Source organism: Nicotiana sylvestris, unplaced genomic scaffold (assembly GCF_000393655.2).
Source record: "Nicotiana sylvestris unplaced genomic scaffold, ASM39365v2 Un00012, whole genome shotgun sequence".
Lineage (NCBI taxonomy): Eukaryota > Viridiplantae > Streptophyta > Magnoliopsida > Solanales > Solanaceae > Nicotiana > Nicotiana sylvestris.
The window spans coordinates 131564-202000 of NW_027184348.1; the positions used below are offsets into that span (position 1 = coordinate 131564).

Here is a 70437-nt window from a genome sequence, read left to right on the forward strand (position 1 = left end):
GGTGGAGGACTTCTTGGAAGTGTTCATGGAAGATTTTAGTGTTGTGAGTCACTCTTTTGAGGAATGTTTGGGCAATCTTGACAAAGTTTTGGCCCGATGTGAAGAGACAAATCTAGTGCTTAATTGGGAAAAGTGCCACTTTATGGTCGAGGAGGGCATTGTCCTCGGCCATAAGATCTCAAAGAGCGGTATCAAAGTGGACAAAGCGAAGATTGAAGTGATTTCAAAACTCCCCCCTCCTACTTCTGTCAAGGGGGTTAGGAATTTTCTTGGGCATGCGGGGTTCTACCGAAGGTTCATCAAAGACTTCTCAAAGGTGGTGAATCCCTTGTGCAAGTTGTTGGAAAAGGATGCAAAGTTTGTGTTCAATGATGATTGCATGAAAGCTTTTGAGCTTCTCAAGTATAAATTGACTACCACTCCCATTATCACCGCACCCAATTGGAGCTTGCCATTTGAGCTCATGTGTGATGCTATTGACGCTGCGGTAGGAGCAGTCTTGGGGCAAATGGTGAACAAGATATTTTATCCGGTCTACTATGCAAGCAAAACTATGAATGATGCCCAGGTTAACTATACAGTGATAGAGAAAGAGTTGCTAGCAATTGTTTTTGCCATGGAAAAGTTTAGGCCTTATCTCATGGGTGCCAAAGTGATTGTTCATACTGATCACGCGACACTCAGTTACTTGATGACCAAAAAGGAACTAAAGCTAGATTGATGAGATGGGTTTTGTTGCTTCAAGAATTTGACCTAGAGATTGTGGATCGGAAAGGAAGTGAAAATCAAGTGGCGGACCACTTATCCCGCTTCGAAGAGGGGGGGACCCAAAGATGGTCTCGAAATTAATGATGCATTTTCGGATGAACAACTCCTCTCAGTGTCTTTGAATAGTATGCCTTGGTTCGCTGATATGGCTAATTTTCTTTTGACCGGCATTATCCTGACTGTTCTCTCTTCTAACCAAAGGAAGAAGCGTAAATGGGACAGCTTGGATTATTAATGGGACGCGCCCTATCTTTTCAAGATTTGTACTGATGGTGTGATCCGGAGATGTGTTCCAGAAGAGGAGCAAATGAGTATTCTTGATGCTTGCCATTCCTCGCCCTACGGTGGTCATCATGGTGGGGCAAGAACTGCTTCAAAGGTTCTTAGCTGTGGATTTTATTGGCCTACCCTGTATAAAGATGTTGGTGAGCTTGTCAAGAGATGTGATGAGTGTTAAAGAGCTGGTGGAATTTCTAAGAAGGATGAGATGCCTCTCACCACTATTCTTGAGATTGACATTTTTGACGTGTGGGGAATTAACTTCATGGGACCTTTTGTGAGTTCATGTGGTAACACTTACATGCTGGTTGTTGTTGATTATATTTCCAAGTGGGTTGAAGCTGTGGCTTTGCCCAACAATGAGGCACGGAGTGTGGTGCCGTTCTTAAAGAAAAATATCTTCACAAGGTTTGGCACTCCATGCATCAGTGATGGGGGTTCTCATTTTTGCAACAAGGCCTTCGATACTTTACTCTCCAAGTATGGTGTTAATCACAAAGTATCAACCCCTTATCATCCCCAGGCGAGTGGACAGGTTGAGGTCTCCAACAGGGAGATAAAGAGCATATTATCAAAAACTGTCAATGCAAACCGAATTGATTGGTCAAGGAAACTGGATGATTCTTTGTGGGTTTACAAGACTCCAATTGGTATGTCTCCGTACCGGTTGGTCTTTGGGAAAGCATGCCATCTTCCGGTTAAGTTAGAGAACAAGGCCATGTGGGCACTAAAGAAGTTAAATCTTGAGTGGGATGTTGCAACAAATCTTTGGGTAGAGCAACTAAATGAACTTGATGAGTTTAGGTTTCATGCCTATTCCAGCTCGTCCTTGTATAAGGACAAGATGAAGTACTAACATGACAAATATGCCCGAAGCAAGGAATTCAAGGAAGGTGACTTAGTTCTTCTATTCAACTCTCGGTTACGACTGTTTCCGGGAAAGCTCAAGTCAAAATGGAGTGGCCCTTTTGAAGTGGTGCATGTAACTCAATTTGGTGCTCTTGATTTGAAAAACAAAAATGGTGAAATCTTCCGAGTTAATGGGGACCGAGTGAAGCACTATCTTGGCAAGTTTAATGACAGCCACGTGGTGGCAATGATCTATTTCAAGTGATTGATGGTAACCTGCGTCGTGCCACAACATTAAATCAGGTGCTTCTTGGAAGGCAACCCATGAGTTTTTATTTCTCTTTGATTTTCTTCTTAGTGTAGGATTTGTTTTGGACTAACTGGTTGTGAGATTTGTGTAGGAATTTTTGATGCAGTGCACGACTAATACTGGAAAATTTGGCTATATAATTGGACCGCTGACCGCGTTCAAAATTCTGCGATCAGCGGAAGCTCTCTCGCGGGGGCGTGATTCTGTAGCGGACGCGGACTTGAAAAGTCCAAAATGTGACCTCTCTGAAGTTTCAACCACGTCCGCGGTGGCATTTTCGCGGTGAGCGGACCTTATTCTGCGTCCGCGCCCAATTTTCCACTCTTAGCGGTGTTATGTAACCTGCTGCTCAACAAAACAGGTGCGGACCACGGTGGAATTCTGTGGCCGCGCTCAGGTAGGTCTGTGGGTCCCGCTACGGTTAGTATAAATAGATGGTCCCTTCTCCTTTTACCCTTTTCAAACCCTATACTTTCTCTGAACCTAAAGCACGGTTCATCATCATACTTTTGGTCTTTCAATCTCAATTATTCAAGAGTCATTCTTCTTCTACACATCTCACAACTGGTATGCTCAAATACTTGTATTAATTTTATTCCTTTCTTTTCTTTCATCCTTATTTTACTGTTTCTTTATATCTAGGGTTAACTAGCTGCAATTACTAGGCTATGATGCTAAAATATTCATGTGGGTACTTGTCATGCATGCCTAATAGGGGATTGGGTTGTTATTTTTACCACCTAACTACCTAAGTTGTATGCTAGTGAAAACCCTAGGTTGCCCGTGTCTTTTTGAATTCAGCGGCCGCGTCCTTAATTCCGCAGTTAGCATTCATATTAAGTGTTGAGTATAAATAGTTGGCATTTCTGCGGTCAGCGGTGGCATTTTTGCGGTCAGCGGCTTGCTTTATGCGGCCGCACTTCTTTTTCCACAGACTGCGGATTTAAGATTCAAAGAATTGAGGAGTTGAGTTCACGGCAGCGTTCGTTTTTACGTGGATTCGCGGCCGCACCCCAATTTTTGCTCCCAGCGGTGGTCAAACTTCAGACACTGGGTAGTCTGAACCCCAGTCTTTCACGACCGCGACCCAATTTTCGTGGACAGTAGTAGCCGGCCCGCGGTCGCGTACCTTTTTCCACTGATAGCGGTTCACTGTACTGTAAATACTGTATTCATTTATCTGCTTCATCTGATACTCCCTTGAATACCAATACAAATGAGCTTTCACTAATTATGTATGCAGACAATGGTTCGATCAAGAGGCGAAAGCGATAAGCCAAAAGGGAGGGTTGAATCCTTCCGAGGCAGGGGAAAAGGAGGGCAAGAGAGGACCAAGTTATCACTAGCGGTCCAGAAATCTATAGGGAAGTTGAGGAAAACCAACAAGTATGTCCCTTCCTGGGAAGTTTCGGAAGGAGACTCGGTGCCAACCCATGTTCCCGAAAACTTTCAAGGGAAATTCCAGTTGCAAAACGAGCCTACACCCTCTGCTTCTTCTGAGTAGTCTGATGGCTTAGAGGAAAGTAGTAAGGCTTCAGCATCAGCTTCCCCAACTGCTACACATTTGGCCGCACCAGCAAATCCTATTGATGTTGATGCTGAGATCCCTGACGATGGGAGAGGTGGTGACACCCAGACAGGAGTGTTGGTGAGATCAAGAAACCATGTGGTATGGCAAGACCGATTTGTGAGTGAGAAACCCTACCACAAGTTCCGGGAGTGGTGGCCTCAAAGATCGCTTACAATTGAGAGGGTGTTCATTGAGCGAGATCTGCTACCCCATAACCCTAATGCCAAGAGGCAATTCAACGAGAGAGTGGGATGGATGTACTTCACCAGCAACTTACCAGAGGCCAATGAACATTTGGTCAAAGAATTTTACACCAATGTCGCCCACATCAAAAAGGGCACATTTTTTACCGAAGTCCGCAACAGGAAGATTAAGTTTGATAGCAAGACTTTAAATGATTATGCTGGGTTCAATGACGAGGATGAGTCCCTTTATTTTGAGAAGGTGGCTATGGATGAGTTTGCCCGCCCTTGGCTTGCATCGGTGATTGCTATTCCTGGGACTACTCCATCTTGGCTGACACCTGGGATCTCGATCTACAAGAACACTCTGAGCTTCGAAGTGAAGGGGTGGGAAACTTTTGTGTGCAGCCGGTTAGACCTACTATGCATAACAGTGATCAACTACGCCTTTAGTCCTTGTTCTTTCAATAACCATGATACAAGCCTTTATCCGTTCTAAAACGACCCTCTCTTGGCACCCGTTCTTTCCTTAGCACAATTGGCAAAAGCATAAGTTTGGGGGGAGATACGAGGAATGTGAAAGTGATGAAAGGTACAAAATAAAGTAAAGGGAAGGCAAAAGAAAAGGAAGAAAAGCCAAAAAGTCAAAAAGAAAGTGAATGATATGGAAAATGAAGGGAATCAATGAAAACAATGATGAAAGGCTTGGAATGATTAGAAAAGGAGAAAAATGATTGTCATGAACAAGAAAAGGTGACAGTGTGCCTCTCTAGTTCCTCTAAGGAAGAAGAAAATTACTCAAAGAGTCAAGAAATTGTGAGCGGAAATGAGAAAATGAAATGCTTAAGGAAAGATGAAACCTTCATAGACCGATATATCCTACCTTGATCCAAAATCCTTCATTACATTCCCGCAAAAGCCCTATAGGATCTCGAGTTGAGTGAGCTTACATTAGTAGTGATTCACATAAGGGCAAGCTTATGGTACTTGAAGCCGGACTTGTGACATTCCCTTGTGAGAGATGAGTGTGCTTCTTCACAATCCTTGTTTTGAGTGCTTCAATTCTTAAGTGAGATTTGCTTATGGAGAGTAGAGGAGAAAGAGTTTGGGTTCCACAACGACCTACGTAATAGAATGAGTTTCCTTGGTGAATTCAGTCAACTCTTGATGCTTTTGTACATTTGTGCTGAGGGTAATTGTTAGTCCCAATTGATGCTTGATGAAGTCACCTTAGGACAGCTGAAATTTTCTTTTCTTTTATCTTGTGGAGGTGGGAATTACTTTATTTGCTTGAGGACAAGCAAAAGCTTAAGTTTGGGGGAGTTGATAACTATGGATTTTAGCCTATCTTATGCTCTCTTTTGCTTAGGTTTTGGATCAAAATGTGTAAAAGTATTCCCGAAAACTGACTTAATGTGGTTGTCTACAAGGTTTGGTAAAAATGAGACAAGAAAGCCATAATCAACTCATGAAGGAGTTAAATTTGCACAAGTTCAAAGCTTAAACAAAAATGCGGCCGTGGAATACCTAACGCGGCTGCGGAGCGAATTCTGATGAGGGCGAGATAGAGAATCAGAGACCTTGCAATATGAGCTCAAATGAGGAACGCGGTCCGCGAAAATTTTTTCGCGGCCGCAATAGAAGCCAACGTTGCGTAGTAGACTTTACGATGTCCGTGAAACCTAGCCCAGTCCCAGTCCAAAATTGAAGAAACGCTGTCTGCGCTTGTTTTTGTGCTGCCGCGGAAGTTCCATATGCTAAGGCGCCCTGTATTTTGCTGACAACGGAACCTCTTTAGGGGTATTTTTGTCCAGTAATTTCAGCTGTGAATAAATAGATCTTTTTCACATTTTTAGATTATCTTTTGTATCAGTGGGCTCGTGAAAAACCGTACTTTACCATTTAGAGTAATTTTAGAGCATCTTTAGCTTATATTCTTAGATTTTATTCTTGTAATCAACTTTTATGGCTTATATTTCATCTTCATCTTTGATTCTACCTTGATTATTAGTAGCTAAACCCATTAGCTAGGGTTGTGACCCAACCCTAGTGTGGGTATTTAATGGGTCTTCAATTTTAGGGATTAATTGTTTGTGGGTTAGTGATATTTAGCTTGATTCATGCTTTAATTTTAGAATTGGTGGTTGCAAACACTGATTTGTGGCTTTATAACTTAGACTCTTCTTGAGAATGAGGGACTGAGTCTAGGAAAATTAGGCTAACAAGGAATTGGGGTGCATTCAAGAGATTGATAGCCCCAATTAAAGGGTTAAACCTAGAGATAGTAATATCCGACTTGAGCCAATTTTACTTGCATTGTTTGAACACCCAATTAGGCTTGACAAAGCCAATTAGGGCAAAGTCACTCAAACTATCGAGAGGTATAGAGTGAGTAATTATGTGTAAAGGTTATATCACAACCCCAAATATAACAAGCTTGTCCTAAATTTTAGATCCTATTAGATACTTGCCTAGGTGTAAGTCACTTCCCTAGTTCTTTTTATCAATTGAGAAAACTCTTACAACAATATTGTACTTAGATTATTTTCAGTAATCAATAGCATTAAACATAGAATAGAAACAAATCCAAGCATGGTTAGAAGTGAAACTCAAAGCAACACGCATAGCTAGATTAGATAGAAACCCAACTCCCAACCAATTTTAACTCCCTGTGGAAATCGATCCCGACCTTTCGAGTAAAAGATGCATCGACCACTCCTCACCATTATATAGTGGTGCAGGGTTGGAGCCGATCAGCTCCCTATAGTTATTTATTTCTGTAATTTATTCTATTCATTCTGGGTCTGTAATTATTCTTGTAATAACATTCTGGGGTATTAGTAAAATTGGAGAAGGGGTTTTATCTTACACTTGCATCGAAATGGGAAGAAATCCTGCCCTCTATTTCGCTCAGAATGTGTCATTATGCTCAAACATGTTCAGTTATCATATGTTAGAAATCTTGCCTATAGGCTCTTAATTTGGTTCAACTGTATTTTGCTTTTACCTGTTAGAAATCATGCCTATAGGATATTGAACGATTAATATCTCAATGTGCGCATAGGATTATGTTAACTTACACACTGCCTAATTTATGATGTAGATATCATGCATATAGGATCTTAAATCAGTTTTAATTATAGAAATCATGCATATAGGATCTAAAACTAGTTTTAATTATGATTATAGAAATCATGTCTATAGGTTCTAAATCAGTCCTAATTATTGTCCTACTCCTTTCTTTAAAGAGTTTTCATCACTGTGCTAATTATCACTATTAGAAACCACACCTATTGGACTCGACTAAGCAATTCTGAACATACTCCTGTGATCACCATTGTTAGTTACTACGTGAATCACCTAGACATCATGCCTATAGGTTTTAATCCCTTATGCTTGTAATCAGTAGGCAACTATGTAGGCTTTGTTTTTTAAGAAATCGTTTTAAAGGTAAGGACTTTACATATGAAATTGCTGCATGTATTAAAATCCAGAATCACGTAGAGATCATGCCCAGATTCAATAACTTTACTTAGTTCAAAATCTGCACCTGTCAAATGCTCAATGTGTTTGCGTGCATTCGTTGTCAAAGTGTGGAGGCCAACTTGAGCCCTTAATTTCTTTTATATGAAGTCCATCCTATATTGCATGTCGATTAGTTTTATCATTTTGAGCAGCCTAAGTTGAAGTCTAGAACTACCTAAATAGAGGTCCAAAGCTTCCTGGACCATAGGCATGGGACGGGTAGTGCACGTATAGGGTACGGTTTAGAACCAACTAGTATGTTTTAGATAACAACTTAAAGATAGTAATGGGGTAGCAGGATGATAGTCTATGCATGATAAATAATATGAGTAATACCCCACCTTGAGGGGGTTACGAAGTATTATTTATGTTGCACGGAGTGATCCTTTAGGCTAAAAAATTTAGGACCCCCATCTTGTCTTTAAATCAATTACTCGTATTTAATAATAAACTTCCCAAATTCCTTATTTTCCTGTACTTGATCACATAGACTATTCATATAATTGAGTTCTACTGGGACCCACAGTTGCGGACCTCGAAGAGTGCCTAACACCTTCTTTTCGAGGTAATTTCGAGTCCTTACCCGATCTTTGGTGATGCAAACTAGTCAAATAGAGTTATCTGCAAAATAGGTGCCCTAACACACCTTAAACCCGTTAGGTGATGACTCTTTCTTTTAACACCCTTCCTTAAAAGAGTTGTTATATGTCGAAACCCGATTTTACGAGAAATAGGGGCGCGACAACCCCGGATACATTGCACTGGGGCAGTGGCTTCTACTCTGCATCAGGCTATGAATTTTGAATGGAACCATCAGGAGGTAATCATCCATGGAGATGGAAGTAATACCATCCACACCAATCAGACCGTTCCAGTCATCGAAAATAGGAAGAAGTTAGGTGGAGAAACAAACCATCGCATTGAGCACATCAACGCAATTGAAAAAGATAAATTGGTGGAGCAACAAGATAGAAAGCATACTGCTATGGACAGGGTATGAACCTGACAAAGGTCTCAGCAAAAACCTCCAAGGGATCACCAAATCAGTATAGCCGAAGCGTCATGGTACAACTTTCGGGCTTGGGTATGAATATACTTGGCAAGAATACTAGAATTTGCCGCCGCCATGGTGTGGTCCTTATTATCCGCTGGAACAACCGGTACCACATTTGCACTAGACATTTCATCAAGATGACATGATGTGGGGGTCTGAGGAAGACTAAGTCTTAGCTAGCATGAGGAAGCTATTTCTGGATGATAAAGACATGGATTGCAGTGCGATAGTTGAGGAGGAGGAGGAACACCTTACCATTCAAATAATTGAAAAGGGAGTTATTCTCAAGAATTGGACTGATGCACCATCCCGGGCCTGTCGAGTTCCTGGGTAGCCTAGCCAATTAGCATTAATTATTTTAAAAATAGTTTTGAGCATTTAAAACATTTTCAGTATTTTTTTTGAACGTATTTTGTTTTGAAATAATTGCTCGAGTCATCGAACCATACTTGTTGACGTTTTCAAGATTTTATTAATGCTTTGCAATTTTTCATATTTATTATTATTCTTTACATTTTCTCTCTACAACATTATTATTACCGGTGAACCTACGATTGTGACATGTAATGAAACAACGCAACATAAGGATAGTGACTCGGAGGATCTGGAAGATGATATAATACCTGAGGAAATCGTCAGAGAAGTGGAGAACTTTGAAAACAAACCTAAGTCTAATTTGGACGAAACTAAGACAGTTAACTTAGGAGATTCCGAAACGGTCAAGGAAACACGCACAAGCATTCACCTGTCACCATCAGAAAAGGAAGAGTACGTTAGATTCCTAAAAGAATATGATGATATCTTTGCATGGTCTTACGACGATATGACATGTTTGAGCACATCTATAGTGGCTCACAAGCTACCTACCAATCCCATGTGTCCACTGGTAAAGCAGAGGCTCAGAAAGTTCAAGCCGGATATGAGTTTGAATATAAAAGAGGAGGTCACCAAGCAAATCAAAGCCAAGGTTCTTAGAGTGATTGAGTATCTGACTTGGTTGGCCAATATCGTGCCAGTCCGAAGAAAGATGGGAAAGTCAGAGTATGTGTTGATTACCGAGATTTAAACAAGGCGAGTCCGAATGATGATTTCCCGTTGCCCAATATACACATACTAATCGACAAATGTGCCAAGCATGAACTCCAGTCCTTTGTGGATTGCTTCGCGGGGTATCATCAGATCTGGATGGATGAAGAGGATGCCGAAAAGACAGCCTTTATCATACCATGGGGAATGTACTAATATAACATGATGTCGTTTGGTTTGAAGAATGCTGGAGATACCTATATGAGAGCCATGACAACCATTTTCCACGACATGATACACAAGAAAATAGAGGTGTGCGTGGATGACATCATCATCAAATCCAAAAGAATTACATATTAAAATAGTAGACTTGAGGAAATTCTTTAAGCGACTTCGAAGGTACAATCTGAAACTGAATCCTGCAAAATGTGCCTATGGAGTCCTTGCTAAAAAATTATTAGGATTCATTGTCAGTTGCCGAGGGATTGAATTGGACCCATCAAAGGTCAAAACTATCCAAAAGTTGCCACCTACGAAGAATAAGAAAGATGTGATGAGCTTTTTAGGGCGTCTCAACTACATCAGCCATTTCATAACACAATCAACCGTGATATGTGGGCCGAACTTCAGGATGCTGAAGAAAGATATTGCAACAAGCTGGACTGAAGAATGCCAGAAAAGCCTTCAATAAAATCAAGGAGTATTTATCTAAACCGCCCGTTCTAGTCCCACCAGAACTAGGAAGACTTCTGTTACTTTACTTGTCCGTTTTGGATGGGGCTTTTGGTTATGTTCTGAGACAACATGATGAGACTGGAAGAAAGGAGCAGGCAATATATTATCTGAGCAAGAAATTCACACCATATGAAGCTCGATACTCTTTGCTGGAGCGCACCTGCTGCGCTTTGATATGGATAGCTCAAAAGTTGAGGCATTATTTCTGTGCATACACCACATATCTCATATCAAGGATGGACCCGCTGAAATACATCTTTCAGAAACCCATGCCTACAGGTAAGTTAGCAAAGTGGCAGATATTGCTGAGTGAGCTCAACATTGTTTATATAACTCAGAAGGCGGTCAAAGGGCAAGCGTTGGCAGATCATTTGGCAGAAAATCCTGTAGACGGAGAATATGAACCATTGAAAACGTATTTTCACTATGATGAGGTATCATTTATAGGAGAAGATATCACCGAGGCATATGATGGTTGGAGAATTTTCTTCGACGGAGCAGTAAACTTCAAAGGAATAGGTATCGGAGCTGTCTTAGTATTAGAAACCGGCCAACACTATCCAGTATCTACAAAACTCAGGTTTCCATACACCAACAATATGGCGGAATATGAGGCTTGCATCTTGGGACTCCGGTTGGCTATTGACATCAATATTTAGGAGATGCTGGTAATTGGAAATTCCAATCTTTTGGTACACCAAGTTTTAGGAGAATAGGATACCAAGAACACCAAGATATTGCCATATCTGTATTGTGTACAAGAGCTGATCAAGAGGTTCACGAATATAGAGTTCAAAAACTCCGGTTGGCTATTGACATCAATATAGAGATCAAGAGCTGGCCACTTTATCATCCATGATACAACACCCGGACAAAAACTTCATCGATCATATACCATTAAGAATTCATAAACAACAGGCTTATTGTGCTTATGTTGAAGAAGAAAGTGATGGAAATATGTGGTTTCACGACATCAAGGAATATTTGGCAAAGGGAGAATATCTAGAGCACGCAACCCATACTCAGAAGCACACACTTCGAAGGTTAGCCAATCATTTCTTTCAAAGGGGGGGAATTCTGTATAGAAGGACTTCAGACTTGGGACTACTATGGTATGTCGATGCCAAGGAGGCATCCAGATTACTTGAGGAAATACATGGTGGAACTTTCGGACCGCACATGAATGGCTTTGTCTTAGCCAAGAAAATACTGAGAGTAGGATATTTCTGGATGACTATAGAAACAGACTGCATAAAGTATGTTCAGAAGTGCCACCAATCCCAGATACATGCTGATATGATATGAGTACCACCCAATGAACTCAATGCAACAAGTACACCCTGACCTTTCTCCGCGTGGAGCATGGATGTCATCGGTCCAATCGAACCCACTGCTTCAAATAGGCATAGGTCCATTCTGCTGGCCATAGACTATTTCACAAAATTGGTCGAAGCCACATCTTACAAAGCTGTAAATAAGAAGGTCGTCGCAGGCTTTGTTCGGGATCGCATTGTTTGTAGGTTCGGAGTGCCAGAGTCAATCATCACTGGCAATGCCACCAATCTCAATAGTGATTTAATGAAGGCCATGTGTGAAACTTTCAAGATCAAGTATAAGAATTCCACAGCATACAAGCCGTAAATGAACAGAGCTATAGAAGCCGCCAATAAAAACATCAAGAAGATACTGAGGAAAATGGTAGATAATTACAAACAATGGCACAAGAAGCTGCCATTTGCTCTGCCCGGGTATCGTACAACGGTTCGCACATCAACTAGGGCAACTCCCTACCTACTGGTCTATGGTACGGAAGCGGTTATTCCTACCGAAATAGAAATCCCTCTTCTAAGAATCATACAAGAAGCTGAGCACAACGGCGTAGAATGGGTACAGAGCCGCTATGAACAACTGGCTCTCATTGATGGGAAGAGAAAGAATGCGGTATGTCATGGCAAGAGCTTTCAACGAATGGCAAGAGCTTTCAACGAAAAGGTCAGACCAAGGCAATTCATGTGACGACCCGGCCGGTCATCTTAAGAATTAATGCCCCAATCCCCTATTAACTGCTTTCCCCAAGTTTATTTCTGCTATTTTGATTTGCTGGAATGTTCAGTTTTGAGTTTCGGAGAGTTTTGGGACACTTAGTCCCTAAATGAGAGCTTAAGTGTTGGAAAGTTTACCGTAGTTGGAACAGTATGAAGACGACCTTGGAATGGAAATCCGATGGTTGTGTTAGCTCCGTTAGGTGATTTTGGGCTTAGGGGTGTGTTCGGATCGTGTTTTGGAGGTCCGTAGCTAATTTAGGCTTGAAATGCCGAAAGTTGAATTTTTGAAGTTTATGGTCTGATAGCGAGATTTTGATCTGAGATTTGGAATGAAATTCCAAAAGTTGGAGTAGCCTAGTGTTGAATGTGATATGTGTACAAAATTTCAAGTCATTCGGATGAGGTTTGATAGACTTTTTGATCGAAAGCGTATTTTGAGAAATTTGGAGTTCTTAAGCTTAAATCCATGGTTGATTCGAGGTTTCGATGTTGTTCTAGGTGTTTTAAGGATTGGTACAAGTTTGGATAGTGATTGGTGACTTGTTGGTGCCTTTGGTTGAGGTCCCGGAGGCCTCGGGATGATTTCAGATGGTTGACGGAAAGATTTTTGAATTTAAGTTGCACCTTCAACTATTGTTCTGACGTAACCGCACCTGCGATTTGGGTTCCGCAGGTGAAGCGCCGCAGAAGCGGCTAACAGGCCGCAGAAGCGAAAATTAGGGAGGTCGGCAGCTTCCGTAAATGCGGGCAATTTTCTGCAGAAGCGGAAATTGGGGACTTCTTCATGAACCGCAGAAGCGGTTGTAATTCCGCAGAAGCGGTACCGCATCAGCGAATTGGAGTCGCAGATGCGAAAATTGGCCAATAAGTGAAAATTCGTAGATGCGGCATTAGTTCCGTAGAAGTGGGACCACAGATGCGATCCCAGGACCTCAGATGCGGAAATCGCTGCCCAAAATATATAAATAGTTGCCTTAGCGAATTTGAGCTATTCTTTCACCATTTTCATCCTGGTTTGATGCTTTTGAGAGAGATTTTTGAGGAAAACAAAGGGGAATTACTTGGAGGTAACATCCTTGACTTCATAACTCGTTTTATGTGATTAAAGACCTAATAAGTGGTGAATTTTTTTGAAAAATGGGTAATTAGGGCTTGAGTTTAAGAGACTTTTGAATGAGAATTTGAGGGGCCATATTTAGACTCTGATTTCAGTGTTCTTGTTACATATAGACTCATGAGAGTACGAGGTTTCTGAAAATGTAAATTTCACCTGATTCTAAGACGTGGGTCCAAGGGGCGTTTTGGTCATTTTAGCTAATTTCGCGTATTAGCTTAGAATTTAATTGTAGAATCAGTTACTTAAAGTGTTGTTTATATTATGAAATTGAATTAAATAGATTTGGGCCATTTTGAGTCGAGTATTCATGGCAAGAGCGTGGTTTCAAATTGATTTTGAGCCGTTTCGAGGTAAGTGGCTTGTCTAACCTTGTGTGGTGGACCTTCCCCCTTAGGATTGGTATATTTGGTAATTGAAACTCCTTGTACGTGAGGTGATGAGTGCGTACTTGTTCTAATTGTTGGAAATCCGGTTTTCTTTAAATAATTACTAGTATGTTTCCTTTCCTGTTTCTATTACTTGCACTATTAAGCATGTTATTAGCTTAGAAAAGCATGTCTAAGTGACTTAATTGCTTTATTTGATTCAACCTGCCTTACTTGAATTCTGTGCAGCATGCTAGGCTAGAATCACTTATTGCCTTAATATGAAATTTTTGCCATTTCTGTATATCTTCCTGTTGCTGTATATTTACTTTGGGACTATGGATGTGGGATTCCGGTAGTTCTCCCTTATCTGTTTACTTTGGGACTACGGGTTAGATTCTCGGTAGATCCCCCTGCACATTTACTTTGGGACTACGGGTTAGATTCCCGGTAGATCCCCCTGCACTGTTATATGAAACTACGGGAATGCACCGGATAGATTCCCCCAGTACTGGGTATTTACATTTGGGACTATGGAACGGGATTCCGGTAGATCCCCACGCACTATGAGTTGGACTACGGGACAGGATCCCGGGAGATCTACTGGGTATTTACATTTGGGAATACGGAACGAGATTCCGGTAGATCTCCGTGCACTATGAGTTGGACTACGGGACGGGATCCCGGGAGATCCACTGGATATGTACATATGGAACTACAGGACGGTATCCTGGGAGATCCCCAATTGTTATTATTGGTGCTAAGTTGTATTTCCTTTCCATGTTTACCTTGTTGTACATCCTGTGTTATTTTACTGCCATACTTATTTATATTGTTCTATTCTATACTATTGATCTTTATATTTTATTTAACCTCAGTAGGGCTCTGACCTTCCTCGACACTACCCAACCAAGGTTAGGCTTGGCACTTACTGAGTACCGCTGTGGTGTACTCATGCCCCTTCTGCGCATGCTTTTCATGTGCAAGTCCAGGTACCGCTACTCAGGCCTACCATCTTTGAGGGAGGCGACTGCTCTAGAGACTTCGAGGTACATCTACCGCATCCGCAGACCGAGAAGTCCCTTTCTATTCTAGCTATTAACATTGTCCTTCTATATTTTTCCTTCTTGTTAGATATTTTGGAGTTAGACTGTTAGATATTCCAAAGGCTTGTGTTTCTGTGAGTTTCCAGGTTTTGGGATAGTGTACTTGGTTTTGACAAAGTTGTGTTGTATATGCCGAGCGACATTATAACTATTGTTCCATTCAGTTGCTTTTGGTTTTTGGTTATTTTCTTCCGCAAGTTTCATTTATGTTCCACATTTGTTAGGCTTACCTAGTTGTAGAGATTAGGTGCCGTCACGACAATTCACTGAGGGTGAACTGGGGTCGTGACAAGTTGGTATCAGAGCTCTAGGTTCATAGGAGTCATGGATCACAAGCACCTTAAAAGCCTTGTTGATCGGTACGGAGATGTCGGTACTTATCTACGAGAGGGCTATGTAACTATTAGGAAAATTCCCCTTCATTTGATTTCCTTGTCATGCGATATTTTGAAATCACCATTCTAAACTTCTGTCTTCTATTCTCTCACAGATGGTGAGGACACGCGCTACCCGAGATGATCAGGCACCCACGCCCCCTACTGCAGCCGTCAGAGGCCGGGGCTGGGGTAGAGGACGAGGATGCGCACGTGGTGTAGCCAGAGCACCTGCGCGAGCTGCCACCGAGGTACCACCAGCAGTTCTAGCTAGAGTCCAGGCACCTAACACGCCCACTACTACTACTACTACTCCAGCTCTTCAGGAGACTCTGGCACAATTCATGAGCATGTACACCACTCTGGCTCACGCAGGGTTGCTTCCCCTTGCTGCAGCTACATCTCTGGCCGGGGGAGGAGCACAGACTCCCGCCGCACGCACTCTTGAGCAGTGAGTGCATGTTGAGCAGGTCCCTGAGATTATTCCTGTACCACCTGCAGTGCCAGTTCATCCCGAGGACAGGGCAGCGTCTTCCGAGGATGAGCAGTTGAGGCTTGAGAGGTTCAAGAAGTACAAGCCCCCTATATTCAGTGGTCTAGCATCGAACGATGCTCTGGGATTTCTAGATGAGTGTTACTGCATTCTTCATACCATGGGTATATCAGGATCGAGCGGGGTTTCCTTCACTACTTTCCAGCTTTGAGGAGCCGCCTATGAGTGGCGGCGCACCTATGAGTTAGACAGTCCAGATAAGGCTGCTTTACTGACTTGGACTCAAATTTTAGATCTGTTCCTGAGAGAGTATGTTCCTCAGAGCCTCAGGAAAGCATGGCGCACAGAGTTTGAGCATTTGCGCTAGGGTGCTATGGCTCTTTCAGAGTATGCTGTCTGTTACACCAGTTTGGCTAGGCATGCGCCAACCTTGGTTTCTACTGTCCGCGAGAGGGTTCGCCGGTTTATTGAGGGCCTTATTCCCAGCATCAGATCTAGCATGGCTCATGAGTTGGAGATGGATATTTCTTATCAGCAGGTGGTGAGCATTGCTAGGAGGATTGAGGGTATGCATGCTAGGGAGAGAGAGGAGAGGGAGGCCAAGAGGTCTCGAGAGTCGGGCCACTTCTCTGGTGCCCGTGCCCCAGCTGCAGGACATCATGGTAGGGGTTATATGAGTCGCCATGTTCATTCGGCTCTTCCAGCAGGCAGTAGTGCTCCAGCTCCTCCTAGGCCTCAGTAGCCTTATTATGCACCACCGGTATCTAGCGCGCCTCCTATACGGGGTGCTTTCAGAGGTCAGTCTAGCAGACCTGGCCCTAGCCAGTCCCAACCACCACATCCTCCCAGAGCTTGTTTTGAGTGTGATGACACATGTCATATGGTGAGGGATTGCCCCAGACTTGGGAAGGGTGCAGCTTCATAAACTTCTCAGCCACAGCGTGCCCCGCAGAGCTCTTAGGCTATGGTTACAGCTCCAGTTGATACCCCACCTGATCAGCCAGCTAGAGGTGGAGGTCGGGGAGGTAGAGGTCACCCTAGAGGGGAGGCCAGTCCAGATACAATGCCCTTCCTGCCCGTACAGAGGCTATGGCCTCTGATTCTGTCATCACAGGTATTATACTGGTTTGTCACAGAGATGCATCGGTTCTATTCGATCCAGGCTCCACTTATTCTTATGTGTCTTCTTATTTTGCTCCACATTTGGGTGTATCTTGGGATTCTTTGAGTTCCCTTGTTTATGTTTCTACTCCTATGGGAGATTCTCTTGTTGTGGACCGCGTTTATCGGTCATGTTTGGTTGCTCTTAGTGGTTTTGAGACTAGAGCTGATTTATTGTTACTCAGTATGGTTGACTTCGATATTATCTTGGGCATGGACTGGTTGTCGCCCCATTATAGTATTCTTGACTGTCATGTCAAACCTGTGATGTTGGCTATGTCAGGTGTACCGTGTGTCATATGGAAGGGTATTTAGATCACACTCCCAGTAGAGTTATTTCTTTTCTTAAAGCTCAGCGTATGGTTGAGAAGGGGTGTGGCGCGTATTTAGCTCATGTGAGAGATGTCAGTATTGATACCCCTTCAGTTGATTTAGCCCCAGTAGTACGGGATTTCCCCTATGTGTTTCCAGCTGATCTTCCAGGCATGCCACCTGATAGAGATATTGATTTTAGCATTGATCTGTTGCCGGGCACTCAGCCCATTTCTATTCCTCCATATCGTATGGCCCCTCTTGAGTTGAAGGATCAGTTACAGGAATTGCTTGATAAGGGTTTTATTTGGCCCAGTGTATCAACTTGGGGTGCTCCTGTCTTGTTTGTGAAGTAAAAGGATGGTTCTATGCGTATGTGTATTGATTATTTCCAGTTGAACAAAGTGATAGTGAAGAACCGTTATCCTTTGCCTCGTATTGATGATCTGTTTGACCAGCTTTAGGACGCACGGGTGTTTTCTAAGATTGATTTGTGCTCAGGTTACCATCAATTGAAGATTCGGGAGCCAAATATCCCGAAAACTGCTTTTAGGACTCGGTATGGTCATTACGAGTTCCTTGTTATGTCATTTGGGTTGAGCAATGCTCCAGCAGCCTTTATGCATTTGATGCACAGTGTGTTCCGGTCGTATCTTGACTCGTTCGTCATTGTCTTTATTGATGATATTCTGGTGTATTCCCGGAGTCGGGAAGATCATGAGCAGCACCTGAGGACTATGCTTCAGACTCTGAGAGAGAAGAAGTTATATGTTAAATTCTCGAAGTGTGAGTTTTGGTTGGATTCAGTGGCATTCTTAGGCCACGTGGTATCAAGTATTCAGGTGGATCCGAAGAAGATAGAGGTCGTGCAACGTTGGCCTAGACCATCCTCAGCTATCGAGATCTGCAGTTTCCTTGGTACGGCGAGCTACTACTGTCGTTTTGTGGAGGGGTTTTCATCGATTGCGGCCCTTATGACCAGGTTGACCCAGAAGGGTGCTCCGTTCCAATGGACGGAGGAGTGTGAGGCGAGCTTCCAGAAGCTCAAGACAGCTTTGACCACGACCCTAATTTTGATACTGCCTACAGGGTCGGGGTCTTATACGGTCTATTGTGATGCCTCGAAGGTTGGCCTCGGTGCGGTGTTGATGTAGGATGGTAAGGTGATTGCCTACGCGTCTAGACAATTGAAGATACATGAGAAGAACTACCCTGTTCACGACCTTGAGTTAGCTGCCATCGTTCACGCCCTGAAGATTTGGCGCCATTACTTATACGGTGTTCCCTATGAGATTTATACTGACCATCGGAACTTGCAGCACATGTTCAAGCAAAAGGATCTAAATTTGCACCAGAAGAGGTGGTTATAGTTGCTAAAGGACTATGATATCACTATTTCGTATCACCCGGGCAAGGCCAATGTGGTGGCCGATGCTTTGAGTCGCCGGGCAAAGAGTTTGGGGAGTTTGGCTTATTTACCAGCATCGGAGAGTCCTATGGCGATGGATGTTCAGGCCTTAGCCAGCCAGTTTGTGAGATTGGATCTTTCAGAGCCTAGTCAGGTTCTAGCTTGCGTGGTTTCTTGGTCGTCTCTATTTGATCTTATCCGGGAGCGGCAGTAGGATGAACCTCATTTGCTTGTCCTAAAGGACAAGGTTCAGCACGGTGATGCCAGAGATGTGACTATTGGTAGTGATGGGGTATTGAGGATGCAGGGTCGGATTTGTGTACCCAATGTTGATGGCTTTGAGAGTTGATTCTGAAGGAGGCCCATAGCTCGTGGTATTCCATTCATCCAGGTGCCGCGAAGATGTATCAGGATTTGAGGCAGCACTACTGGTGGAGGCGGATAAAGAAGGATATAGTTGGATTTATAGCTCGGTGCCTCAACTGTCAGCAGGCGAAGTATGAGCACCAGAGACCGGGTGGGTTGCTTCAGTAGATAGAGATTCCAGAGTGGAAGTGGGAGCAGATCACGATGGACTTTGTAGTTGTGCTCCCACGGACTTTGAGGAAGTTCGATGCTATTTGGGTGATTGTGGATCGGCTGACCAAGTCCGCTCATTTCATTCCTGTGTGTACTACTTATTCTTCAGAGCGGATGGCAGAGATTTATATCCGGGAGATTGTTCGTTTGCATATTCCAGTGTCCATCATTTCAGATAGAGGTACTCATTTCACATCACGGTTCTGGAGGGCCGTTCAGCATGAGTTGGGTACTTGGGTGGACTTGAGTATAGCATTTCACCCTCAGACAGACGGACAGTCCGAGCGCACTATTCAGATTCTTGAGGATATGCTTCGTACGTGTGTGATTGAGTTTAGAGGGTCTTGGGATCAGTTCTTGCCATTGGCAGGGTTTGCTTACAACAACAGCTATCAGTCCAGCATTCAAATGGCAGCGTATAAGGCTTTATATGGGAAACGGTGTAAATCCCCGGTGGGTTGGTTTGACTGGGTGAGGCCAAATTGTTAGGCACAGACCTGGTTCAGGATGCTTTGGAGAAGATTAAGGTGATTCAGGATAGACTCTGCACAGCCCAGTCCAGACAGAAGAGTTACGAGGACTGGAAGGTTTGTGATGTTTCCTATACGGTTGGAGAGCGAGTTCTGCTTCGGGTTTCGCCTATGAAGGGCGTTATTAGATTCAGGAAGAAAGGGAAGTTGAGTCTGAGGTTTATTGGCCCTTTTGAGATATTGAGGCATGTTGGGGAGGTTGCTTATGAGCTTGCCTTACCTCCCAGCTTGGCAGGAGTTCATCCGGTATTTCATATTTCGATGCTCCGGAGGTATCACGACGATCCGTCGCACGTGTTGGATTTCAGTTCAGTCTAGTTAGACTAGGATCTATCTTATATTGAGGAGCCAATGGCAATATTGGACATATAGGTTACAAAGCTGAGGTCAAAGAACATTGCATCAGTGAAGGTCCAGTGGCGGGGTCAGCCGGTCGAGAAGGCGACCTGGGAGACCGAGCAGGATATGCGCAGCCGTTAACCTCATCTTTTCACTACTCCAGGTATGTCTCTATGCTCGTTCGAGGACGAACGAATGTTTAAGTGTAGGAGGATGTGACGACCCGGCCGGTCGTCTTAGGAATTAATGCCCCAATCCCCTATTAACTGTTTTTCCCAAGTTTATTTCTGCTATTTCGATTTGCCGGGATGTTCGATTTTATGTTTCGGAGAGTTTTGGGACACTTAGTCCCTAAATGAGAGCTTAAGTGTTGGAAAGTTGACCGTAGTCGGAACAGTGTGAAGACGGCATCGAAATGGAAATCTGATGGTTCTGTTAGCTCTGTTGGGCGATTTCAGGGTTAGGAGCGTGTTCGGATTGTGTTTTGGAAGTCCGTAGCTAATTTAGGCTTGAAATGCCGAAAGTTAAATTTTGGAAGTTTCCGGTTCGATAGTGAGATTTTGATCCGAGGGTCGGAATGGAATTCCGAGAGTTGAAATAGTTTCGTGATGTCATTTGGGATGTGTGTGCAAAATTTCAGGTCATTCGGACGAGGTTTGGTAGACTTTTTGATCGAAAGTGTGATTTTAGAGTTTTTGGAATTTTTAAGCTTGAATTCGATGAAAAATAGGTGTTTTGATGTTGTTTTGAGCGTTCCAAAGGTTGGAACAAGTTTGAATGATGTTTTAGGATTGGTTGGCAGGTTTGGTTGAGGTCCCGGGGGCCTCGGGTGTGTTTCGGATGCTCAATGGGTCATTTTTGGAACATAGAAAATTGCAGAAAATGTTGCAGCAGTCAGTTCTGGTTTCCTTCATCGCATTTGCGAGTGGGTCCTTGCGTTCGCGAAGAGGAGCTGGGACTGGGGGGAACGTTTGGCCTTCGCGTTCGCGAGAGGCCCTACGTGTTCGCAAAGAGGCTAGATGGTTGTGTTATGCGTTCGCGATTGGGCTTCGCGTTCGCGGAAGAGGAATTGGCCCAGTGGAGTTTTGTGCATCGCGTTCACGTGGTGCACGCCGCGTTCGCAAAGGTTCATCTATGCAAGGCATCGCATTCGTAAAGAAGGAAAAATGGTCAAAGTTATTTTGTGCTTCGCGAACGCGAGGTTTTGACCGCGTTCGCGAAGAAGGAATTTTCTGGGTAGATATAAGATTTAAAACCGAGGGTTTTAGCCATTTTTATCGAAACATAAGCTTGGGAGCTCGGATTTTCAGAGATATCGATTGGGTAACGATTCTTAACTCATTTTTGCTTGTAACCCATTAATCTAAACATGAATTCATCCTTTAATTTCGGAATTTGTATGAAAATTGGGGAAAAGTTCTTAGGCCAAGAAATTGAGTTTTGATTGGGGACTTTACATCGGATTTGGATAATTTTGGTATGGTTAGACTTGTGAGAGTGTGAGGATTCTGAAACTATAAATTTCACCATATTCCGAGATGCGGGCCCGAGGGGCATTTTGGTCATTTTACCTAATTTCGTGTATTAGCTTAGAATTTCTTTGTAGAATCAGTTACTTGAAGTGTTATTTATATTATGCAATTGAATTGAAAAGTTGGGTCATTTGAAGTCGAGTACTCGTGACAAAGACGTGGTGTCGGGTTAATTTTTGAATGGGTTTGAGGTAAGTGTCTTGTCTAACCATGTGTGGGAGACCTTTCCCTTAAGATATGATATATTTGATAATTGAAATGCCTTGTACGTGAGGTGACGAGTTCGTACTTGAGCTAATTGTTGAAAATCCGATTTTACTTTAAGTACTTCAATTGAGTTCTTGTTTTTTCCTGTTTTATTCTACTTGCAAATTTAGCCTGTTATAGTTTAGAAAAGCATGTTTAGTTGACTTAATTTCCTATTTGCTTAAACTGATTTAATTGCATTATGTGAAGCATGTTAGGCTAGAATTAATTGTTTACTTGGTACGAAATTAGTATTTAATTGAGTATTCTTGTGTTGCTTCTGTGTGTTTTTAAATTTGGAACTACGGGACGACATCCCAGGAAATCCCTTGTACGTATTTATGATCTGGACTGAGGTGCGGGATACCAAGAGATCCCTAGCATATATTGAGGATACCAAGACATCCTCGGGATACCAAGAGATCCCCACGTATATTGAGGATACCAAGAGATCCTCGGGATACCGAGCGATCCCTAGCATATATTGAGGATACCAAGAGATCCTCGGGATACCGAGAGATCCCTAGCATATATTGAGGATACCGAGAGATCCTCGTGATACCAAGAGATCCCCGGCATATATTGAGGGTACTAAGAGATCCTCGGGATACTGAGAGCTCCCTGGTTACTTTCCTTGTGGTTGCCTTCATCTCTCTTTCCGTTATTGTACTCTTATTATCCTGTGTAGGTTCTTACTATAGATTCTCAATTGTACTGCTTATCTTATCCTATCATCTTTATATTTTATTTAATCTCAGTAGGGCCCTGACCTTCCTCGTCACTACCCAACCGAGGTTAGTCTTGGCACTTGCTGAGTACCGCTGTGGTGTACTCATGCCTCTTCTGCACATGTTTTTCATGTGCAGATCCAGGTACTTCTACTCAGGCCTACCATCCTTGAGGGAGGAGACTACTTAGACACTTCGAGGTACATCTGTCGCGTCCGCAGACGGAGGAGTCCCTTTCTATTCCTGCCTTTTAGTATTTAGCCCTTCTGTACTTTCTATTCTTATTAGACACATTCCGGAGTTAGAGCTATGTAGTATTTCCTTTCTTAGCTTGTGATTCGTGGGTTTCCGGGTCTTGGATTTGGATATTGGTTTTGAGATTTATATATGGTGTATGCCGAGCGGCACATTTAAACACTGTTATTGCCTTATTTCTTTTTTTAAATTGTTTACTTCCGCAAGTTTTGGTTATCTTCCGCAATTTAGGCTTACCTAGTCATAGAGACTAGGTGCCATCACGATGGTTCACGGAGGGCGAACCGGAGTGGTGACACCATGCTTCGGAAATATCACGGCGATCCATCCCACGTGTTAGATTTTAGCACTGCCCAGTTGGACAAGGACTTGTCTTATGAGGAGGAGCCGGTAGCTATTTTAGACCGGCAGGTTCGTCAGTTGAGATCGAAGAGTTTTCTTTTTGTTCGTGTTCAGTGGAGAGGTCAGCCTGCTGAGGCATCGACCTGGGAGTCCGAGTCCGATATGCGGAGCCGTTATCCCTATCTTTTCCCCGACTCAGGTACTTCCTTCTTCTGTCTGTTCGAGGACGAACAGTTATTTTAGAGGTGGAGAATGTACTTGTTTTAAAAGGAAATTATGCATTCCGAGGCCTTAAAGCCCTCTTTTAGTATCATCTCGATTTGTGTGTGTAGTCTGGGCGCGTAGCCGGAAAGCCTATATGTGAAAATCTATGAAAATTGATAAATTTTGACTATAAAATAAATTAATTTGACTTCGGTCAACGTTTTTGGTAAACGAAACCGGACTCGTGATTTGATGGTCCCGGAGGGTCCGTAGGAAAGTATGGGACTTGGGCGTATGCCCGAAATTAAATTCCGAGGTCCCAAGCCCGAGAAATGAATTTTTGAAAGAAATTGTTTTCTGAAATTATTTAAGAGATTTGGAAATAAATTGTGATTAGAACGTGATGGTATTCGGCCCGTATTTTGGTTCCGGCATCCGGTACAGGTCTTATATATGATTTAAGATAATTCTGTAGAGTTTGGTAAGAAACGGAATCCATTTGACGTGATTCGGACCTTAAATGCAAAATTTGGTGTTTAAAGAAGTTTTGAGAAATTTCATTGGTTTTGAGGTTTAATTCGATGTTCATGATGTTATTTTGGTGATTTGATTACACGAATAAGTCCGTAGTATGTTTTTGAGATTGTGTGTATGTTTGGTTTGGAGCCCTGAGGGCTCGGGTGAGTTTTGGATAGGCTACGGGGTGCATTTTGAACTTAGAAAATTGCAGATTTCTCATCTGGTGTATTAAGTCTGCAGGCTTCGCAAATGCGAAACTTCCATCGCAAATGCAAAACAAGGACCTGGGCAGGCCTGATCGCAAATGCGACCATTTGTCTCGCAAATGCGGAAGGCCCAGCCGCAAATGCGACGCCTGCTTCGCAAATGCGAAGTTCTCCTTTGGTGCCTAAGGTCGCAAATGCGAGCCTCCCTTCGCAATTCCCAAGCTAGCGCCCCTGTTCGCAATTCCCACATCTGCATCCTGCAACTTTTATACTTAGACGAATTTTTAACCCATTTTCACATCTTTTCAAATACAAACTCCCTAGGGCGATTTTTTAAGAACAACTCTTCTTCCAAATTGATTGTAAGTTAATTTTAACTCATTTCCTTCAATCATTAACATCTTTTAACATGATTTCAACGCAAAAATCAATGATTTTCATTGGGGAAATTGGGGTGTTTTGGGTAGAACCTAGACATGATTTCATCGAGGATTCGGACCTCGATTTGAGGTTCGATTTCAAAACAAATTACATATTTGGTTTCGTGGGGGAATGGGTAATCGGATTTTGGTTCGAACCTCGGGTTTTGACCATGTGTCCCGGGGGCAATTTTTGACTTTTTGGGTGAAACTTTGGGAAATTCATTTTGATGCAATCAAATTGATTCATTTAGTGTTTATTGATATAATTAAGTAACTTATTACCAGATACGAGCAAATTGGTGGTGGAATCAAGGGGTAAAGCTATAATTGAATCGTGAATTGTGTTCGTGGCATCGATGTAAGTGTTTGGTCTAACCTTAGCTTGGGGTATTAGGAGTCGAGTCCTATTTGTTGTGTGGTAATTGTTGAGTACGACGTATAGGCATGGTGACGAGTATCTATACGTTGGTGTCTAGCATGCCCGTGAGTCTTATATTGTGATTATCATGACTTCGTTGTATCTTTTATGCCTTGGTGATGGTTTCTATTGGTTGTGTAAAGTTTGTGGAAGAAATTGTGACCTATGAATATTGAGGAGCGTTGGCTCAAGTTGTGTAACGAATTGTGAAAGTATAAGTGATAATTGAACCTTTAGAGCATTGGATCGAGTTGTGAAGTAAAGTGAGAAAGAGAAGAGATCATTATGTTGCCCCCCTTACCGGGCTATTGTTACTTTATTTGTTATCTCCCTTGCCGGAATGTTGATGTTATTGATGTTGTCCCTTGCCGGGACTTGTTGTTGACTATTGTTCCCTTGCCGGGATTATTATTGCAAATTTCAATTATTTTCCTTTCCCTATTGTTTGTGATTGTTGTTTGGGTGAGGAAGAGAGTTAAAGCACGAAGGGTGATGTCGTGTATGATTGGTGAGGAAATAGTGTAAAGCACGAAGGGTGATGTCATGCCGCACGATGTACCATTCCGTGCCAATTATATTGATTATATGGTGAGAAAAAAGAGTAAAAGCACGAAGGGTGATGTCGTGCACATTATTACTATATGATTGCTTTGGTGAGGACGAGAGTAAAAGCACGAAGGGTGATGCCATGCATTTATTGATGCTGATTCCTTGATGATATCCGAGTTATATTGTTTCTTTCATTTACTTGTTGTATTTCTATTCGGAATTGATATTTTCCCCCGCAGCATGCTGCCCCTCCCATACTTGACTGTTTATTTCTATACTTCTTTTCCGCTATATATATTTGAATTGCACAGGTCTATTTGGTAGTCTGGCCCTAGTCTCGTCACTACTTCACCGAGGTTAGGCTAGGCACTTACCAGCACATAAGGTCGGTTGTGCTGATACTACACTCTGCACTATGTGTAGATCCCGGAGAAGCGTGATTTAATGAAGGCCATGTGTGAAACTTTCAAGATCAAGTATAAGAATTCCACAGCATACAAGCCGTAAATGAACAGAGCTATAGAAGCCGCCAATAAAAACATCAAGAAGATACTGAGGAAAATGGTAGATAATTACAAACAATGGCACAAGAAGCTGCCATTTGCTCTGCCCGGGTATCGTACAACGGTTCGCACATCAACTAGGGCAACTCCCTACCTACTGGTCTATGGTACGGAAGCGGTTATTCCTACCGAAGTAGAAATCCCTCTTCTAAGAATCATACAAGAAGCTGAGCACAACGGCGTAGAATGGGTACAGAGCCGCTATGAACAACTGGCTCTCATTGATGGGAAGAGAAAGAATGCGGTATGTCATGGCAAGAGCTTTCAACGAATGGCAAGAGCTTTCAACGAAAAGGTCAGACCAAGGCAATTCATGTGACGACCCGGCCGGTCATCTTAAGAATTAATGCCCCAATCCCCTATTAACTGCTTTCCCCAAGTTTATTTCTGCTATTTTGATTTGCTGGAATGTTCAGTTTTGAGTTTCGGAGAGTTTTGGGACACTTAGTCCCTAAATGAGAGCTTAAGTGTTGGAAAGTTTACCGTAGTTGGAACAGTATGAAGACGACCTTGGAATGGAAATCCGATGGTTGTGTTAGCTCCGTTAGGTGATTTTGGGCTTAGGGGTGTGTTCGGATCGTGTTTTGGAGGTCCGTAGCTAATTTAGGCTTGAAATGCCGAAAGTTGAATTTTTGAAGTTTATGGTCTGATAGCGAGATTTTGATCTGAGATTTGGAATGAAATTCCAAAAGTTGGAGTAGCCTAGTGTTGAATGTGATATGTGTACAAAATTTCAAGTCATTCGGATGAGGTTTGATAGACTTTTTGATCGAAAGCGTATTTTGAGAAATTTGGAGTTCTTAAGCTTAAATCCATGGTTGATTCGAGGTTTCGATGTTGTTCTAGGTGTTTTAAGGATTGGTACAAGTTTGGATAGTGATTGGTGACTTGTTGGTGCCTTTGGTTGAGGTCCCGGAGGCCTCGGGATGATTTCAGATGGTTGACGGAAAGATTTTTGAATTTAAGTTGCACCTTCAACTATTGTTCTGACGTAACCGCACCTGCGATTTGGGTTCAGCAGGTGAAGCGCCGCAGAAGCGGCTAACAGGCCGCAGAAGCGAAAATTAGGGAGGTCGGCAGCTTCCGTAAATGCGGGCAATTTTCTGCAGAAGCGGAAATTGGGGACTTCTTCATGAACCGCAGAAGCGGTTGTAATTCCGCAGAAGCGGTACCGCATCAGCGAATTGGAGTCGCAGATGCGAAAATTGGCCAATAAGTGAAAATTCGTAGATGCGGCATTAGTTCCGTAGAAGTGGGACCACATATGCGATCCCAGGACCTCAGATGCGGAAATCGCTGCCCAAAATATATAAATAGTTGCCTTAGCGAATTTGAGCTATTCTTTCACCATTTTCATCCTGGTTTGATGCTTTTGAGAGAGATTTTTGAGGAAAACAAAGGGGAATTACTTGGAGGTAACATCCTTGACTTCATAACTCGTTTTATGTGATTAAAGACCTAATAAGTGGTGAATTTTTTTGAAAAATGGGTAATTAGGGCTTGAGTTTAAGAGACTTTTGAATGAGAATTTGAGGGGCCATATTTAGACTCTGATTTCAGTGTTCTTGTTACATATAGACTCATGAGAGTACGAGGTTTCTGAAAATGTAAATTTCACCTGATTCTAAGACGTGGGTCCAAGGGGCGTTTTGGTCATTTTAGCTAATTTCGCGTATTAGCTTAGAATTTAATTGTAGAATCAGTTACTTAAAGTGTTGTTTATATTATGAAATTGAATTAAATAGATTTGGGCCATTTTGAGTCGAGTATTCATGGCAAGAGCGTGGTTTCAAATTGATTTTGAGCCGTTTCGAGGTAAGTGGCTTGTCTAACCTTGTGTGGTGGACCTTCCCCCTTAGGATTGGTATATTTGGTAATTGAAACTCCTTGTACGTGAGGTGATGAGTGCGTACTTGTTCTAATTGTTGGAAATCCGGTTTTCTTTAAATAATTACTAGTATGTTTCCTTTCCTGTTTCTATTACTTGCACTATTAAGCATGTTATTAGCTTAGAAAAGCATGTCTAAGTGACTTAATTGCTTTATTTGATTCAACCTGCCTTACTTGAATTCTGTGCAGCATGCTAGGCTAGAATCACTTATTGCCTTAATATGAAATTTTTGCCATTTCTGTATATCTTCCTGTTGCTGTATATTTACTTTGGGACTATGGATGTGGGATTCCGGTAGTTCTCCCTTATCTGTTTACTTTGGGACTACGGGTTAGATTCTCGGTAGATCCCCCTGCACATTTACTTTGGGACTACGGGTTAGATTCCCGGTAGATCCCCCTGCACTGTTATATGAAACTACGGGAATGCACCGGATAGATTCCCCCAGTACTGGGTATTTACATTTGGGACTATGGAACGGGATTCCGGTAGATCCCCACGCACTATGAGTTGGACTACGGGACAGGATCCCGGGAGATCTACTGGGTATTTACATTTGGGAATACGGAACGAGATTCCGGTAGATCTCCGTGCACTATGAGTTGGACTACGGGACGGGATCCCGGGAGATCCACTGGATATGTACATATGGAACTACAGGACGGTATCCTGGGAGATCCCCAATTGTTATTATTGGTGCTAAGTTGTATTTCCTTTCCATGTTTACCTTGTTGTACATCCTGTGTTATTTTACTGCCATACTTATTTATATTGTTCTATTCTATACTATTGATCTTTATATTTTATTTAACCTCAGTAGGGCTCTGACCTTCCTCGACACTACCCAACCAAGGTTAGGCTTGGCACTTACTGAGTACCGCTGTGGTGTACTCATGCCCCTTCTGCGCATGCTTTTCATGTGCAAGTCCAGGTACCGCTACTCAGGCCTACCATCTTTGAGGGAGGCGACTGCTCTAGAGACTTCGAGGTACATCTACCGCATCCGCAGACCGAGAAGTCCCTTTCTATTCTAGCTATTAACATTGTCCTTCTATATTTTTCCTTCTTGTTAGATATTTTGGAGTTAGACTGTTAGATATTCCAAAGGCTTGTGTTTCTGTGAGTTTCCAGGTTTTGGGATAGTGTACTTGGTTTTGACAAAGTTGTGTTGTATATGCCGAGCGACATTATAACTATTGTTCCATTCAGTTGCTTTTGGTTTTTGGTTATTTTTTTCCGCAAGTTTCATTTATGTTCCACATTTGTTAGGCTTACCTAGTTGTAGAGATTAGGTGCCGTCACGACAATTCACTGAGGGTGAACTGGGGTCGTGACAAGTTGGTATCAGAGCTCTAGGTTCATAGGAGTCATGGATCACAAGCACCTTAAAAGCCTTGTTGATCGGTACGGAGATGTCGGTACTTATCTACGAGAGGGCTATGTAACTATTAGGAAAATTCCCCTTCATTTGATTTCCTTGTCATGCGATATTTTGAAATCACCATTCTAAACTTCTGTCTTCTATTCTCTCACAGATGGTGAGGACACGCGCTACCCGAGATGATCAGGCACCCACGCCCCCTACTGCAGCCGTCAGAGGCCGGGGCTGGGGTAGAGGACGAGGATGCGCACGTGGTGTAGCCAGAGCACCTGCGCGAGCTGCCACCGAGGTACCACCAGCAGTTCTAGCTAGAGTCCAGGCACCTAACACGCCCACTACTACTACTACTACTCCAGCTCTTCAGGAGACTCTGGCACAATTCATGAGCATGTACACCACTCTGGCTCACGCAGGGTTGCTTCCCCTTGCTGCAGCTACATCTCTGGCCGGGGGAGGAGCACAGACTCCCGCCGCACGCACTCTTGAGCAGTGAGTGCATGTTGAGCAGGTCCCTGAGATTATTCCTGTACCACCTGCAGTGCCAGTTCATCCCGAGGACAGGGCAGCGTCTTCCGAGGATGAGCAGTTGAGGCTTGAGAGGTTCAAGAAGTACAAGCCCCCTATATTCAGTGGTCTAGCATCGAACGATGCTCTGGGATTTCTAGATGAGTGTTACTGCATTCTTCATACCATGGGTATATCAGGATCGAGCGGGGTTTCCTTCACTACTTTCCAGCTTTGAGGAGCCGCCTATGAGTGGCGGCGCACCTATGAGTTAGACAGTCCAGATAAGGCTGCTTTACTGACTTGGACTCAAATTTTAGATCTGTTCCTGAGAGAGTATGTTCCTCAGAGCCTCAGGAAAGCATGGCGCACAGAGTTTGAGCATTTGCGCTAGGGTGCTATGGCTCTTTCAGAGTATGCTGTCTGTTACACCAGTTTGGCTAGGCATGCGCCAACCTTGGTTTCTACTGTCCGCGAGAGGGTTCGCCGGTTTATTGAGGGCCTTATTCCCAGCATCAGATCTAGCATGGCTCATGAGTTGGAGATGGATATTTCTTATCAGCAGGTGGTGAGCATTGCTAGGAGGATTGAGGGTATGCATGCTAGGGAGAGAGAGGAGAGGGAGGCCAAGAGGTCTCGAGAGTCGGGCCACTTCTCTGGTGCCCGTGCCCCAGCTGCAGGACATCATGGTAGGGGTTATATGAGTCGCCATGTTCATTCGGCTCTTCCAGCAGGCAGTAGTGCTCCAGCTCCTCCTAGGCCTCAGTAGCCTTATTATGCACCACCGGTATCTAGCGCGCCTCCTACACGGGGTGCTTTCAGAGGTCAGTCTAGCAGACCTGGCCCTAGCCAGTCCCAACCACCACATCCTCCCAGAGCTTGTTTTGAGTGTGATGACACATGTCATATGGTGAGGGATTGCCCCAGACTTGGGAAGGGTGCAGCTTCATAAACTTCTCAGCCACAGCGTGCCCCGCAGAGCTCTTAGGCTATGGTTACAGCTCCAGTTGATACCCCACCTGATCAGCCAGCTAGAGGTGGAGGTCGGGGAGGTAGAGGTCACCCTAGAGGGGAGGCCAGTCCAGATACAATGCCCTTCCTGCCCGTACAGAGGCTATGGCCTCTGATTCTGTCATCACAGGTATTATACTGGTTTGTCACAGAGATGCATCGGTTCTATTCGATCCAGGCTCCACTTATTCTTATGTGTCTTCTTATTTTGCTCCACATTTGGGTGTATCTTGGGATTCTTTGAGTTCCCTTGTTTATGTTTCTACTCCTATGGGAGATTCTCTTGTTGTGGACCGCGTTTATCGGTCAAGTTTGGTTGCTCTTAGTGGTTTTGAGACTAGAGCTGATTTATTGTTACTCAGTATGGTTGACTTCGATATTATCTTGGGCATGGACTGGTTGTCGCCCCATTATAGTATTCTTGACTGTCATGTCAAACCTGTGATGTTGGCTATGTCAGGTGTACCGTGTGTCATATGGAAGGGTATTTAGATCACACTCCCAGTAGAGTTATTTCTTTTCTTAAAGCTCAGCGTATGGTTGAGAAGGGGTGTGGCGCGTATTTAGCTCATGTGAGAGATGTCAGTATTGATACCCCTTCAGTTGATTTAGCCCCAGTAGTACGGGATTTCCCCTATGTGTTTCCAGCTGATCTTCCAGGCATGCCACCTGATAGAGATATTGATTTTAGCATTGATCTGTTGCCGGGCACTCAGCCCATTTCTATTCCTCCATATCGTATGGCCCCTCTTGAGTTGAAGGATCAGTTACAGGAATTGCTTGATAAGGGTTTTATTTGGCCCAGTGTATCAACTTGGGGTGCTCCTGTCTTGTTTGTGAAGTAAAAGGATGGTTCTATGCGTATGTGTATTGATTATTTCCAGTTGAACAAAGTGATAGTGAAGAACCGTTATCCTTTGCCTCGTATTGATGATCTGTTTGACCAGCTTTAGGACGCACGGGTGTTTTCTAAGATTGATTTGTGCTCAGGTTACCATCAATTGAAGATTCGGGAGCCAAATATCCCGAAAACTGCTTTTAGGACTCGGTATGGTCATTACGAGTTCCTTGTTATGTCATTTGGGTTGAGCAATGCTCCAGCAGCCTTTATGCATTTGATGCACAGTGTGTTCCGGTCGTATCTTGACTCGTTCGTCATTGTCTTTATTGATGATATTCTGGTGTATTCCCGGAGTCGGGAAGATCATGAGCAGCACCTGAGGACTATGCTTCAGACTCTGAGAGAGAAGAAGTTATATGTTAAATTCTCGAAGTGTGAGTTTTGGTTGGATTCAGTGGCATTCTTAGGCCACGTGGTATCAAGTATTCAGGTGGATCCGAAGAAGATAGAGGTCGTGCAACGTTGGCCTAGACCATCCTCAGCTATCGAGATCTGCAGTTTCCTTGGTACGGCGAGCTACTACTGTCGTTTTGTGGAGGGGTTTTCATCGATTGCGGCCCTTATGACCAGGTTGACCCAGAAGGGTGCTCCGTTCCAATGGACGGAGGAGTGTGAGGCGAGCTTCCAGAAGCTCAAGACAGCTTTGACCACGACCCTAATTTTGATACTGCCTACAGGGTCGGGGTCTTATACGGTCTATTGTGATGCCTCGAAGGTTGGCCTCGGTGCGGTGTTGATGTAGGATGGTAAGGTGATTGCCTACGCGTCTAGACAATTGAAGATACATGAGAAGAACTACCCTGTTCACGACCTTGAGTTAGCTGCCATCGTTCACGCCCTGAAGATTTGGCGCCATTACTTATACGGTGTTCCCTATGAGATTTATACTGACCATCGGAACTTGCAGCACATGTTCAAGCAAAAGGATCTAAATTTGCACCAGAAGAGGTGGTTATAGTTGCTAAAGGACTATGATATCACTATTTCGTATCACCCGGGCAAGGCCAATGTGGTGGCCGATGCTTTGAGTCGCCGGGCAAAGAGTTTGGGGAGTTTGGCTTATTTACCAGCATCGGAGAGTCCTATGGCGATGGATGTTCAGGCCTTAGCCAGCCAGTTTGTGAGATTGGATCTTTCAGAGCCTAGTCAGGTTCTAGCTTGCGTGGTTTCTTGGTCGTCTCTATTTGATCTTATCCGGGAGCGGCAGTAGGATGAACCTCATTTGCTTGTCCTAAAGGACAAGGTTCAGCACGGTGATGCCAGAGATGTGACTATTGGTAGTGATGGGGTATTGAGGATGCAGGGTCGGATTTGTGTACCCAATGTTGATGGCTTTGAGAGTTGATTCTGAAGGAGGCCCATAGCTCGTGGTATTCCATTCATCCAGGTGCCGCGAAGATGTATCAGGATTTGAGGCAGCACTACTGGTGGAGGCGGATAAAGAAGGATATAGTTGGATTTATAGCTCGGTGCCTCAACTGTCAGCAGGCGAAGTATGAGCACCAGAGACCGGGTGGGTTGCTTCAGTAGATAGAGATTCCAGAGTGGAAGTGGGAGCAGATCACGATGGACTTTGTAGTTGTGCTCCCACGGACTTTGAGGAAGTTCGATGCTATTTGGGTGATTGTGGATCGGCTGACCAAGTCCGCTCATTTCATTCCTGTGTGTACTACTTATTCTTCAGAGCGGATGGCAGAGATTTATATCCGGGAGATTGTTCGTTTGCATATTCCAGTGTCCATCATTTCAGATAGAGGTACTCATTTCACATCACGGTTCTGGAGGGCCGTTCAGCATGAGTTGGGTACTTGGGTGGACTTGAGTATAGCATTTCACCCTCAGACAGACGGACAGTCCGAGCGCACTATTCAGATTCTTGAGGATATGCTTCGTACGTGTGTGATTGAGTTTAGAGGGTCTTGGGATCAGTTCTTGCCATTGGCAGGGTTTGCTTACAACAACAGCTATCAGTCCAGCATTCAAATGGCAGCGTATAAGGCTTTATATGGGAAACGGTGTAAATCCCCGGTGGGTTGGTTTGACTGGGTGAGGCCAAATTGTTAGGCACAGACCTGGTTCAGGATGCTTTGGAGAAGATTAAGGTGATTCAGGATAGACTCTGCACAGCCCAGTCCAGACAGAAGAGTTACGAGGACTGGAAGGTTTGTGATGTTTCCTATACGGTTGGAGAGCGAGTTCTGCTTCGGGTTTCGCCTATGAAGGGCGTTATTAGATTCAGGAAGAAAGGGAAGTTGAGTCTGAGGTTTATTGGCCCTTTTGAGATATTGAGGCATGTTGGGGAGGTTGCTTATGAGCTTGCCTTACCTCCCAGCTTGGCAGGAGTTCATCCGGTATTTCATATTTCGATGCTCCGGAGGTATCACGACGATCCGTCGCACGTGTTGGATTTCAGTTCAGTCTAGTTAGACTAGGATCTATCTTATATTGAGGAGCCAATGGCAATATTGGACATATAGGTTACAAAGCTGAGGTCAAAGAACATTGCATCAGTGAAGGTCCAGTGGCGGGGTCAGCCGGTCGAGAAGGCGACCTGGGAGACCGAGCAGGATATGCGCAGCCGTTAACCTCATCTTTTCACTACTCCAGGTATGTCTCTATGCTCGTTCGAGGACGAACGAATGTTTAAGTGTAGGAGGATGTGACGACCCGGCCGGTCGTCTTAGGAATTAATGCCCCAATCCCCTATTAACTGTTTTTCCCAAGTTTATTTCTGCTATTTCGATTTGCCGGGATGTTCGATTTTATGTTTCGGAGAGTTTTGGGACACTTAGTCCCTAAATGAGAGCTTAAGTGTTGGAAAGTTGACCGTAGTCGGAACAGTGTGAAGACGGCATCGAAATGGAAATCTGATGGTTCTGTTAGCTCTGTTGGGCGATTTCAGGGTTAGGAGCGTGTTCGGATTGTGTTTTGGAAGTCCGTAGCTAATTTAGGCTTGAAATGCCGAAAGTTAAATTTTGGAAGTTTCCGGTTCGATAGTGAGATTTTGATCCGAGGGTCGGAATGGAATTCCGAGAGTTGAAATAGTTTCGTGATGTCATTTGGGATGTGTGTGCAAAATTTCAGGTCATTCGGACGAGGTTTGGTAGACTTTTTGATCGAAAGTGTGATTTTAGAGTTTTTGGAATTTTTAAGCTTGAATTCGATGAAAAATAGGTGTTTTGATGTTGTTTTGAGCGTTCCAAAGGTTGGAACAAGTTTGAATGATGTTTTAGGATTGGTTGGCAGGTTTGGTTGAGGTCCCGGGGGCCTCGGGTGTGTTTCGGATGCTCAATGGGTCATTTTTGGAACATAGAAAATTGCAGAAAATGTTGCAGCAGTCAGTTCTGGTTTCCTTCATCGCATTTGCGAGTGGGTCCTTGCGTTCGCGAAGAGGAGCTGGGACTGGGGGGAACGTTTGGCCTTCGCGTTCGCGAGAGGCCCTACGTGTTCGCAAAGAGGCTAGATGGTTGTGTTATGCGTTCGCGATTGGGCTTCGCGTTCGCGGAAGAGGAATTGGCCCAGTGGAGTTTTGTGCATCGCGTTCACGTGGTGCACGCCGCGTTCGCAAAGGTTCATCTATGCAAGGCATCGCATTCGTAAAGAAGGAAAAATGGTCAAAGTTATTTTGTGCTTCGCGAACGCGAGGTTTTGACCGCGTTCGCGAAGAAGGAATTTTCTGGGTAGATATAAGATTTAAAACCGAGGGTTTTAGCCATTTTTATCGAAACATAAGCTTGGGAGCTCGGATTTTCAGAGATATCGATTGGGTAACGATTCTTAACTCATTTTTGCTTGTAACCCATTAATCTAAACATGAATTCATCCTTTAATTTCGGAATTTGTATGAAAATTGGGGAAAAGTTCTTAGGCCAAGAAATTGAGTTTTGATTGGGGACTTTACATCGGATTTGGATAATTTTGGTATGGTTAGACTTGTGAGAGTGTGAGGATTCTGAAACTATAAATTTCACCATATTCCGAGATGCGGGCCCGAGGGGCATTTTGGTCATTTTACCTAATTTCGTGTATTAGCTTAGAATTTCTTTGTAGAATCAGTTACTTGAAGTGTTATTTATATTATGCAATTGAATTGAAAAGTTGGGCCATTTGAAGTCGAGTACTCGTGACAAAGACGTGGTGTCGGGTTAATTTTTGAATGGGTTTGAGGTAAGTGACTTGTCTAACCATGTGTGGGAGACCTTTCCCTTAAGATATGATATATTTGATAATTGAAATGCCTTGTACGTGAGGTGACGAGTTCGTACTTGAGCTAATTGTTGAAAATCCGATTTTACTTTAAGTACTTCAATTGAGTTCTTGTTTTTTCCTGTTTTATTCTACTTGCAAATTTAGCCTGTTATAGTTTAGAAAAGCATGTTTAGTTGACTTAATTTCCTATTTGCTTAAACTGATTTAATTGCATTATGTGAAGCATGTTAGGCTAGAATTAATTGTTTACTTGGTACGAAATTAGTATTTAATTGAGTATTCTTGTGTTGCTTCTGTGTGTTTTTAAATTTGGAACTACGGGACGACATCCCAGGAAATCCCTTGTACGTATTTATGATCTGGACTGAGGTGCGGGATACCAAGAGATCCCTAGCATATATTGAGGATACCAAGACATCCTCGGGATACCAAGAGATCCCCACGTATATTGAGGATACCAAGAGATCCTCGGGATACCGAGCGATCCCTAGCATATATTGAGGATACCAAGAGATCCTCGGGATACCGAGAGATCCCTAGCATATATTGAGGATACCGAGAGATCCTCGTGATACCAAGAGATCCCCGGCATATATTGAGGGTACTAAGAGATCCTCGGGATACTGAGAGCTCCCTGGTTACTTTCCTTGTGGTTGCCTTCATCTCTCTTTCCGTTATTGTACTCTTATTATCCTGTGTAGGTTCTTACTATAGATTCTCAATTGTACTGCTTATCTTATCCTATCATCTTTATATTTTATTTAATCTCAGTAGGGCCCTGACCTTCCTCGTCACTACCCAACCGAGGTTAGTCTTGGCACTTGCTGAGTACCGCTGTGGTGTACTCATGCCTCTTCTGCACATGTTTTTCATGTGCAGATCCAGGTACTTCTACTCAGGCCTACCATCCTTGAGGGAGGAGACTACTTAGACACTTCGAGGTACATCTGTCGCGTCCGCAGACGGAGGAGTCCCTTTCTATTCCTGCCTTTTAGTATTTAGCCCTTCTGTACTTTCTATTCTTATTAGACACATTCCGGAGTTAGAGCTATGTAGTATTTCCTTTCTTAGCTTGTGATTCGTGGGTTTCCGGGTCTTGGATTTGGATATTGGTTTTGAGATTTATATATGGTGTATGCCGAGCGGCACATTTAAACACTGTTATTGCCTTATTTCTTTTTTTAAATTGTTTACTTCCGCAAGTTTTGGTTATCTTCCGCAATTTAGGCTTACCTAGTCATAGAGACTAGGTGCCATCACGATGGTTCACGGAGGGCGAACCGGAGTGGTGACACCATGCTTCGGAAATATCACGGCGATCCATCCCACGTGTTAGATTTTAGCACTGCCCAGTTGGACAAGGACTTGTCTTATGAGGAGGAGCCGGTAGCTATTTTAGACCGGCAGGTTCGTCAGTTGAGATCGAAGAGTTTTCTTTTTGTTCGTGTTCAGTGGAGAGGTCAGCCTGCTGAGGCATCGACCTGGGAGTCCGAGTCCGATATGCGGAGCCGTTATCCCTATCTTTTCCCCGACTCAGGTACTTCCTTCTTCTGTCTGTTCGAGGACGAACAGTTATTTTAGAGGTGGAGAATGTACTTGTTTTAAAAGGAAATTATGCATTCCGAGGCCTTAAAGCCCTCTTTTAGTATCATCTCGATTTGTGTGTGTAGTCTGGGCGCGTAGCCGGAAAGCCTATATGTGAAAATCTATGAAAATTGATAAATTTTGACTATAAAATAAATTAATTTGACTTCGGTCAACGTTTTTGGTAAACGAAACCGGACTCGTGATTTGATGGTCCCGGAGGGTCCGTAGGAAAGTATGGGACTTGGGCGTATGCCCGAAATTAAATTCCGAGGTCCCAAGCCCGAGAAATGAATTTTTGAAAGAAATTGTTTTCTGAAATTATTTAAGAGATTTGGAAATAAATTGTGATTAGAACGTGATGGTATTCGGCCCGTATTTTGGTTCCGGCATCCGGTACAGGTCTTATATATGATTTAAGATAATTCTGTAGAGTTTGGTAAGAAACGGAATCCATTTGACGTGATTCGGACCTTAAATGCAAAATTTGGTGTTTAAAGAAGTTTTGAGAAATTTCATTGGTTTTGAGGTTTAATTCGATGTTCATGATGTTATTTTGGTGATTTGATTACACGAATAAGTCCGTAGTATGTTTTTGAGATTGTGTGTATGTTTGGTTTGGAGCCCTGAGGGCTCGGGTGAGTTTTGGATAGGCTACGGGGTGCATTTTGAACTTAGAAAATTGCAGATTTCTCATCTGGTGTATTAAGTCTGCAGGCTTCGCAAATGCGAAACTTCCATCGCAAATGCAAAACAAGGACCTGGGCAGGCCTGATCGCAAATGCGACCATTTGTCTCGCAAATGCGGAAGGCCCAGCCGCAAATGCGACGCCTGCTTCGCAAATGCGAAGTTCTCCTTTGGTGCCTAAGGTCGCAAATGCGAGCCTCCCTTCGCAATTCCCAAGCTAGCGCCCCTGTTCGCAATTCCCACATCTGCATCCTGCAACTTTTATACTTAGACGAATTTTTAACCCATTTTCACATCTTTTCAAATACAAACTCCCTAGGGCGATTTTTTAAGAACAACTCTTCTTCCAAATTGATTGTAAGTTAATTTTAACTCATTTCCTTCAATCATTAACATCTTTTAACATGATTTCAACGCAAAAATCAATGATTTTCATTGGGGAAATTGGGGTGTTTTGGGTAGAACCTAGACATGATTTCATCGAGGATTCGGACCTCGATTTGAGGTTCGATTTCAAAACAAATTACATATTTGGTTTCGTGGGGGAATGGGTAATCGGATTTTGGTTCGAACCTCGGGTTTTGACCATGTGTCCCGGGGGCAATTTTTGACTTTTTGGGTGAAACTTTGGGAAATTCATTTTGATGCAATCAAATTGATTCATTTAGTGTTTATTGATATAATTAAGTAACTTATTACCAGATACGAGCAAATTGGTGGTGGAATCAAGGGGTAAAGCTATAATTGAATCGTGAATTGTGTTCGTGGCATCGATGTAAGTGTTTGGTCTAACCTTAGCTTGGGGTATTAGGAGTCGAGTCCTATTTGTTGTGTGGTAATTGTTGAGTACGACGTATAGGCATGGTGACGAGTATCTATACGTTGGTGTCTAGCATGCCCGTGAGTCTTATATTGTGATTACCATGACTTCGTTGTATCTTTTATGCCTTGGTGATGGTTTCTATTGGTTGTGTAAAGTTTGTGGAAGAAATTGTGACCTATGAATATTGAGGAGCGTTGGCTCAAGTTGTGTAACGAATTGTGAAAGTATAAGTGATAATTGAACCTTTAGAGCATTGGATCGAGTTGTGAAGTAAAGTGAGAAAGAGAAGAGATCATTATGTTGCCCCCCTTACCGGGCTATTGTTACTTTATTTGTTATCTCCCTTGCCGGAATGTTGATGTTATTGATGTTGTCCCTTGCCGGGACTTGTTGTTGACTATTGTTCCCTTGCCGGGATTATTATTGCAAATTTCAATTATTTTCCTTTCCCTATTGTTTGTGATTGTTGTTTGGGTGAGGAAGAGAGTTAAAGCACGAAGGGTGATGTCGTGTATGATTGGTGAGGAAATAGTGTAAAGCACGAAGGGTGATGTCATGCCGCACGATGTACCATTCCGTGCCAATTATATTGATTATATGGTGAGAAAAAAGAGTAAAAGCACGAAGGGTGATGTCGTGCACATTATTACTATATGATTGCTTTGGTGAGGACGAGAGTAAAAGCACGAAGGGTGATGCCATGCATTTATTGATGCTGATTCCTTGATGATATCCGAGTTATATTGTTTCTTTCATTTACTTGTTGTATTTCTATTCGGAATTGATATTTTCCCCCGCAGCATGCTGCCCCTCCCATACTTGACTGTTTATTTCTATACTTCTTTTCCGCTATATATATTTGAATTGCACAGGTCTATTTGGTAGTCTGGCCCTAGTCTCGTCACTACTTCACCGAGGTTAGGCTAGGCACTTACCAGCACATAAGGTCGGTTGTGCTGATACTACACTCTGCACTATGTGTAGATCCCGGAGAAGCTCTTGGATTGTAGTTTGGAGGCTACCTTCAGTCCAGGCTGAGACACCTGCAGGCGTTCACAGGCCCTGGCGTCTCCCTCCATCCCTTATTCCCTGTTTCATTTTCCTTACTTCAGAAACATGTATACTGTTATTTCTTCAGACTTTGTATGTAGCAATCTTAGACCGTCTGTGACACTGTGACACTAGGTTTTGGGTGAGTAAGGCTTAAGCAGTTGTAATAGATGTAGATTTCAGATATTTATTATTTTCTTCCACTTAATTTAAATTTCCGTTGTTTATACGTTATCACGTTATGTTTATTAACAAGAAATAAGTGGATAATGAAGTAATTAGTTTAAGGGATTGGCTTTCCTAGCTCACACTAGTAGGCGCCATCACGACTCCCGAGGGTGGGAAATCCGGCTCATGACATTTTTTCTCCAAAAACGTGACAGACCTGCAACAATTGCAAAACGAGATTGCAAAACTCTGAATGCACGTTCAACATCTTTTCGACATGATTCTTGTTTCATTGCAAAATATTTCTTCTTCGCTGAACGTGGCTCCCAAATAGTTTGCACAATAGTAGACCATTTTGGATATATAGCGTTAGCAATAACTCATGTCATATTCTTTTTCTTGAATAACATAACGGGCTGGAGGAGCAATACCATTAGCGAGATTGGAAAATATACGTGATAATTCTAAAACATTAATGTCATTGTTGGTGCCGGGCATACCAAAATATGCATGCCATATCCAAAGGTCGTAATCAGCTACAGCTTCAAGAATAAATGTTGGGGATCCACTACGACCTGTATATTGTCCAACCCATGCTGTTGGACAATTTTTCCATCACCAATGCATGAAATCTATACTGCCTAGCATTCCTGAAAAATCACGTTGTTCACCGATGTACAGAAGCCTTGCAACATCGTTAGTTGTTGGTGATCTCAAATACTGATCGCCAAAAACCTCTACGACAGCTCGACAAAATCTCTTCATGCTTTCAATTGCATTTGACTCTCCAATTTTGACATATTCATCAGTGGCATTTGCATTTGCATTTGCATTTTATGTATTATTAATTTTATGTATTGTTAATTTTCTTTTTTAAATTTTAGTTTTCACTTTTCAATTTTACCAACATTAGATATATTATATTTGCATTTTTCATTTTTAAATAATGGTTGTATTTCTTTTTATACAATAATAATAATAAAATTAACTTATAATTTTATATAAATATAATATATACAAAAATTAATATATAAAAAATAGGATATAAAATTAAATTATAAAGATATTAATATAAAAATTAATTATATACAAAATATATGATAAATTAAAAGTCCAAAAAAATAAAAAGATGAATAAAATAATAACAAATTAAATTTGATGTTGATGAATATGGTGTGACACTACTCACACACTAAAATGGTACAAAATTTGGTGTTCCATTGGAGCAAAAACATACCAAATTTATATTTGGTGCAAAAAATGATGCCTAAGTATGTATTTAAGTTAAGACTTTTTAAATAAACATGCTAGACTTGCAAACTATTATGCGACTCTGAATAATCGTGCGAGGGATATACGACAAAATCTGACAAATTCCACGGTTTCGCCAAAAGTTTCTAGGTAATAGAGTCCAATATTTCTATCACAATCGTGTTTGTTTCGGATATTTTTGACTACTATAATAAAATTATAAAAAACAAATATTATAACATTACATAAAATATTAGTTTCAAAAAAAACTTAATTTTTTCATAATGAAGTAATATTATATTGCTTCACCAATTAAATGATATGGATTAACAAAATTTCATTCGTCTCAATTTTTGTGACAGTTTTCCTTTTTAGGCAATTTCGAAATAATGATACATTTTTATAGTTTGTAACAATTTAATTTTAAAATATTCATTATACTTTTAATGAAATGATTTATAATTATACAAATATTTATAACTTATTAAAGATTACAAATTTTAAAAATCTTTCTTTTTCTTTCTAAACTCAATACAATATAATCACATATATTGAGACAGAGGAACTAGTTGTTACAAAAGGTACTCAGCAGGTAAAGAAAGCATAAAAATAGGATAAACACGTGGCCCAGCTATTTTGTAATGCTATTTTGTACTACAACTTTTCTTGGTGAAATGGAATCCCACTTCTCCTATTATCACGTTGTGTATAAGTGCAAATGACACTACTAATATATTCGTGCAAAAATGATAATGTGAATTTATGATAAATTGAAGTGTTAATTTGTCCAAAACAGCAGTAATGTGAATGTATCACACATTGGCAAGGTAGTTTGACTCCATGTCCCTTGTTTGACTTAAAAGATATTAAATTTTTTTTGAACAAATCAATTAAATATGAATGAGTAAATCTTAGCTGAAAATAATAATCTCTAGAAAGAGCGATATATAAAGAGAGGATGGGTCACGAGGTTTCTTTTCATTCATAAATAGTAATCTCTCTAGAGTTTTTAATATCGGTTACAAGGTTATTGTTCTCCTTTTATACTAAGAGAGAAATTCTTCTAAACTGTAAAAGACAAAATACAAGGAATATTCGAAGGGATATTCCCAATGTCCCCTAATGGCCACACATTATTGCAAGGGTCGTCCAGTCTCTGGTTTGTCTTAGGGTCGTCTCCCTCAGGACGTCAATTCAAGGAGGCTCCGTCAATTATTGTACTCGTCGTCAGTCGTGGTCGGTCAAATTTGGACCCATACAATTAGTCCTCCGCTTGTCGGGGTCGCAACTGGGTGCGTCTTCGATGAGCGGACACCATGCGTTTCTATGGAGAAATTTGAGCCGTTGTGACGTTACAAAATGGCCAATGAGGATGTCAGTGTGCTTAGCAAGACACCAGGTAATATGCTTTACCGGAAAATGATGTCATCTTCACGTGCGTCATCATCACGCATGTTTTCGAGGCAAGAGTTGATGGCTTGATGCTTCAGTTTTAGTGCTACTTTGTGACTTTCCGCTTCGATTCTGGCGCCACCCAACCCTATAAATAGTTGAAGGGTTTGTTTTTTCGAAAGTTTTTGGCCATTCCACTCTTGATAACCTCCTTCATTCTTCCGAGCTTGCCCTCATACCCTTCTGCTTCTTCTTACGTTCTTCACTCGAAGCTTCTTCCTCCTCCTACTTTTTGTATTGATACCCCTTTAGACGATATTATGCCGAGGTCTCGTTGTTCTCGTGATGAGGGTCCTGAGGCCACCCCATTGTCCATGGCGCCCTCTTCTGGCGATGAAGATACGATGGTAGAAGAGGGTGACAGCCTTCCTACGGTGGATGAGCTACTGCCGAGACATCCCTTATCTCGAAGTGACTTCCTTAAAGATCCCCCTCCTACTCCGGACCCCGTATTCTCTGAGAAGGAGCAAGTTCATATTGATGTTCTTCGTGTAAAGTACGGCATTCCCGCTCATGTAGATATGGTTCCGGCGGGGAGAGATTTTGTAGATGTCCACAGACCTGGGTACTGCGCTTTCTATGAGTACCCTTTCATGATTGGCTATACCCTTCCTCTCTTCCCCTTAGCGGAAGAATTCTGTCAGTTCTACCAAGTTTGTCCGGCGCAACTTTCGTCGTATATGCTCAAGATACTTCTGCTGCTGACCAAGTATGCAGAGTTGGCGGAATGTAACGTTTCTATCCACCATTTATGGCTAACACCATTTTATCCGGGAGATCTCTCCAAGTGGAAGGATTTTACCCAGGAGCTGGCTCAGTGCGCTCTGCTGAGGGTGGTGCATTGTCTAACGTCGGAGGACGTCGTATTGAGGGTGACGACTCAGGTTCAGATGTCGACCCAGAGGATGTTAATGAGTTCGTAGGTCGCCATACTCATGTGGAGGTCAGAACGGAAGGGTCTGATCGTCACATAGTTGTCTCGGGGGACTACAACTTGCTGCTGAACTGTGAGCAAGTGGCATCTGCTCTAGCTCCTCTATGTGTTACCCCTGAAAACGAGGTGCTTAGGGCGATGAGCGACATGGAGTTGTCTCAGAAGGTCACCGGTATGGCCTTGCAGGACCTGCCTCTCCTTCCCTTTTCGTCGTTGGGTTTTTGTGGTGATCGTCATTCTGCATTTTATTTCTAACTTATCCCCTTTTTTGTCAGAACCTCGTCATGGAGATTGAGCGAGAGCGTAGGGAGAGGAGAAGAACGGGCCCTTTATGAGAAGATGTCGTCCAAATATCAATAGTATCGTGCTAAGCATCGTGCGATGGCCGACATTTATCATCAGGACCCTGAGTTTCAGTTGTTTCGCGAGGGGCTCAAATAGTGAGAGGACCAGCTAGAGCGTAAGATCGAAGCGTTGAGGGAGCGGGATGAGGAGCTCATGAAAACTGTCGCTCGTAATAGTGAACTCGAGGCTTCCCTTAAAGTGAAGGATGACAAGCTTGAGTTGAGTAAGGGGTGATGGCTGAAAATGCCGACTTGCAGGTAAAGGGGCCAATTTGACCACTGAGTTGAGTGCGAAGGCGGCGGAGGTAGAGGGGCTTAAGGGCGAGCTGAGCGTTGGTACTAATAAGTTGGCGACAGCTATTTCTGGAACCGCATCTTTGGAGAATGCCCTCCGCATTTGCAGGTCGGAGCTGGCTGAAGAGAAGGAGGCCCCTAGTCGTAAGGTTGCGGGGCTCAAAGGGTATTTCAAAGAACTAGAGGTGGAGCTATCTACGTTAAATAGACAAGTGGCCTTGCTGAGGGCGGAGGATGCAAGTCGACGTTCTCAACCTTCTACATCTCGCGCCTCAGCCGATCCGGTCGTGCCTTGTCGTTTATATGAGTTGTGGGTCCATGCTGAGGCTTGGCTTAACGTGTACAAGGCTTTTCACGCCGAGGGGAGGGCAACTGAGGCGGAGCTTCAGGCTGTGCACACCGAAGCTCGTGCAGCTCGTGAGGCATGCGGGTATGACCCCCTATACCTGACAGGGATGACATCAACTGTGATGATGCAAACCGCCTTGCTTCGGACTCGTGGTATGAAGATGCTTACCCCACCGGGGATGATGTGTAGTCTTTATTTGTACTTGCTTTTGTTTTTTGGGGTTTTTGCAGGGGCATACCTGAGCTCGTTTGTAAAGACAAGTGTAAATAACATTTTGATGCAATGTAAGATATATTTTGTCAATTTGCTCTTCTTTGTAATATTTACGATGTCCGGGATACTTGTCGAGCTATTAAGTCGATTTAGGTTTTGGGCGAAGATTCCTCTTTTTTTAGGGCCTTGGCCATTGGGATGTCGCTTTGTACGGTCGTCGAATTAGTATCCTGTTGTAGTTCGAACGAGGTCGAACTCATATTTTCGTCGATGGCCTTGGCCATTGGGATGTTGCTTTGAACTGTCGTCGAAGTAGGTTCCCGTCGTAGTTCGAACGAGGTCAAACTCATGTTTAATGTTTTCATCGATGGCCTTGGCCATTGGGATGTTGCTTTGAACTGTCGTCAAAGTAGGATCCCATCATAGTTCGAATGAGGTCGAACTCATGTTTTCGTCGATGGCCTTGGCCATTGGGATGTTGCTTTGAACTATCATCAAAGTAGGATCCCGTCGTAGTTCGAACAAGGTCGAACTCATGTTTTCGTCGATGGCCTTGGCCATTGGGATGTTGCTTCGAATTGTCGTCGAAGTAGGATCACGTCGTAGTTCAAACGAGTTCGAACTCATGTTTTCATCGATGGCCTTGGCCATTAGGATGTTGCTTCGAACTGTCATTGAAGTAGGATCCCGTCGTAGTTCGAACGAGGTTGAACTCATGTTTTCGTCGATGGCCTTGGCCATTTCTTGTGGAGATTTGATCGTATTCCCGTAGGAAGATATATCGACTTTATTCATGCAATGGAGGTTTGATTATATACTTGTAAAGGGTCACATGTCGGCTCTGCATATACAATGGATATTTGATTATATTCTTGTGAGAATCACACGACTCTGTACATACAATTGAGACGATTATCTATATCTGGTCCCTTTATTACTTCGCTTTGGAGATCATATGGACGGGTCGGGGTAATGAACAGCACTTCGAACCTCGAGGCGTCTCCCTTGCCGCCTCATTAAAAACCTCCCCGGGAAAACCCGATTTGGGACAAAACCCGGGTGAGGGAAAAATAGTACGACTTAGGTGACGCCCTCTTTTAGAAGTGGAAGTACTTGAGATGGGCGACATTCCAGTTGTTTTGGAGTAGTTTTCCCTCCATTATTTCTAATTGGAATGCTCCTTTGTTTGTTGTGGCTATGATTTTGTATGGTCCATCCCAGTTTGTTCCCATTTTTCCCTCATTAGGGTCTTTCGTTGCTTGTGTTTTAGCCTTGAGGACGTAATCTCCGACTTTGAGCGTTCGCACATTGGTCCTCTTGTTGTAGTACCTTTCCACTTGTTGCTTCTGTGCTACCATTCTTATGTGTGCCATATCTCTCCGTTCTTCGACTTCATCTAGATCTTATAGACTACTTTTGTCGTTGTTAGGTCCGCTCTCGTTGGAGTATCTCAAACTGAGCTCTTTGACCTCGACGGGTATAACTGCGTCAGTCTCGTAGACCAGTGAATATGGCATTTCACCTGTGCAGGTTTTTGGCGTAGTGCGGTATGCCCATAATACTTCCGGTAGTAGTTCAGGCCATAGCTCTTTAGCATCCTCAAGCTTCTTTTTCAATATGTTCAGTATTACTTTATTGGAGGACTCGACTTGACCATTGTCGGCAGGGTGATATGGCGTGGAGAGTATTCGTTTGATGTGCCATTTTTCGAAAAATTCAATCGTTCTTTTTCCGATGAATTGACGTCCATTGTCGCAGATGATTTCTTTGGGGATGCCAAAATGGCATATTATGTTTTTCCATATGAGCGCGATGACCTCTTGCTCATGTATCTGAGTGTATGCACTTGCTTCCACCCATTTAGAAAAGTAATCAGTTAAAACCAAAAGGAAACGTACCTTACCTCGTCCTGCTGGGAGGGGGCCGACTATGTCCATTTCCCACTTTATGAACGGCCATGGTGAAGTGACGGAATGAAGGAGTTACCCTTCTTGATATATCATAGGAGCGTACTTCTGACACTGTTCACATCTCCTGACATAGTCCGCGGCTTCTTTTTTCATGGTGGGCCAGTAGTATCCGGCACGGACGAGGCATCGGACGAGGGCTCAGTTTCTCGTGTGGGCACCACAGTGCCCTTCGTGTACTTCTTCCAGTACTCACCTTGTTTGATTTGGCCCAAGACATTTGGCTAGGGGGTCGCCGAACGTTCTTTTGTAGAGATCACCGTTTATGAGGCTGTATCGGGCTGCCTGTACCCGGAGTTTTTTGGCTTCTTTTTTATCTTGCGGGAGTGTTCCATCCTGCAAATATGCTACGAGGCAGTTATGCTAGTCCCAAGATAGGTTTATAGAATGTACCTCGACATGGTCTATTGCGGAATGGAGGAGGGTGACAACGTTTTCCCTGTTGATATTTTTGGTGGACGCAGCTAGTTTGGCGAGGCCATCTGCTTCGATATTTTGCGCCCTGGGTATCTGGTCGAGGCAGCATTCATCGAATTCCGGCAGTAATTTGTGAATTTCCGACTGGTACTTCTGTAGTCTCTGTTCTTTGATTTGGAAAGTCCTAGTGATGTGGTTCACCACGAGTTGGGAGTCACAATGGAGGACGAGCCGTCGGGCGCCATATTTGAGGGCTAACTTTAAACCTACAATCACGGCTTCATACTCGGCCTCGTTGTTAGTCATCTCGGGGCATCGTATGGATTATCGAATTACTTCGCCTGTAGGGACTTCGAGGACGAGTCCTAGTCCAGATCCTGAGGCGTTAGAGGCACCATCAGTGTAGAGGACCCATTGGTCGGTATACGTGGAAGCGCGGAGCGCTTCCTGTTCTACTTCAGTCAGTATTTCTGCACTAAAATCAGCGACAAAATCAGCGAGCACCTGCGACTTAATGGCAATTCCCGGTTGGTATGTTATGTTGTGCTTGCTTAATTTTATGGCCCATTTGGCCAGTCTACCCGATAGTTCAGGTTTGTGTAGGATCCCTCTTAGGGGGAAGGTTGTCACCACCTTTATGGGGTGACATTGAAAATATGGTCTAAACTTTCGTGAAGCTATGACTAATGCCAAAGCTAGCTTTTCAAGGTGAGGGTACCTAGTTTCGGCATCGATTAAGGTTTTGCTAATATAGTAAATCAGAGATTGCGTACCTTCGTTTTCACAGACCAAGACTGCGCTTACCGCAACTTCGGAAACTGCTAGATATACAAGTAGACATTCTCCTAGGTCTGCTTTGACGAGTAGTGGTGGTGAAGATAGATACGCTTTCAGTTTTCTTGCGGCGTTGACACACTCTTCATTTCATTGCAGTCCGTGGTATTTCCTTAGCATATTAAAGAATTTGTGACATCTATCTGAGGACCGTGAAATGAACCTCGACAGGGCGGCTACTCGTCCTGTCAATTTCTGCACCTGCTTTTTGCTGGTCAGTATCTCCGGTATTATGTCGATGCCCCTAATCTGATCTGGATTGACCTCGATACCTCTTTGTGACACTAGGAAACCAAGGAACTTTCCCGAAGTTACGCCGAAGACACATTTTTCGGGATTCAATTTCATTCCGTATTGCCTTAATATCTCGAAGGCCTCCTTCAGATGGCCGATATGTTCCTCTCTCTTTGTCGACTTTACTAGCATGTCATCGATGTAAACCTCCATGGTATTGCCGAGCTGTTCTTTGAACATTTTGGTAACTAGTCTTTGATATGTGGATCCTACATTTTTGAGTCCGAACGGCATTACCTTATTATTATATGTCCCTCGGTGAGTGATGAAAGTTATTTTTTCTTGATCTTCTTTGGCCATTAGAATTTGGTTATAATCGGAGTAGGCGTACAAGAAGCTCAACAGTTCATGCCCCGCTGTCGCATCGATGAGCTGGTCGATGTGGGGCAACGGAAAGGAGTCCTTTGGGCATGCTTTGTTCAGATCAGTGAAGTCGACACACATCCGCCATTTCCCGTTCTTCTTTTTGACCATGACCACATTGGTGACCCATTGGGGGTATTTTGACTCTTTTATTGAACCGTTAGCGAGTAATTTATCAACATCCTCGTTGACTGCCTCATTGATGGCGGCATTGAACTTTCTCCTTATTTGTCGAACCGCCGGATGAAGTGGATCAACATTCAGCCTGTGTGTGGCGTTCTCCCTTGGGATTCCTAGCATATTTGAGCAGGAAAAGGCAAACAAATCGGCGTTGTTAGTTAAAAACTCACGATATTTACCTGGTTCCGAGAGGTTGTGTCCAACATAAGCCTTTCTTGTGCTATCGATACTGTCCAACTGGACGGGATCGAAATCCTCTACGGTTGCCTTGTAAGCTTCTATGATGTCCGGGTCTTTGATGGCTTCTACTTGTACGTCGGGTCTGGTTCCCGACATGGCTGATTGCTATGCCTCCGCACTTGCCCCTTTTAGTTGTTTGGTGTGTGTTCAATCTTGGGCGATCCGGTAGCATTCTTGGACGGTGCGTGGCTCGCCTCGGATGCTGAATATTCCCCATGGGGTGGAAAATTTGATTACTTGGTAAAAACTTGACGGGACGGCCCACATGGCGTGTATCCATGGATGTCCTATGATGGCGTTGTAGGCTGTTTCCTGATTCATGACATGGAATATCGTTTCTAGGGTGACCCCTCCTGCCAGGACGGGTAGCGCTATTTCTCCATATATTTGCTCCACTGCATTATTAAAACCCGTTAGTGTTATGCAACGCGGTATTAGTTTATCCTCGAGTCTCATTTGCACGAGAACTCGTGGGTGAACAATACACGCGCTGCTTCCGTCATCCACCATTATTCTTTTTACATCGATATCCACAATGCGTAAAATTATAACCAAAGCATCATAGTGAGGGAAAGACAAATAGTCGGTATCCGACTTATCAAAGATGATATTGTCTTCGAGGTCGTCATACCGTTCGTGGGCAACCGTCCGTTTGAGTTTATGTGTGGTGGTGAATTTCACATGGTTGATTACCGTATCGTCGTCGCTGCCAATGATCATTTGTATGGTACGATCTGGTGATGGTGGCTTTGGAGGTCCTTGAGGTTGGTCGCGCCCACGAGCGAAGTTGGCCCATCCTTTATCGCTCAGCAGTTCTTTCAGGTATCCCTGGTTTAACATCCTCACTACTTCTTGTCGCAGACCTATGCAGTCTTCGGTCTTGTGTCCTCTCTCCTGGTGGAATTCACACAGGACGTTCGACCTCCTAGTGCTCGGATCCGATTTCATCTTTTGCGGCCATTGTACCTTCATGCCAAGCTTTTCCAGTGCGTACACTATCTCTGAAGGGGAACACAAAAATTATGAACAAATAGCAATTGAAGCATACCTCTTTCGTTTCGGAGGGGCGCGGTGTGTCGGGGCGCGACATCCGTATGTCATGGAGGAGGCGGATTGGGTATTCGAATATAGGGTTGATGACTTTCTCGATTGAAACGTGGCAGTTTATCCCTTCGCCCATTGTTACATCGATCTCTCTTTGTCTCGGTCTGGACTAATGTTAATCGTTGAAGCAGGCCATTCAGGTCATCCTCATCTGCCCTCACTTCGGCGCAATAGGCGTTGTGGATCTCTTTCCACGTGGTAGGGGGTACTTCATGAGTCTACTGAGTAGTTTTTTGGTCGTTTTTGTTCCGTTTCTGTTTAACCCATCTTGGAAGGCTTCTACTGCCTTCCCTTCTGACACATTCGGTAGGCTCATCTCTGTTGAATCGGGCTAGGAAATCCCAAAGTCCCTCGTCCGTCATTTGCCTGACGGCAAAGATATAATTGACCCTAGCCTCAGCCTTTTTCACTCCAGCGTGAGCGGTGACAAACTTATCTGTCATCTCTTCGAATGTCGATATCAATCGTGCTGGTAGTTGGGAATACCATGTCAATGCTCCCCCCGTCAGAGTTTCGCCGAACTTTTTCAGCAGCACAGACGGTACCTATTCTTTTGATAGATCATTACCTTTTACTACGATAACGTAATGGATTAAGTGATCCTCCTGGTCCGTGGTCCTATTGTATATTTTCAAATATGGCGGCATTTTGAAGGTCTTTGGAATAGAATGGGGAGCTGCCCCTTCGCTGTATGGTTGTTCGACGAATCGACCCACATCACGTTTTGGTAACAACTTTGGAGCACCTGGTATTTTATCAACCCTCTCCTGATGTTCCTTCATCTGGTCGCGGAGTGTTTTGCTCTCATTTTCCATCTCTTCCATTTTCTTTAAGATGTCCGCGAGTGCGTCATTGCCTGTATCAGCAACAGTACGGGTGTTACCTATTCATGTAGCGTTTGGCTCATCGGCAGCAGTTGCGGTTTCTGTGGGTAGCAAGTCTTCGACACCTTCCTGAATGGGTTTCTCGAACATGTTGTTCAAGGTACTCGTTAACCATTCTTCTAGTAGCCTTTTGACAGCCGGTGGCGCTTCTCCTACTGGGGATGTTGAGGTTTCCCTCTTGCGCAAGATCGTTAGATCCCCATGCGAAGGAGGTGAGATCTTCCCCTCAGGTGTAACACTTGGTGTTGCATTCTCATTATCTTCTCCTCCGACTTTGTTGAGGGAATTCAGGAGGTTGTTTGTCTCTATTGCCTCTATTGCCTTTAGCCTCGCTTCTCCCTTTCCCGCCATCGTTGGCTTTTATGGAGCTGAAGAAAAGTGATTATTTCTTTCAAGAATCTAGATGAAAACTACGATTTCAGCTATAGAAATCCCCACAGACGGCGCCAAATTGTTTGACTCAAAAGATATTAAAACCTTTTTGAACAAACCAATTAAAGATGGAGGGGTAAATCTTAGCTGAGAATAATAATCTCTAGAAAGAGGGATAGATAAAGAGAGGATGGGTCACGAGGTTTCTTTTCATTCATAAATAGGAATCTCTCCAGAGCTTTTAATACCGGTTACAAGGTTATTGTCCTCCTTTTATACTAAGAGAGAAATTCTTCTAAACTGTAAAAGACAAAATACAAGGAATATTCGAAGGGATATTCCCAATGTCCCCTAATGAGCACACATTATTGCAAGGGTTGTCCAGTCTCTGGTTTGCCTTAGGGTCGTCTCCCTCAGGACATCAATTCAAGGAGGCTCTGTCAATCATCGTACTCGTCGTCAGCCGTGGTCGGTTAAATTTGGACCCATACATCCCTCGATTTAAACGTGTTAAGTCTTAAAAATAATCGTTGGGCTTCAATTATTAAGTAGGAGTATTCAATACTCCTCTTTTTAGATTCCAGTCCAAAAATAAAATGGAAAAAGAAATTCTATATAAAGGTAAGAACATTTACTATACCTACATACCAATACTTTAATGCGCTAATTAATGTATATATTCATCTTCCAACACTGTTGACTTCTCATCTTCTACTGTTTAGCTACTATTTCTTTCTCTGTGTAGATCTATAGAGCATAGATCTTTCAAAAACTTAAGAAAAGAATTCTTATAAGTACTTTAACTTTAATTTGTTACACCAGCCATGGCGTTCTCACTAATTATCCCTTGTTATATGTCAAGAAATCCCCATATTCTTAATCCATGCAGCGGATCTCAAACTCCGATCTTTAATCCTTTATGTCAAACTAAAAATCTCAGAACCAGCTGCCAGAGATCTGGTCTACTACTAAGTAACAAAAGACCAAGGTAATATTTCCTCAATATACTCAATATTAAGTATATATCTACTTTTTTCCTGTGGTTGATTTTCTTGTAAGATTCTAAGTTTTTTGTGGTTATGTAGGGATTTAGTTGTCCATGCAACACCTGAAACAGGAGATCTACTTTCAGGAGTTATTCCCTTTTTACCATCTGGTGAAAATTCTTGGTAAGGAATTTAAAAAACAAAATGCACGTAAATTTTGACTACTCTTTAGTGTTTACCAGTTTTCTTGTAATTTTCCTATTTCCCACAAATTTTGACACAGAAATGTTATTGCAGGATGAGTTGGGCTGTGGGATTAGGTGTAACAGTACCTTTGTTAACAGCAAGATTATTAACAGTAACAAGTAAGAGAATATCTTCTGCTTTATATATTACTCTTTTTTTTTTTCTTTTTCTCTTTTTTAATTTTTGGGATCAACGTCCATAGAGCAAGTTGCAGTTGCGGCGGAGACGGTGGAGTCGGTGGCGGATGCGGTGGGAAAAGTTGCGGATGAAGTGGACAAGGTGGCGGAGGAATTCGCGGAGAAGCTGCCGGAAGGTGGAATGCTTAAAGGTATAGTGAAGTCCATCGAACACTTGGCTGAAGAAACTGAAAATGATGCTCAATTAGTCGAAGACCTAATGGACAAGGTATTTATTTATTGTTTTTTTTTCTCTTCGATTTTAACTTTCATCAACTTAAATTAGCAATTCTTTTCCCCAAAAATATAGTTTGGACAAGTTGTGTATTTTATTGCTAATCTCGCTCCGTAAAGATAACTTAGTGGTTGAGACATAAGAGTAACAACTTGAAGATTTTGTATTAATATTTGAACAATAACACTTTACGAGAGAGCTCATCTACTCCAATTTTAATAATCGCGGGATTACCTTGGCAATGCTTGTGATTAGACAGAATGACTATTAAATTATTTTAAGTGTCACAAATTTATCCGGATTACAAAAAAAAAATTATTGAGCTTTAAAAGAGCATGTTTCGATTCCTTTTAAGTATTTATTTTAATACTACTTTAACAAAGTTAATCTTTTGGTACATCTACCATATGTTGAGGTGAGAATGTGCAAGTAAATAAACAATAGTTTTCTTACATCATTTTGTCCACATCCTTAGTTTTTCGGGAACAAATTAATTAAGTTGATTATCTAAGAAATGAGATCCAAATCTCTAATCCGTCTAAATATTTTATAATATCATATAAGATGACAGCTGGATTAGATCTAGAATTGTCTTTTTGTTGATGCATCGAACCCAATAAAAAGAGAGCGGCAAGACGATTATCACGTTGATCATAAATTATTAAATAATTAGTGCCATGATTAGGATCTCTAAATCTTTTGTTACTCTCTATGATAGATGATTTTTCATAAATTTTGGTCAAGTGCTTATTCTTGTTTGGAATGATGATAGGTTGAAGAAGTGGATCAAAAGTTGGAGGCATTTATCAGTAATCAAGTAATGAAGATACCAAATTCAAATGATGGGAAGAAACAATAGATCTAGATTTGTCACTTTCCCAACACAGTGGGGTTTATTGTGGTGCTTCCACTTATGATGTACTATGTATGTCCTTAAATTTTGTCATAAATTTTTATTTAGACATCTCAATTATGAGAAAATGATCTATTGAACATTTGAAATCAGTGAATAGTGTCTATTAAATACAAATCATCAGTTAATAAAAATGAAAGTGACTGTATTTCAGACGCAAAATGCTACTTCTATTCCAATTTATGTGAATCTATTTATTTTTTAGTTATTTAAAAATGTCTATTTTCCAAATCTGGAAAAAATTTAATTTCAACTTCTTATTTTATTTTAACGAAAGTTTTTATAGCCACACAAATGTTATCATAAATTTTAAGACTCCAAATTTTAAAAGTCTTACAACCATACAAATACTATAGTATATTTAATACTACATATTTCAAAAGCTTTTTTTTTTAAATTTTATGTTCAATTAAACGGGTTCGCATGTATTGGAACATAGGGAGCATGTGACAAGTTCATAGGGATGTGTATCTATTCGGCCTTCAATAAATATTTTAATAACCTAATATAATCAGTATTCACGTGGTCCAATCTGTCTTTCAGAAGTAAATACTACTCCTTCCGTTCCAATTTATGTAAACTTATTTTCTTTTTGGTCCGTTCCAAAAAGAATGATCCCTTTCTAAATTTGGAAGCAATTTAGCTTAAACTTACAATTCTACCCTTAATGAGAAGCTTTTATAACCACACAAATATCCTGGACCCCTTTTTTATTTGTTTAGAACCACAAATTCTAAAAGTCTTTATTTTTTCATAAACTTCGTGCCCAGTCAAACAGATTCACATAAATTGAAACAGAGGGAGTACTAATAGTTAATATCAGCTGGTCAATCTCAATAACGCATGCTGCATGCGAGAATTATATAATTATTAAACCAAATAACTAGTGCAATGGATAAAGTTATAGAGTTGTACAGGTCAAAATATGAACGAAAGAATTTTACTTAAGGAAGAACGACCAAGAGTCGACCAAGCCGAGGTCACGTATAAGAAGCAATATACCGGCGAGTGATTCAGCTACGACCGAGGTTAGGCACTCGATTCGGCCTGAACGGCTAGCTCAACACTTAGACATTTTAGAGGAATATTCTACCGCATATTCCAAGAACTTAAGTACTCCGGTTAAGGACCGCTAGATAAAGAAAATATCTTTGTATAAATATCATGGGAGAGAGTAAATGAAGGAGGGCTGGGAAAAACACACACACACATTATACATATCTCTAAAGATGAAAATGTATCCTCATATGAGGCTCCTCGCCAAAAAGAAGAAAAAAGGGTTTAGAATCTCTGTATTCATCCGCAATTCAACTATATTAAATGTATGGAGGCCTGCCTTATCCAAGAATGGTGACTCCTTTCATTTATGTATTCTTTGTTATCATTTAATATTATTGGAGCAATCATCTTTTTCTTACATTATGGAATTCAATCGTAACTGCAATCAAATTTTACGTTCAGCTATGCTTGTTTATTCTTACCTTCTATCTCAGATTTAGGATAAATTATCTTTGGCTAGGATTTGTCCCAAATCTTCTTATTTAATTAGTTTAACAAAAAAGCCTAACACTTTTTAGTCAAACAATTTGGCGCTGTCTGTGGGGATTTTCTAGCCAAAGTTTTAGTTTCCTCTAGATTAAAACTCAATCAGAGTTTCACTCCCCGTTTCTTGTAGTTTTGTCCTCTCGTTACAAACGCAAAATTGAGAAATTTGTGGACAAGCTCTTGAAATCGCCAAACTAACTAAGGTCAGATCTTTGCATGAAATCGAAATTATGCTTGATATCTATACAAAAGCTACGTCTTGTTGTAGTGATGGGCTTGGTACGTTGTGAGTGTGAGTTGTCAGAGCAGGATTAAGGCCACTATGCACTGAGCAGGTCCGCAATCCTATTGCCATATTAACGCTAGATACCAATATATACCTTATACACACTGCCCTCTCTCTTTCTTATGAAGGGATGATTGCCTGTTGTGTAGTTCTTTGAAATAACAAGCTTGTCTTGCCTGTATGTTTGTGTTATGACTTATGTTTCTCTTATTTTTATGCACTCCGGATGGGATCGGACCGGGACTCGAACTCGAGATCCCAATGGGCAAAGTAAGTTGTCAGTCCGTAAAATGCCCAAATTCGACTAATGACGAAGCTAAGCACGAGGCCGGGATCAGATCTGAAGCCAACATTCGAGTACGGGTCAAAATGATTCGTTCTACAGCGCCCCTCTCCCCTTGCCAACCAATCATGCCGAGGTAACAAACGATTTTGTTTAGGTTTAACTTGTTATTTTTCTTTTAGATTGGGATAGGAACATGAGCATTCTCCCAGATACGCAAACGAGGAACAAACGCCATCAAAATAACACACCAAGAAAACATTCCGCGCCACATCATCCTGCGGGCAAAGGTCGAGTGAACCCCCCCTCCCCCCTCAAAAAGTTGGTACTTAACGCCATAAAGGAAAAAGTCTGTATAGGTTGGGACTGGGTCACCAGCCCAAAAAATATACGAATCTCTCCAACAAGTTGGTACTTAACGCCATAAAGGGAAAAGTCTGTATAAACTGGGACTGGGTCACCAGCCCGGAAAACATACGAATCTCTCCAACGTTCAGACAGAACACGTGTGTGAAGCTCACCCACGTGCTCGCCAAAGCAACTATGCGACGACACAACTAGCTAAATTTTGATTTCATACAAACATTAAGACATCCTAAAGCTTGAGCGAGACATGTGGCCCGGTCTATCAATTACCTCTCCAGGCAGGGCAATGAATGGATTAGAGAGACTGGGACTCGAATGTATGTGCAGGCAGTACAACAATATATAAATTTCTCCAACGAATGAGTAAGCAAAGCAGTATACAGAATTCTTATGTAACTCCACCGAATTTACACATTATGCCAACACAAGAAACGTACATTCGACCTTGCTCGAATTCATTAAGAGTCGAATTCGACCTCGCTAGAATTAACAAGTCAAATTCGACTTCGCTCGAGTTAACAAGTCAAATTCGACTTCGCTCGAATTAAAAAGTCAAATTCGACTTCGCTCGAGTTGAAAAGTCAAATTCGACTTTGCTCGAATTAATAAGTCAAATTCGACTTCGCTCGAAATGAAAAGTCAAATTCGACTTCTCTCGAATTGACAAGTCAAAATTCTACTTCGCTCGAATTAGCAAGATAAATTCGACTTCGCTCGAATTGACAAGTCAAATTGCGACTTCGCTCAAACTAGCAAGATAAATTCGACTTCACTCGAATTAAAAAGTCAAATTCGATTTTGCTCGAATTGACAAGTCAAGTTCAACCTCGAATTAGCAGGTCTCTAACCTCGCTTGAATTAATAAGTCAAGTTCGACCTCGCCAGAATTAGCAGGTCAAATTCGACCCCGGTCGAATTAACTACCAAAAATCAGGGATTTATTCTGAGAAGATCCAAGAAATTAAAAAAAAAGAGAAGGAAAGGCCAAAGACATACAATCAAGGACGAATCGACTATTTCATTCAAAGGAAAAAAATAGCAACTTACAAAGGGCCAAAAGGGGCCCCCACCCAACCAACTAAGTACAAAAAAAACTAAGTCACCCAACCAACTAAGTACAAAAAAAACTAAGTATAGGAGGAAAAACTAAGTACAAAAGCTTCACTCAGCATTACCCCCATCCACGCCGTCATCTCTCTCCCCGATTGGTTCAGCGGCTTCACCTCCACCGTCACCCTCTCCATCAAAATGTTCATCATCATAGGTAAACCCGTCATCAGCCCCATCGTCTCCATCGACCTCCAGTGCTGTGGGGTCATATCCGCAGGCAAGCCGGGCCCCACGCGCTTTAACACGAACTTCTTCGAAAGCGGCTTCGGTAACATTCCCTGCTGCCAAAAAGACCTTATATATGTCCCGCTGAACCTCAGCATGGATCCACATCTCGTACAAATGGCGAGGAACATCAACAGAGGTGGATGCATGAGGAGTCGAAGCCAATAATCGCGCCCTCTCATCCTCGAGAGCGGCAATTTAATCACCCAGGATCGAGACATCTCTTTCAAGCCCACCGATCCGCTCATCAAGCCGCACCTCCTTTAGAGCGGTCATTTCCATTTCAGTTGCCCGTTCAGACCTGAGAACACGGATAGAATCTTCCAATGTCGTGGCCCTCGCCAAGGCTGCTACTTGAGCTCCTTCAGCCCTCTCCAGCTCGGTTGCTTTCCTTTCCAACTCGGTCACCTTCTCCGCCAATTCAGCACTCAGACCGGCGACTCTGCTCAAGCTCCGCCCGCAAGGCCACCACCTTTGCCTGAAGATCAACGCACTCAACCGTAACCCTCTTGCCCATCTCGAGCTCCTCTTCTTTAGCCTTAAGCAGCCCCTCGAATTCGCTGCATCTGCCAATGGACCGCACCAGGTCCTCGTCCTTCCACTCCAACTCCTCCCTAAAGGGACTGAAGATTGCCGCCCTCCCTAAGTCGTGCATGCATCTCACGGCACTTGTCACGATATCGGCAGTACTTTGAAACCATTTTCTGGAAAACAGCAGCCCGCCTCTCCTCGCAACGGATACTCTCAGTCTCCAAAATGAAAGTGTGAAGAAAGAAAAGAGGACAAAGAAAAGTCAGCAAGAGTAGAAGACGTAAAATGAAGAAAGCAATAAAGAACTCACCCTCAAAGCCATTCCGGCTACGCCCTGTGATAGGCCAACATCGCTGATCTCCTGAAGGGCCCTGTTTTCAGTAGCGGAACAAAGAAGGGCAAATTGGGGCACTAGGCTCACTGTGTCCTCCAACAAATCACAACTCGGGGAAATCTATATCACGCGAGAGGAACTGTCCGTTCCCGCCTCAACCCGAGTGAACCCCACCTCAAACATTCTTATGTCCTCGGGGTCAATATCTGAACCAGATTCGTAGTCATCCACAACCACGCTTTTTGCCCTCTCGCTGGCCAAAGAGAGAGCACGAGCCTATTGCAAAGTCGATGGTCCACTCGGAATGATCGCAGCGGCCTCCGAGCTTTGCCCCTTTTCCAAGGAAGCCATCTCCACGATCGAAGGTACGGTTTCCACGCCGAAACTAGTACCCCCGTCCGGTTCGGACACCGCCAACACGGGTTCACTCCTCGAAGGCCCCTCGGTCTCAACCACTATCCTCTGCCTCTTTAAGGGAGCCTCTTCGTCTTCGTCCCCAATAACTGGTCTACTAAATGAACTGCAGGAGCCGGAACCCCCGCTAGGGGAGCAGTATCGGGCGGCCAAGCCCGCGTGAGGCTGTAGTGTGTGATACAGCGGCGGCCTGAGCAGGCTCACTTGCAGCCACAACGAGTACTAGCTCGGCCGAGATACCCAACTGGCGAAGAGCAGGCGTAGGATCCCTCACCCTCCTTGCTGCCCTCCGACCTGTAAACAAAGGAGAGATAAGAGGATAGAAATGATAGTATAAAAGTCAACAATTAAAGCCAAATGTGACTCACCGGCCGAAGGTCTACGCGCGAACCTCTCATTGAAGTATGACCAATCGCGAATCCCCATAGTATGGGGAAAAACCTGACTCACCCAGTCGCGAATGTTAACAACTGGTAAAAGAGGCTCCCACTCTTCTGCAAAGGTAGAAAGAAAATGATCAGATTACCCCAAAATAAATAATGGTCATTTTAGAAGGGAAACACTTACGAGCATACTTCCACTCCTCGAGGAATCCGCTGGGGTTCGATACCACGTGCGTTGTCTTCACGTAGAAGAAATTTTTCCAAAAATGATGATTTGTTTTATCGTCCATCTTTACCACCAACCTTTTGGTCCCCCGATGGCGCATATGAATCATCGTGCCCCTGTGAAAAATTAGGGCGAAGAGGTGAAACACATGGCGTAGAGAAATACCACGGCTGGACAGCTCCCCATATTTGATAAGGATGAGGAAAAGCTTGTATATGTACGGAGAAAGCTGAGCCGGGCACACATTGTAAAAGAGGCAAAAATCCTCTGCCAAGGAAGGAAGAGGAAGCGTGTAGCCGACGACAAATAGGTACGCGTAAAATGTGCAGTACCCCAGCCAATGTATTTGTACCACATCAGTACCAGCACGAACGATTTCAACATTGGTCGGGATTTGCCACTTAGTCCTAAATGCAGTAATCGCTGCCATATCCATCGTAGAAATGACAGGTTCAAGTTCATCCTGAGGTAGGTTTTTGAAGTCTGACCTAGCCTTCCCAGAGCGTGGGATTATCTCGTCCACGGTGGGGAAGTTTTCATCTTCCACCATGACCACCCCTTCCTCATGAGGAGGTGCATCCGCGACCAACGTCACAGGGTCAGAGGAAGCACTGGCCATTTTTCTGATCGTGTGCGAAAAAGAAATACAAAGATGAAGGGAGAAAGAAAGCACAGAAGCTGGAAACTCGAAGAAGAAAAGAACTCGGGCTTCAAAGGCTCTAAAAATACAACAATTCGAATGAGGGGTGCCTATCCCTATTTATGAGAATATAGGCACCCCAATCGAGAAAGCCTAAACGCTGCTTCATTGATTTCAAAATGGAAGAAGCGAGGGAAACTGATAACAACTAGGTCAGGAATCCAAATTAGAGTAAGAATTTGAGAGGTAAATGCGGAAGCAATAACAACAAGGAATGAAGCTTTTGAATCTCAAAGATGGCCTTTAATAAAATGTCAAGCTAAAGAATTACAAAACAAGATCATTAGACTTCAAAGTGCAAATGAAGAAGTTATTAATTGGGAGGAAGAGCTCAAGGATAAAGGATGTGAATTGGCGAGGTGATAGCATCAAGGACAAGGGTAGAGTTTTGGAAGCTCCAAGGCCATATACTCTCAAACTAAAGAGTTGCAAACTAAGGTTGCTAGACTTCAATGGCAAATAAAGAAGCTTTTAATTGTAGAGGAAGAGCTCAAGCCCAAAGGAGATGAATTGTCCAAGTTTTACAATTATTTGGTAGTCCAAATTGAAGTCCAAGAGGAGGAAGATTGGGTTACCAAATCAGCCCTTGAAGTCCACCAATAGGGCTCAAAATGACCTTAAAAGAGGTCCAAAAGGGGGTGTTTCAAAAGGAGCCCAATTGGAGTCCAAACCAATGGCCCAAACTAATAGTTTTAAGGCCCAAATCTGCCCCAAAAGGATTTGGCCGCCCCCACTTAAAGGTACTTATATTAAATGGATGTGTAGTTACTCTCTTATAATTTCTTTATCATGTATACTCATGGACTGCCGTACCGACAAGATCGAATTGCAAGTTCCATTGCATGGTGCATCTAAGAGAGGTTTTTATTGTATTAATCTAGGTAGACATAAATTTTATTGGGATGATGATGTCCATATTCTTTATAAGGGAGTATTTATACCTATTAGGATTGATTGGGTTAAATGGACACATTGTCACTATCTTATTTTATTCCTACTATTTTTTCAGATTAGTGGATACCATTTACTAGTGCGTGTTTTCTTTTTCTTGCAAGGTCGAAATTCGAGGACGAATTTTATTCAAGAAGAGGGGAATGATAGCATCCTAGGAAGCTCAACTCTATTCAAGGACAGGGATGAAGCTTTTGAATCTCAAAGATGGCCTTTAATAAGATGTCAAGCTAAAGAATTACAAAACAAGATCATTAGACTTCAAAGTGCAAATGAAGAAGTTATTAATTGGGAGGAAGAGCTCAAGGATAAAGGATGTGAATTGGCTAGGTATCATCAAGGACAAGGGTAGAGTTTTGGAAGCTCCAAAGCCATATACAAGATCTCAAGCAAAAGAGTTGCAAACTAAGGTTGCTAGACTTCAATGGCAAATAAAGAAGCTTTTAATTATAGAGGAAGAGCTCAAGCCCAAAGGAGATGAATTGTCCAAGTTTTACAATTATTTGATAGTCCAAATTGAAGTCCAAGAGGAGGAAGATTGGGTTATCAAATCAGCCCTTGAAGTCCACCAATAGGGCTCAAAATGACCTTAAAAGAGGTCCAAAAGGGAGTGTTTAAAAAGGAGCCCAATTGGAGTCCATACCAATGACCCAAACTAATAGTTTTAAGGCCCAAATCTGCCCCAAAAGTATTTGGCCGCCCCCCACTTAATTTTGATGGCTTTTGTTACCCCTTAGGAGCCACCTACCTAAGTTTGATGGCTATTGTGACCCCTAGCAACCCCCTACCTAATTTAGATGACTTTTTAGAAACCCCCTACATTATTTTAAGTGCTTTTAACTCCTATAAATAAGGAGTTCTTCTCATTCATAAGACACAACATTTATTGATTAAGTATATCATACTTTGAGAGTTCTTTTGAACCTTTGTTACTTGTGCTTTGAGATTTATCTTTCAACCTTTACTAGTTCTTAGTTCAAGGTAGTAAGATTACTTCTCTTTTATGATATCTTTGATTCCTTTGTGGTATTCTTAGAAGGCGATTAATACTAGTTATTAATTGTTGTCTCAAGTTACTCGTAAAGTGGTCAAGATCCGAATCTATTGTTTTGATTTGCTTTTTAAGTAAAGGCGTTTGATTTCTTCCATAAATCAAGACGTTGTTACTTTGATCTTGTCAAGGCTATAGAACTTGCGTTCTTGGAAGTTCTTGGAATTCTTTCCTTGAATTCTTCCCATATCCTTTATTTTCATCTCTTTAATTCTAGTTGTTCAATTCCTTGTTGTTATTGCTTCCGCATTTACTTCTCAAATTCTTACTCTAATTTGGATTCCCGACCTAGTTGTTATCAAGTGGTATCAAAGCGGTTTTATCAAGATTTCGTTCTTGGTAAGTCTTGAGATTTCTTGAATACTAAGAGTAAAGAAAAGAAAAGAAAAAAAAAATTAAAAAAAAAACAAAAATCAGTTTTAGAACAAAAAAATAGAATTGCGTGCTCTCCGGGATATTTCTTTTGTATCTAATTTGTTACCAAAAATTAACAAAGGAAACAAGAAGAGGGGATCCTAGATTTTCTTACTCTTTCTAATCTAAACATATAATCCTTTCCTTTTTGTTCGCGTCATGTTTCAACCGAGCCTAATAGTTCTAGGATTTGGTTTTTCTTTCATTAGTTCCCCAAAAATCTGAATTTTACTACTAAGAACTTCATACGAGTTGGTTTAACTATAAATCTACAAAGTATTTTGTTCAAAGGTCATTTCGAGAGGAAAAAAAGGGTAAAGTGTGTGAGAGAACAATTGAAAAAAAAAACAAAGAAGCCAAATTTGAGAGATACATATTTCCTTTAATCTATGTCAAGATATCTCAAATAGGTAGTTGCAGTGGAAGGAGTAGATCTATGACTCTTGAAAGGTCGATATTACAATATATCGAATGGAAAGAAGACAATGGTAAAGTTATTTTTCAAACAAGAGCTAAAGTGATGTCTACAATTTATACCCTTAGAATTGACAAAGCATTTAACTATAACTTAATTAGCACTTATATGGTTGAGAAATTGAACTTGCCTTGTGTTGAACATATTGATCCCTACATGTTGAAAGGAGTAAAGGTAGATAAAAGAGTGTTATTACCATTCTCTATTGGAAGGTATGAGGATGTGATTTGGTGTGATGTCATTCCCATGAATCGTTTTCATATCTTGTTGGGAAGGCCATGGAATATCTATAGAAGTGCTTCATATAGTATCGAAAAAAATAGATACTCTTTTGAGGTTAATGGGAAGAAACTCAGTCTTGGACCTTTGACTCCCTCACAAATTTGTGCAGATGAAAAGATTGTTAAAGAGAATATGGAAAAATACGAGAGAGAAAAGAATGAGAGGAGTAAGGGAGTGCATGTTGACATTCTAAGAGAGAAAAAAGGAGAGGTTGTCTTGAGTAAAAAGAGTGGGATGTCAAGTGAGGTAAACAATGATCTTGAGAAAAAAGAAAAGAGAGAAAGCAATAAGAGAAACAAAGTCTGTGAGGTAGAGAGAGAAAAACAAGAGAGATTAAGTGAAGGAAAAGAACTCTTTACTGAGAGAAAAGAGGCTAAGGGTGAGGAAAACATTAGTCTTGCGATAAAAGCCAAAGAGAGTGTAAGCAAGAAAAAAGTTTCTTTACTTCCTAACCCATTAACTCTTTCTTGTTTTAGTTCTTGTGATTTTGTGCAGCCACGTGATGAAATACCTTTTGAAAGGAGTGGTGAGGCGCAAGAGATGGTGGCAAAAGATCCAATTGGATTCCAACATAAATTCGGCAATATCAATTCTTGTTGGATGGTGGAAGACAAAAGCTTGATTAAATTCTTTGTTATTAAACCTTTTGACTATTTCGATTCTTATTTACAGGGTTATGACATGGAGTTGCCTAAAAGCATTGCTAAGGTGGAGCCATTGCATAAAAGAATACAAGGTGATGATGTTCCATTGGTAAATAAGTCCAAGTATGGTATGTATAATTGGTTTATTTGCATTCTTGGTCTTTCTAGAACACCTAAGGTATTTTTGGAGGTAATGAATTACACTCTTATTTCTTATATTGGTGACTTTATAATTTTTGTAGATGATGATATTTTGATGCACATCAAGTCATTAACTATAATATCTAAGTTAATGTGTAAGAGTAATTCGCTTCCTTTTGAAATTGTGTATGACATAGATGATTACTTATTCCAACTTGGTGGAAAGAGGCATGGAATTTCTGTGAAGAGGCTTGCAAATGAGTTAAATATTTCTTCTTATCTTATTCAAGTGGCTAATGAGTTTTCATGTGCTAAAGTGCTAAAATATGATCTTTGTTATGTGATGGAAAGTCATTCTTCAAGTTATGTTCATTGTAAGCTTGTAAAAGTATTTGTTTCTAGTAAAGAGGATATGCATGATTGTTGTAATACTGGTGATCAAATACTCTTTCATGTAGAGAAATCCATGAGATTTGTAATTGTAGTTAGTAGTCTATATCATGAATGTATCTTGTTTGATAAATGTGGTAAAGGTACTTATATTAAATGGATGTGTAGTCACTCTTTTATAATTTCTTTGTCATGTATACTCATGGACTGTCATACCGACAAGATCGAATTGCAAGTTCCACTGCATGGTGCATCTAAGAGAGGTTTTTATTGTATTAATCTAGGTAGACATAAATTTTATTGGGATGATGATGTCCATAAGGGAGTATTTATACCTATTAGGATTGATTAGGTTAAATGGACACATTGTTACTATCTTATTTTATTCCTACTATTTTTTCAGATTAGTGGATACCATTTACTAGTGCGTGTTTTCTTTTTCTTGCAAGGTCGAAATTCGAGGACGAATTTTATTCAAGAAGAGGGGAATGATAGCATCCTAGGAGACAATGCTTACAAGTTGGACCTTCCTGGTGAGTTCCAAGTAAGTGCCACATTTAATGTTGCTGACTTATCTTTGTTTGATGTAGGATCGAATTCGAGGACGAATTCTTTTCAAGAAGGGGGGAATGATAGCATCAAGAACAAGGATATAGTTAAGGACAATGATAGAGATGATAGAGTTTTGGAAGCTCCAAGGCCATTTACAAGATCTCAAGCTAAAGAGTTGCAAGCTAAGGTTGCTAGACTTCAATGGCAAATAAAGAAGCTTTTAATTGTAGAGGAAGAGCTCAAGCCCAAAGGAGATGAATTGTCCAAGTTTTACAATTATTTGGTAGTCCAAATTGAAGTCCAAGAGGAGGAAGATTGGGTTACCAAATCAGCCCTTGAAGTCCACCAATAGGGCTCAAAATGACCTTAAAAGAGGTCCAAAAGGGGGTGTTTCAAAAGGAGCCCAATTGGAGTCCAAACCAATGGCCCAAACTAATAGTTTTAAGGCCCAAATCTGCCCCAAAAGGATTTGGCCGCCCCCACTTAATTTTGATGGCTTTTGTTACCCCTTAGGAGCCACCTACCTAAGTTTGATGGCTATTGTGACCCCTAGCAGCCCCCTACCTAATTTAGATGACTTTTTAGCAACCCCCTACATTATTTTAAGTGCTTTTAACTCCTATAAATAAGGAGTTCTTCTCATTCATAAGACACAACATTTATTGATTAAGTATATCATACTTTGAGAGTTCTTTTGAACCTTTGTTACTTGTGCTTTGAGATTTATCTTTCAACCTTTACTAGTTCTTAGTTCAAGGTAGTAAGATTACTTCTCTTTTATGATATCTTTGATTCCTTTGTGGTATTCTTAGAAGGCGATTAATACTAGTTATTAATTGTTGTCTCAAGTTACTCGTAAAGTGGTCAAGATCCGAATCTATTGTTTTGATTTGCTTTTTAAGTAAAGGCGTTTGATTTCTTCCATAAATCAAGACGTTGTTACTTTGATCTTGTCAAGGCTATAGAACTTGCGTTCTTGGAAGTTCTTGGAATTCTTTCCTTGAATTCTTCCCATATCCTTTATTTTCATCTCTTTAATTCTAGTTGTTCAATTCCTTGTTGTTATTGCTTCCGCATTTACTTCTCAAATTCTTACTCTAATTTGGATTCCCGACCTAGTTGTTATCAAGTGGTATCAGAGCGGTTTTATCAAGCCACTTGATAACAACTAGGTCGGGAATCCAAATTAGAGTAAGAATTTGAGAAGTAAATGCGGAAGCAATAACAACAAGGAATTGAACAACTAGAATTAAAGAGATGAAAATAAAGGATATGGGAAGAATTCAAGGAAAGAATTCCAAGAACTTCCAAGAACGCAAGTTCTATAGCCTTGACAAGATCAAAGTAACAACGTCTTGATTTATGGAAGAAATCAAACGCCTTTACTTAAAAAGCAAATCAAAACAATAGATTCGGATCTTGACCACTTTACGAGTAACTTGAGACAACAATTAATAACTAGTATTAATCGCCTTCTAAGAATACCACAAAGGAATCAAAGATATCATAAAAGAGAAGTAATCTTACTACCTTGAACTAAGAACTAGTAAAGGTTGAAAGATAAATCTCAAAGCACAAGTAACAAAGGTTCAAAAGAACTCTCAAAGTATGATATACTTAATCAATAAATGTTGTGTCTTATGAATGAGAAGAACTCCTTATTTATAGGAGTTAAAAGCACTTAAAATAATGTATGGGGTTGCTAAAAAGTCATCTAAATTAGGTAAGGGGCTGCTAGGGGTCACAATAGCCATCAAACTTAGGTAGGTGGCTCCTAAGGGGTAACAAAAGCCATCAAAATTAAGTGGGGGCGGCCAAATCCTTTTGGGGCAGATTTGGGCCTTAAAACTATTAGTTTGGGCCATTGGTTTGGACTCCAATTGGGCTCCTTTTGAAACACCCTCTTTTGGACCTCTTCTAAGGTTATTTTGAGCCCTATTGGTTCAAGGGCTGATTTGATAACCCAATCTTCCTCCTCTTGAACTTCAATTTGGACTACCAAATAATTGTAAAACTTGGACAATTCATCTCCTTTGGGCTTGAGCTCTTCCTCTACAATTAAAAGCTTCTTTATTTGCCAGTGAAATCTAGTAACCTTAGTTTGCAACTCTTTAGCTTGAGATCTTGTATATGGCCTTGGAGCTTCCAAAACTCTACCCTTGTCCTTGATGCTATCACCTAGCCAATTCACATCCTTTGTCCTTGAGCTCTTCCTCCCAATTAATAACTTCTTCATTTACACTTTGAAGTCTAATGATCTTGTTTTGTAATTCTTTAGCTTGACATCTTATTAAAGACCATCTTTGAGATTCAAAAGTTTCATCCCTGTCCTTGAATAGAGTTGAGCTTCCTAGGATGCTATCAGAAACGATGTAATGTATAGGGAACGTGCGCCATAATAACACATGATGAAACAATGTCATTTCAAACTGACGTAACGGTCAGGAGCGGCTCTTGAAGCGTCACGTCGCCACCTCACCGACAAAGGGGAATCACTCTTCGGCTAACGTGCTCAGATTTCTCAAAAACTGCAACTGGCGTTGTCCGCCTACCAAGCTCGCGCACAGGCCACTCCGATGGGTGGAGAGACTAACTGTATAGGTCAAAATCTGAATGAAAGAATTTTACTTAAGGAAGAACGACCAAGAGTTGACCAAGACGAGGTCACATATAGGAAGCAATATACCAGCAAGTGATTCAGCTACGGCTGAGGTCGAGTACTCAATTCGGCCTGAACGGCTAGTTCAACACTTAGACATTTTAGAGAAATATTCTATAGGATATTCCAAGAACTTAGATACTCCGGTTAAGGGTCGTTGGGTAAAGAAAGTATTTTTGTATAAATATCATGGGAGAGAGTAACTGAAGGGGGCTAGGAAAAACACACAAACAAACATATACATATCTCTAAAGATGAAAATGTATCCTCATCTGAGGCTCCTCGCCAAAAGGAAGAGAAAAGGGTTTAGGATCTCTGTATTCATCCGCAATTCAACTATATCAAATGTATGGAGGTCTGCCTTATCCAAGAATGGTGACTCCTTTCATTTATGTATTCTTCGTTATCATTTAATATTATTGGAGCAATCATCCTTTTCTTATATTATGGAATTCAATCGTAACTGTAATCAGATTTTATGTTCAGCTATGCTTGTTTATTCTTATCTTTTATCTCAGATCTAGGATAAATTATCTTTGGCTAGGATTTGCCCCAAATCTTCTTATTTAATTAGTTTAACAAAAAGGCCTAACACTTTTTAGTCAAACAAGAGTACTCGTTCATTAAAATTTCGATGAGTGAGAGGAGGATTACCAAACACAATAAAAATCACCCATACAAATCCAAAATTGAAAACTTCATATAATAAGGTAGAAATGAACAGAAGAACTTAGGTCCCTTGGTCTGCCAATATCAAGAAATTTTAAGACAGCTAGTAATCAAATCTATAGAAAGTACCATGTATATACAGAGGACAAGATTAAAGGAAAACACATAAGAAACCAAAAATTGAAACAACTAACATGCTCTTTGTCCATAGAGAGAACAGAAAAGCAAACCAAATAGACTGTGTTATACACGATAATGTAATACAATACTTGATATACTATGTATTAATACTAAAAATACAACTAATATTAAAAATCATAAATTTTTGCCAAAGTGCTTATTCTTGTTTGGAATGATGATAGGTTGAAGAAGTGGATCAAAAAGTGGAGGCATTCATCAGTAATCAAGTTAAACAGACTGCGAAGGTACCAAATTCAAGCGACGGGATGAAAAAACAATAGATCTGGATTCGTCACTTTCCCAATAGTGGGGATCGTTGCTGTTCTTCCACTTATAATGTACTATAATTGTTTCCTTTATCTTTTGACAAGTTTGATATCCTACTTGTCGAATATTGGCATTCAATAAATATTTTATTTTATTTATATCACCTAGTATAATCAATATTCATGTGGTTCTTCATCTACCTAAGTATAGTTATAATCAGCTGGTCAATCTCAATGACCACGCAGGAACTATTTATTTATTGAAAAAATCAGTCTAGTGCTTGGCAAATTGGATAAAATCTTAAAGTACCCGCCCACCCCTTTAATTAAAAACAAGTTGAATGATTTGTTTATTAAATCAAATATTGATCAGTCCATTTAATCCGATCACTCCATTTAAAGTGATAGTTGACTGGTCAAAGATGTGCCGGCGCACGGGTGTTGAGTGAGTTATAACCTGTTTGGCCAAATTAAATGTATTTTACTCAAAAATACTTTTTAAAAGGGGCTTATAATAAGAAATTATTTTATTTTGTTTTTACTCAAAAAAGTATTTTTCTTCTAAAAATTTGATCAAACACCTAAATTTAAAAAAAAAAAATTGACACATAAAAATATACCTACGACCAAAATGAAGTTTGGCAAAACAGGCTATTAATTTGATTTCTGCTAGCAGAAATAATGAACTTGCGGGTGAGATTTCCGGCAGCGACTCCGGGTTAATTTAGTCATCTCGCTGTTGGCCGGAAAGAAAATTTCGAGGAGTGACATGAGTATTCCCAATCACAATAAAAATCAGCCACCCAAATCCAAGACTTCGAATAGCTAGTAAGTCTAGATAGAAAAAGTACCATGTCTACACAGAGGACAAGCGAAAGGAAAACACATAAGAAACCAAAAGTTTGAAACAGCTGACTGTTACTCTCTCCGTTCCAATTCACGTGAATTTGTTTGACCAGGGATAAAGTTTTTAAAAAAAAAAATTTGAGTT

General features: G+C 41.9%; 5 protein-coding genes across 5 annotated transcripts; 4 read left to right on the forward strand and 1 right to left on the reverse strand.

Annotated features, from left to right (window-relative positions):
* The first annotated feature begins 9885 nt into the window (after positions 1-9885).
* LOC138884638 (uncharacterized mitochondrial protein AtMg00860-like) lies at positions 9886-10254 on the forward strand. The gene has a single exon (XM_070165649.1). The coding sequence runs from the start codon at positions 9886-9888 to the stop codon at positions 10252-10254; it is 369 nt and encodes a 122-aa protein (XP_070021750.1).
* A 1685-nt stretch (positions 10255-11939) lies between these two features.
* Positions 11940-26055, forward strand: LOC138884639 (uncharacterized). Its single transcript, XM_070165650.1, has 2 exons — positions 11940-12290; positions 25972-26055. Exons 1-2 carry the CDS (start codon positions 11940-11942, stop codon positions 26053-26055), a joined length of 435 nt encoding a protein of 144 aa, XP_070021751.1.
* Positions 26056-26430, forward strand: LOC138884640 (uncharacterized). The gene has a single exon (XM_070165651.1). It carries the CDS (start codon positions 26056-26058, stop codon positions 26428-26430), a length of 375 nt encoding a protein of 124 aa, XP_070021752.1.
* Positions 26431-49600: 23170 nt separating this feature from the next.
* Positions 49601-51381, reverse strand: LOC138884641 (uncharacterized). The gene is made up of 2 exons (XM_070165652.1): positions 51126-51381; positions 49601-50454 (listed from the first exon to the last, which is right to left on the reverse strand). The coding sequence occupies exons 1-2, from the start codon at positions 51379-51381 to the stop codon at positions 49601-49603; spliced, it is 1110 nt and encodes a 369-aa protein (XP_070021753.1).
* A 1020-nt stretch (positions 51382-52401) lies between these two features.
* Positions 52402-54531, forward strand: LOC104238739 (uncharacterized). Its single transcript, XM_009793200.2, has 5 exons — positions 52402-52801; positions 52899-52982; positions 53097-53164; positions 53248-53450; positions 54229-54531. Exons 1-5 carry the CDS (start codon positions 52638-52640, stop codon positions 54313-54315), a joined length of 606 nt encoding a protein of 201 aa, XP_009791502.1. The 5' UTR covers positions 52402-52637; the 3' UTR covers positions 54316-54531.
* The last annotated feature ends 15906 nt before the right edge of the window (positions 54532-70437 follow it).

Excerpts from the sequence above, each read along its gene's own strand:
- LOC138884640 (XM_070165651.1), top strand. The coding sequence starts at position 26,056 with ATGAACAGAGCTATAGAAGCCGCCAATAAAAACATCAAGAAGATACTG.
- LOC138884641 (XM_070165652.1), bottom strand. The coding sequence starts at position 51,381 with ATGGAAGAGATGGAAAATGAGAGCAAAACACTCCGCGACCAGATGAAG. Across the intron at positions 50,455-51,125 it reads TTACGTTATCGTAGTAAAAG|AGATAGTGTACGCACTGGAA; the intron begins GTAATGATCTAT and ends GTTCCCCTTCAG.
- LOC138884638 (XM_070165649.1), top strand. The coding sequence starts at position 9,886 with ATGACATCATCATCAAATCCAAAAGAATTACATATTAAAATAGTAGAC.
- LOC138884639 (XM_070165650.1), top strand. The coding sequence starts at position 11,940 with ATGAACAGAGCTATAGAAGCCGCCAATAAAAACATCAAGAAGATACTG. Across the intron at positions 12,291-25,971 it reads CAAGAGCTTTCAACGAAAAG|ATCCCGGAGAAGCGTGATTT; the intron begins GTCAGACCAAGG and ends CACTATGTGTAG.
- LOC104238739 (XM_009793200.2), top strand. The coding sequence starts at position 52,638 with ATGGCGTTCTCACTAATTATCCCTTGTTATATGTCAAGAAATCCCCAT. Across the intron at positions 52,802-52,898 it reads CTAAGTAACAAAAGACCAAG|GGATTTAGTTGTCCATGCAA; the intron begins GTAATATTTCCT and ends GTGGTTATGTAG. Across the intron at positions 53,165-53,247 it reads AAGATTATTAACAGTAACAA|AGCAAGTTGCAGTTGCGGCG; the intron begins GTAAGAGAATAT and ends CAACGTCCATAG.